Here is a 72,089-nt window from a genome sequence, read left to right on the forward strand (position 1 = left end):
AGGGAAAAGGTACCAGATAAATTTGGTGAGGAAGGCAGTGGGCAGATTTATGGAGTCTTAGAGCCCATGGTAAGGACTTTGTATTTTTTATGGTAAGGTTTTATGGATCCTAGGTAGGGGAGTAATAAAACCTATAAATTAATTGTTTTAGCACTGCAGACAATGTATCAAGAATTAAAGACTACAATTAATCGGATATTGTGCTTTAAAACAAACTCAACAATCCCTTATAATAGTCACCTGATTAGAGACCTAACCTACTCACCGTATATAAAATAGCACACACATACACACCTCTGTCACTGTCTTCAAAACACTTATCACCACCTGATATATTTTATATGTCTCTCTCCACCCCCGAAATGTAAGCTCCAGAGAACAGGAACTTTGTGTTTATTCACTGCTTTATTCATTACCACCTTGACCAGCGCCTGGCATATAGTAGGTAGTCAATAAATATTTACTGAATAAAGGTATGTTATACCACTCCCAAAGAACAGTCTGTATTTCCTGTCTATGCTTGTTCATCTCTTCAGTCCAGTATGAATGTTGATTTTTATTCTCACCATTCTACTGCAAACAACTTTCCTAAGATCACCAGCAAAATCCCAATTGCAATATGCGAAGATGTTTTCATCATGGCAGACATCTCTGCTATATCTGACACTGGTGATTTCTCCTCTCCGTGAAACTCCCATTTCGTTTGGAGTGACACTTCACTTTCCTGATTAACTTCAAAAGTCTCTGACTGTTTCTTTTCTGTCTCCTTAATGGTCTTCTTTTCCACCACTATTTCTCTCCCCTTAAATGCTATAGTTCCTCTTGGTTTAGTCCTGGGCCCACTACTTTTGATACCACACTCTCTTTGGGTGTTCTCACCCACACCCATGGTTTTTACTATCATCTACAAGGTGGTGACTCCCAAAGCTACAGGTCTAGTCCCAAACTTTAGATTGCCTGGATGGAACTTTAGATTCCATCAGCAGGTTCAAGATGGAACTTGCCATCTTCCCCTTACACTTCCTCTCCTCTGGTGAGCTAGAAGCTGTTGAGACAGAGATTACTAAGAACAGAATACTGCTGCCCCTGGGACTTCCATCCATTCCTCCATAAAAAAAGGGCAACAATCTATTCTGAGGCCAGGAAGATTTGCAGAAAGCACACCCACCAAAATGGCTGCCTCTGAAGTTCCTCTATTCAAAGTCTCGCACTGTCAGCCTCGAGGATTGTACCCAATGGCTCTGCTCCAAACCTTCACTGGTTTGTTGGACATCTCAGTCTGAAGGGACCCAAGGGCACCTCAAATGTAAGACATGTAAATTTATCTTATCATCGACCCTCCTAAATCATTGTTTCCCATTACAATTGGCACCATCATCTACCTTCAGCCTCCCAGGTGAGAAACCTGAAAGCCATTCTTGATTCTTCTTTTTTCTTCCTGCCATATCTTGTTAAGCCTAGTGATTTTCACTCCCAAACATTACTTGTTCCATCTTCTCCCCTAAATTCCTACTGCCATGAACCTTCTTGGTTCAGTGTCCACTCTCAAAATTTCTGACTACACACTTCTCTCTAACAGTTGCTTAGATCCCCCTTTTTTTTTTTGTGGGAAGGGAAATTTTTAGGCAGAGCATGGCAGGCAACAGGATATAGCAAGTGTTTTGTTTTCATTAAGTTTCTTTTACAATTATCTCCTTTTTACTTAGAGTTATAATGAATTTTTTTTTAGAAAATTTCCTTTTGGAATAAATTTACTTAAGTAAAAAAAGTGAATCTCTTTAAATAAAAATTAAGTGAATACTTTGGAGGTTGAAATTCATACAAGGTAAAAATCATGAAGGTTCATGTATGACAGATGTTTGGGAAACACTAAGATCCAAGACCTTTAGGGTGACATATTAGCTTGAGCTGTAAGAAACTTATGGTATCTGACTATCTCTGTTTTTACCTATAAAGATGACAATTTCAATATGGTTCAATCTACTAGAAAGTCCTACAGTTTCTGACCCTTGCCTATGTTCTAGCAAAACCAACTGCTTGCTGCACACACATTATTTCTCTGCTCTGTGCCTTTACCCAAGCCAGTCCCTCCATCTGGATACCCACACACTTAGGATGTAGGGATCACCACCTTCAGGAGCCTTCCTTGTCATCTGTCCCCCAAAGCAGGTGAGGTGTCTTCCTCAGGACTTCCCCGTCGTAGTCAGCATGTCTGTCAGCACGCTTGAGTCCGTCTCTCCTACTAGCCTACGAACTCCTGTAGGACAAGGATTCTGTTTTTAATGAATCCCAGCAGGCCTCCACCTGGCACACAGCAGTACCCTCAGTTAAGCTGCAGGAAACCAAGTGAGTGAGAGAATGAAGATCTACAAAGAAGGAAGGCCTAACTCTGCCTGCAGGACCAGAGGAGGCTTCAGAGAGGGAACTTTTGACCTAGACCTTGAAGGATGAGAAGAAAGGGATTGAAACTTTCCAGGTGAGGAGTGAGTGGAAAGACACTGCAGGTGAGGCAACAGCAGAAGACTGGAGGTCTGACAGAGTCTGCTGTACTGGGGGAAATGGAAGGGGATGTGAAGGAGAGCCGAGGGAAAAGGCGACGCTCACAGTGTACCCCCCTTCCCCAAAGCCCCCTGAAACTGATAAGGACATCCACAAATACTTCCAGTGGGTTGTGAGGTTCTACCGTGAAGACAAAAAGCAGTACTGAACACAGATGCAAAACCAGCTAGACAGAACCACCGTGTTCAAACCAGCATGACCTCCAGCCACACAGAACTGTGTTTAAACAAGCATGACCTCCCTCAGCCCTCAAGGAACTTACTCTCTAGAGAAGACGCTGTGTAACCAAGAATTAGAGAAACTATCACCACAGATAAAGACCAGACTTGGTCAGCAAACCCACAGGAAGACCACTCCTGGGAGATTGCCTGACCACTCCTAGGACAGGCAGATTGATTCAGAGATAAAGATGGTGTTAGATCCCTTCCCACCAGGTAAGAGGCTCCTCTGATCTGGTATGAAGGCAGACTATTATGGTAGCAACAACAAAAATCAAACGGGAGGCAGTATTGTTAGCAGAAATGGGTACATTAAATGTTTTCTCATTTCAAGGACAGCCTTGTGAGGTAGGTATTATTGTCCCCATTTTACAGAAAAAGAAACTGAGGCTTGCTGATGTAATGGGAACCCTTGGGACTGGAACCTAGGTCTCTGGCTGTGAAAACAATGCTCTTCCCATTTCACCACAAAAGAGGCTTCACTTTGTGATTTACCAGTGAAGGAGGGAGGACCCTCTATGTCACGGGGAAAAGGGTGCATTCAATTCCAGGTATTAATATGATACGCACAAACTAGCAGGGGGCAACTCACATCTCGGGCTCATCCTCCTCATCCTCATGTTAGTATAATCTCTACGCACTTGGCTACCAGAGTTCCAATCCTGTCCTCTCTCAAGCTCTAATACCCCTTTCAGTAGATACTTCCCTAACTACATAAAAGAATCACTGTTCCCTTACAGCCAGCCAGTTCCTCTTTTTTTTTTTTTAAACACTTTACTTTTATTTATTTTTAATTTTTATTGGGGAATATTGGGCAACAGTGTGTTTTTCCAGGACCCATCAGCTCCAAGTCAAGTCGTTGTTTTCAACCCAGTTGTGGCGGGTGCAGCCCACTGGCCCATATGGGAATCGAACCGGCAACGTTGGTGTTAGGAGCACAGTGCTCTAACCCACTGAGCCAGCTGGCTGCCCCGCCAGTTCCTCTTTTTCACTTCCTGGTTTTCATGGGGTAAGACACAAACAAATCTCTTAGTCTGTTTTTGCATCAAAGTAGGGGAGCTGAGCTTGTTAAATTAAGTTCATAGCTGTGTCAATAACACCTATGCCAAGAACTGCAAAATAAACAAAGAAAACAGCATGTTCTTGAAACAGGACTTGATTCATTCAGATATTTATTGAGCCCCTACTCTGTGGCAGGCACTGTGTGTGGTGCTCAGCCTCCTCAGATGTGCACAGCCCCAAACCTACTCAAGGAGTCCAGTCTAGTGAGTGTGATGCTATTCAGAAGAACATTTTCATTAGGAAAGCCCTAAATCTACCAATCACTGGAAGATGATCCAAAGACTTGAAACTAAAATTTTACTGAGGAAGAGGAAACATCTATAGCTACATAAAAAAGATAGTCAATGCCAGCAGTGACCAGGGAAATGCAAATTAAAACCACAATGAAATACCATTTCCAGCCCACCAGACTGGGTTGGGACCTGAGAGGAATACTGGGCCAGCAGACCCAAGGTTGCAGACCAGTGAGCCTCACCAGGCACTGAAGGAGTACAGACAGGTTCGACAGGCACTTAGTAAATAATTTGCTAACCCAAGCATAGAAAGGCTAGAGCAGAGATAGCAAGCTGGCAGCTCACGGGCTGAGTATGGCCTCCCACCATGTTTTGTTTGACCTCTCAGTGTGTACAAAATTGAACTAATTGCTAAAAGTTAAAAATCAAGAGATTTCACAACTGCTCTTGGAAAACAGTAAGATCTGGCAGCTCTTGGCCCCATCTCCGTTGGGCAACACGTGGCTGGAGCTGAGTGGCAGCTGAAGCTGGCCTTTCACCACATCCACACCACTCCCCCACCCTCCGCACCTGGGCTGCAGGGCTGCGTCACTGGCTTCCATCATCTCTAGGCCTGGAAGTACTGACGTGTGCCCCCATTAACTGGAAATTTGCTGGGATCCCTCTCAGTGATAAAATCTAGAGACTGGTATTATCAACTCTGCAATGGGGCCAGCAGCTACAGCCAGAGACAATATCTTCCGCAAGACATTTATAGACTATGACCCCAAATCCTTACAACCCTGCAGGAAGCCGAGGCTCCGAGAAGTTTAAGAAATTTACCCAATGAGTGGCGACGTTGGAATGCAACTCAGGAATCACTGATTTAGTTAATACTAATTAAGCACAGTCATACGTTAAGCACTGGAAAGTGTTGTACGTGAACTAAATAATTTCTCACTTCAACCCTATGAGATAGGAACAATGATTGCCTCCATTTTACCTGTGAGAAAAATGAAAGCACAGAGGTTAATGACTTGTCCAAGGTCACACAGCTAGTAAGAGGCAGAACTGGGATTTGAACCCGGTCGTCTCACTGCAGAGCTTGCATTTCAGTGCAACTCGGGCAGGCCTCTGGCGCTTCTGTGGATGAAGTCCCAGCTCCTAGACCCCGGTTCACCCTTCATGGTCACTGCTGTTCACAGCTCAGTGCTTCCCTTCAAATCACGAACATTTTATGTTTTGTCTCTAATACCAAAACAAGATGCCACATACCGTTCTGCAACGTGTCTCCTGCCACTTTACCACACACCATGGAGCACTCTCCATATCAGCATGGTATTCCATTTCTGGGGACATACCATAATTTATCTGACTTATCTCCTTATGAGCATTTAGGTTGTCTCCAGTTTTTCCTTGTTTTATTAAAAAATTGATGCATCAAACATCCTCGTTCACCTAAACTTGTGCACTTGAACATTGATTTATTTCTGTAGTGTAATTCTAAGTAGAATTATGGATTCAAGGTCATGCACATAAGATTTTTTAAAAAATAAATTTTATTGGGGAATATTGGGGAACAGTGTGTTTCTCCAGGGCTCATCAGTTCCAAGTCGTCCTTCAATCTAGCTGTGGGTGGCGCAGCTTAATGGCCCATGTGGGAATCGAACCGGCAATCCTGTTGCTCAGAGCTCATGCTCTAACCGAGCCATCCGGCTGCCCCCTATAAGATTTTGACTGACACCGTCAAACTGCCCTCCAGGAAGGCTTTGCCAATGCACACGCCCACCGACACTACAGGAGTGCCAGTTTTCCATGCCCTTGCCTCCACTGGGTATATGTATTTTTCTCTTGCTTTCTCTGCACCACATTCAAGCTCTCTCCCTTAAGCTGCCTCATTATTTTTATAATCAGTTCAGTTTCACCAGTACGATTACAACTATAAAAGGAACAAAACAAAATAATCTGTCTAGTAAAAAAAAGAAGGGGGGGAGGGCAGGAAACACACCACAGTGTTGGCAGTGATTGAATTTCTGTGGGCATGATGTGATTTTTCCCCCCAATACTTTCCAAATGTTCTGAAATGAGTGTTACTTTGGTAACAGTGGAGGAAACTTGATCCCTACTGGCCCCTATTCCTATACCCTTTTATTTTTTTGAGAAAACAGACCCAGAGTGTGTCTTTGGGGCAGCGTGGAGGAGAGGAGCTAGAGACTGTTACTTAGCAACCAGATTTTGTGGGAGAAGTGCCCCCCACCCCAAAGTGGATAGTGATGGTGGTAAAAAAAAAAAGGTAGCTGGAAGACTCAGCGCCTGAGGCAGGGTGAAGGAGATTAGGGAAACCTGGGGCTTAGCAGTGACAAGGCCAGTAAAAGCAGGCAGCTGTTTAGAGAGGCCCATCAGGTTTGCACGGCCAGGAAACCCTCCCAACCTGTGTCTGCCCAGTATTACCAGTTCCAGGAAACAGCACCACTATTCACCTGAGTTGCCCATGCCTGGAGTCAGGGGGCCATCTTAGATTCCTGCCCATGTGCCCCCAGTAACCAAGTCCTGTTGACTGCATCTCCCTACACTCTCTCAAAATCCACTTGCCTCTCTAATCCCCTCACCTTCTCCCTCACCCCACCCCGCCTTCCACGTAGCGACCCTGTTTTTCCTCTATGTCTCTGAGACTGTTTCTGATTAGTTCGTTCATTTAGTCTGTTCTTTAGATTCCACATATAAGCGAGATCATATGGTATTTGTCTTTCTCTGACTTATTTCACTTAGCATAACCATAAGATTGCCAAAGGGATACAAAAGTCAGTTTGGGGAATATAATCAATAATGTTGTAAAGATTTTGTAGGGTATCCGATGGACACTTGTCTCGTTAGGGAGACCACCTCAGGGATGATGTAGATGCCTGATCACTGCACTGTACACCTGAAGCTGAAGCTGAAGAATAATGAATGTCAACTATAATTTTATACATATACATATATATATATATGTATATATATATATATATATAGTCACAAGAAGTGGAGTACAGCATAAGGAATAGACAGTGGAAATGTAATGGCTGTGTGCGATGTCAGAGGGGTAGATTAGGGGAAGGGGGTTATCACTTTGTGAGGGGTATAAATGATAAATGTCGAACTATTACAGTGTTTTGTACACATGAAACTAATACAAAAATTATTATAATTGCAAAACAAATCCACTTGCCTCTTGCGTCTCCTTAGTTGGGGCCCTCCTTCTTTGACCTGGATTACTAAAACCACCTGCCCCCTTGCACCCAGCCCCACTCTTTCTGGCTGAGCTGTCAATTCAGAGCGCTAGGAACATGCAAATCTGATTTGGGGTAAAACCCTCCCATGGGCCTGCAGCTCTGGGTGCAAATTAGTCACCGAGGGAGTTTTTAAGATGATCCCAATGCACCAAGTCTGCATAGCCTGAGATTCAAACTAAACTGATTTGGGGTATGGCCCAGATTTTCAGTTTTTAAAGTTTCCCCAAATGATTCTATGTGCAGCCAGGAGTGAGAACCACTGGCCTCCAGCATAGAGAGCGCAGGTTCCTCTGTAGGGAATTCAGGAATGTCATTCAATCTTTCCAACAAATATTTACTGAGCATCTGCTATGTACCAGACACCTTGCTGACAGAGAGGCGAAGCGAAGAGGAGCGTTTAGGCCGCTCGTGAAGCCTATAGTCTTACTTCTGCCTCCGCCCACCTCCCAGTCTTCGCTGTAGTCCGTCATGACCAATTTGGGATTCCCCAGACTTGTAGCACTGTAGCCACAGAGCCTGTGAATACGTCACTCTCTCAACCTAAACTTCCAGTCCAGTTTACACTCAGCTTGGGAATCACTCCCTCTGACGTCTCTACCTAACCCCACCCCAGACGATCGTCATACCCATCACTCTTGCTATCATGGTCCATTTCTCTGCCTGGCACTGTCCCTAAACTGTGAGCTCCTGCAGGGCAGGGAGAGTGACTACACCACGTCAGGATGCCCAGCAGCGGCACTACGTAATTGTGTGGTGAATCCATACGGGTATGAGCCTGAACAACCCAGAGGAGGGTCAGTGTAAGAGGTTTCACATAGGGCAATATAAAACGTGAGCTGATTAGAAACTAGTTAGAGAGCTGCAGCTTCAGAAGCTTCACGAAGCCAGGTTCTGGATCACAGGTTCAAAAACACATAGCCCTGTAACCACCAGGGCGGCAGACAGATAAACACAGTATCAAAACTGAGGAAAACAGTGGTAGCAGCCTGTTGTCTTACTTTTTGAAGTGGTGGCCCTGTGTGGTGGAAACAACAGAGGATCTGTGTTCTAATTCAGACACTTGCTTCTTATGTGACTTTGGGTCAGGCTTACTTACCCTTAATATTTGCAGGGCTGGTGGCAGGAGTGCAAATGGAGGCCCGCATATCTAAATACCTAAAAGTCATAAATTAAACTAGCAAACCATTAAATATAGTTTCTATTCTATTCTCCTACCTTGAGAAATACACTTTCATAATGACCTGGAAGGCCACCGTTAAATGCAGAATTCTCAGTTCTTGGAAATATGGTGGCGTAAGGAAAACGAGCTTCTGATCAGCCCCCTTCTCCTCCCACCTGTGGAAGGCAGAATAATGCCTCTTTTCCCCAAGATGTCCACAGCCGAATCCCTGGAGCCTGTGAATATGATTTATATGTACATGGGTGAATTACGAGGGTGAATTAAAATCGCTAATCACCTGACCTTGAGATAAAGAGATTACCCCAGATTACCTGGGTGGGCCCCATGTAATCACCAGGGTCCTTGTAAGAGGGGGCGAAGACTCGCAGTCAGATGCGACCACAGAAGCAGAGATTGAAGTGATATGATTACTGGCTTTCAAGATGCAGAAAGGGGGCCAGGAGCCAAGGAATGGATGGCCTCTAGAAGTAGAAAAGGCAAGCAAATGCATTCTCCTCGAAAGCCTCCAGAAAAGAGCACAGGCCTGAGACACCTAGATTATGGATCAGAGCCCACCAAGACCCATTTCAGACTTCTCACATCCAGAAATGTGAGAGAATAAATTAGTGATTTTTTTTTTACAGCAGCAACAGGAAACTGGTTAACTGCACTGGTTTGCCTCACACCACTAGGGCCTCAGGCTCCCCTGTGGGGCCACATCTGTCACAAGTCCAAAGTTGTACTCTCACAAACAGCTGCCCCTTTGCCACCCGTTGAGCCTAGGGGTGCCCCCATTAGTGTTCTTGGCAGGAGGGACCCACGGAAGAGGCTCTGGATGAGGCTGGGGCCATCTGAGCCAGGAAATGTGAGGTTTCCACATTTATGGTCTAAAAGGGGACATGGGCTCTGGGTTGGTGTAATTCCTGGGCCACGGGGTCTTCTCATCCTAGTGCCCAGCAACCAGAGCAGGTGCACGGAAGGACTCTTTAAAGCAGAGCCCAGGATCCCACATGCAGCACTGTCTTGGGTCAAATGGCTTCCCCGCTCTGAGCCTCATCTGTAAAATCAACCATTTGGATCATTATTGGAGCACCTCGTCTGTGACAAGTGTTACACTTCGTGACAGCAGAATGGTAGGTACAGCAGCTAGCGGGCACAGAGTAACCTATCAATAAACTTTAATTTCCTTCCTTTCCTACTTACTCTCAACTAAGTCAATGGGTTGGCAAATTAGCAATAAAAACCCCTTGCTCAAACTCTCTGGTGGATTCCATTTGCTCCTGGGAGTAGCCTAAAATCCCCTTGAAGGCCCTGCGACACTCTTCTCCCCTCCCCACTCTGCCTCCTCCTCTGTGCTCCATGTACAAACCTGGTGATTCGTGATTCCTCAACTGCACCAAAGGCCTTTCCTGCTCATGACCTTCTCCCCTTGCAGTTCCTTCCGTCTGCAACGTTCTGTCCTCCACACACACGCCCACCCCCCTGTCCCCAAGCTAACTCTTCAGGGCTTAGTTCAAATGCCATTCTCTTGAGGAAGCCCCTCGGGTTCCCTAAACCCACCAACCAGAGCAGGCTCACCTGCTAGTACCTTCTCTCCCAACTCCAGGGGGCACCCTCTAAGGTGCTTAGCATGATGGGTATCGTGTGACTATTTGTATTACATTTTTTTGGTTACATAAATCTATTTTTATCATTTTTCATTTCATTTCCTTCAAGACTCAGAACCAAATGCATTACGTTTTTAAAACTGTGGTAAAATATACATCACATCAAACTCAATTTTCTCTCTTTGAACCTGCTCCATTTGCAGTCTTTCCCCATTGGGAACTAGCATGGCCGTTCACCCAGATGTTCGAGCCAAGTCCTGGGGTGGCAATCTTGATGCCATTTCCTCTCAGGCCCCTTATCCAATCAAATCCATCAACAAATCCTGCCAACAAATCCTCTTCAAATCAATGCAGAATCAAATATCCAGAATCCCACCTGGCTCACCTCGCTATATTTTCACTGCTACCAAACTAATCCACGTCACTCACTCTCACTCTCCTCATCCATTCTCTGCCCTACAGCCTGCTCTCCCACAACTGATCTTTTAAAAACCTACGTAATCAAATATATGGTGATGGAAGGAGAACTGACTCTGGATGGTGAACCCACAATGGGATTTATAGATGATGTAATACAGAATTGTACACCTGAAACCTATGTAACTTTACTAACAATTGTCACCCCAATAAACTTTAATTTTAAAAAAACAAAAACAAAAACAAAAACCTACATCATGACGTCGCTATGTCTTCTAACTGGTGAGGGTGATCTCGATCGATCTCTTGGTTCAAGCGGTGATGGGCGGGCAGTGGTGCCTGGCGGTGTTACTGGGCCTTCTCAGCAGGAAGAGCTAGGAAACGTGTATTTGCACTAACTCATGTATGCACACCCATGTACCAACCTCTTGGCATCAAGTTCCAACCAACACCTCCAACGCCAATGCAGCACCACAGGGCTCATTCTAGCATATCCCCTTTGCTTACTGGTCATTCTTTTGGTTACTTCTTTGCCAACACTGAGAAACCTGGTTCTCATTATCTATGATATATTAACTTATTGTTCAATCCTAGCATAAATATAATTTCAGAATTGCTAACCCCGTCTCCTCCTCTTTTCTTCCCCTCCCCGAACTGTCAAACGAATTTACCAACTAGAATGGTGTTTGTGCACAGTTCTTTTTGTCCTTAGCCTTACCCTTTCCAATCAAATGCTATTTTCCAAAATACTGAGGTGAGATCCTTTCCTCCCCTATTACCCTTTTAGAAAAATATCAATATCATACACATACGTCCCCTGATAATGATGCACTGAGAAGGGGAAGGGTACATCTCCTCTGTGGCATTCTTCCCCTAAACGCACTAACCTCAATCTAATGACAAGTAAACATCACACAAACCTAAACTGAGGGACATTCTACAAAGTAACTGATCAGTACTCTTTAAAAGTTATCAATTTCATGAAAGACAAGGAAAGACTAAAAACTACCACAAACTGGCTGAGACTAAGGGTGACAACAACAAAATGCAAAGTCGGATCTGGATTGAATCCTGGAATAGAAAAGGACCATTAGTAGAAAAACCGGTGAAATCCAAATAAAGTCTACAATATTGCATCAGTATTAACTTCTTAGTTTTCAATGACCGTACTGTGATTACGTAGACGTTAATAACAAAGGACCATAAGTGAAGGGTATATAAGAGCTCTCTATTTGTATAATTGAAAATTTTATTGAGATAATTATAGAATTGATGCCACTGTAAAAAATAATGAACCCCTTGTACACTTTGCTCAGTTCCCCACAATGGTAATATTTTGCAAAATTATAGTATAATTATCAAAGTCAGGATACTTACATTGATACAATCAATTCTATGGAGAACACTTGGTATTTTGGAGGGATAGAAGACTCTTTGAGAACTATATTTCCATATAACTGCTTCCAAAATATGAAATAAAGTATAACTGGGGGGAAAAAGACCCTTGGATACCCATTGATCATATAAATCCAGGAATATAATGCTTTATAGAGCTATTACATTCTCTTTTCCATTTTTACCTGACCTTTTCCTTCTCCTTGGCTGAGTAATTTCTACAGTGGATGAAAATGATAAAAACAAATGGCTTTTCCTCTTTGCCGCAGGACTCTGCCTATAAAGAGGCCGCCTACATCATGGGTCCAAGTCTGCTGATTCTGACCTCCACTCTTTAGCAGAAACTGGTTTCTGTCTCAGGAGCCATTTTCCTTAGACTGCATCCTTTTCTCGTCACTTCCATCACCCTCACTAGCAAATGAGTTTCACAATAGACACCAGTTAGGGTATCTCAGCAAAATGACAAATTAAAATTTGTGGAGGAGGACCCAAAATGATGGAATGGATAAGTGCTACGTCTGCCGCATCCTAGGATCACAGTTAAAATTACAAGTAGGGGTCGGCCCGGTGGCTCAGGCGGTTAGAGCTCCATGCTCCTAACTCCAAAGGCTGCCAGTTCGATTCTCACATGGGACAGTGGGCTCTCAACCACAAGGTTGCCAGTTCAATTCTTCGAATCCCACAGGGAAGGTGGGCAGCGCCCCCTGCAACTAAGATTGAACAGGCACCTTGAGCTGAGCTGCCTCCCAGATGGCTCAGTTGGTTGGAGAGCGTCCTCTCAACCACAAGGTTGCTGGTTCAACTCCTGCAAGGGATGGTGGGCTGCGCCCCCTGGAACTAACAACAGCAACTGGACCTGGAGCTGAGCTGCACCCTCCACAACTAAGATTGAAAGAACAACAACTTGACTTGAGGAAAAAAAAAAAAGTCCTGGAAGTGCACAGTTCCCCAATAAAGTCCTGTTCCCTTAACCCAATAAAAATCTTAAAAAAAAAAAAATTACAAGTAAATCATAGAACAATCAACCTCGAGAATCATCTGAAGACGACTAGCTGAACCGAAACCCTATAACTAAGGATATAAAGAGGCCACACAAAGACTGGCAGGAGGGGCAGAGATGCAAAACGGGCTGACCTCAAACCCATAAATTTTTTTACGAGACAAAAAATTAAAATAAAATTTGCTTTGGACTTTCAGGATTGCTTTGAAACAGCAGTAATCCTTACTAAAATTGGCAAACACCAGCTATCACTCAGCCATCCCTACTTGCCAATTGCCTCAATCCTGACCGCGTCATCTCACATCAGGGATATGATGAAATGTTCTGTCTCTGCCCAGTCTCGATGCCCCCTGTACACTGTTGCTGAGCTGAGCTTTCCAAAGGTAACTGATAATAATGACCACTGGTGTCACAAAAACTTTACTTAGATTATTTTTACTTCCCATAATGACCAAGCAGATAGGCAGATTTATCCCTAGTTGCCAAAGAAGAAACTGAAATCAGAGAAATTCACCAAGATCAGAAGGTTATTAAGAGCCAGAACTGGGACTCCATCCCAGATCTCTGAGGCTCCTGAGCCTACGGCATGAAAGAGGACAGATGCCCTCCAAGTTCACACGCTGAAACCCAACAGACAGTGGACAGTCTAGCTCTGTGGTTCTCAAAGCTTGTTTCTTGAATCGAGAGCTTTGGCATCACCTGAGAATGTGGTAGAAGTGCACATTTTCAGACATCATCCCAGATCTACTGAATCGGAAACTCTAAGGGTGGGGTCCTAGACATTCAGTTTTTGTAAGTCTTACAGGAGAGTCTAATGCACTCTTACGTTTGATCATCACTGATAAGTAGGACAAAGTTACACACGGAATCCAAAGAGCAAGAGCCTAGATGAGAGAAAGCTGCTCACAGGACGGCTCTCTGTCAGAATACACCTGCAGGCTGAGACAATGCCAGGAAGAGCCAAGAGGATTCCATCTTGGAAAACATTAGTTCCGTGTGGATCTGTAAGTCCCGGGCCAGGAAACTAGGCGACGTGGGTTAGGTTGGGCTCTGCCATTAACCAGCTGTGTGATCTTGAACACAGCCTTTTACCTCTCAAACCTGTTTCTTCACCTGCCCTTCAACAGCGTTCCCCCATATTTGATGCAGGACCCTCCCAGATGACTCTTACTCCTTCTCTAATGCCTAACACCTCTTCCCTCATCTTTACTCTCCTACTTCACTGAGAAAATCAGAAGGAACGTCCACAGATGTCCACTCCACACCTATCACTACCAACTCTGCATCCACATACTCAGCCTCTCCACTTACTGCCCTCCCCCAGCCACGCTTCTAGCCGATATAATCCCGCCACTAGTGTGCTAACAGCCAGCCCCTCTCAGGGTATTGCTACAGCAAGTCTTCCCTCCCCCACATCAATTTTTCTCTCTATTGGATTTTCCCAATCACCAGGAAAAGTTTTTTCTCCCATCTTGGCTCCCCTTGACGGCAAAACTTCTCATGAGATTCTCTACACTAGCCGTCTCCAGTTGCTCTCCTCCCACTCTCTCTAAGCCCACCCTGCTCAGGCTTTCACGCTTACCACCCTGCCAGCACTCGGCAGTCCAGGTCACGAGTGACCTCCCTGTTGTGAAATCCAGCGGTCAATCCTGAGTCTTCGTTTCACACGACCCATCAGCAGCACTCCCATTAACCCATCACGCCGTCCTCCTCCACGCACTCTCACGTGACCTCCAGGATAACAAACTCTTCTGCTTTTCCTCCTACTTTACTGGGCCCTCCTCCTTAAGTCTCCTTTGCCAATTCCTTTTCTTTTTCTCGACCTCTTAATGCTGATATACCCCAAGGTTCAGTTCCAGGTCCTCTTCTCTTTTCATGACACTCACTCTCTTATGATTCCATCCAGTCTCAAGACATTAAATATGGCTATCTCTACGCTGAAGACCCCTGAACGCGTATCTGCAGCCCACACTCCAGATTCCAGGCTGCCTCAACATCTCCCCCGGATGGTTAAGACATGTTCAATTAAACATGTGCACAATGGAATTCCAAGCTTCCTGTCAGATCTGTCTTACACACTGCCTTCCCCAGCTACATTAACAGCAACTCTGTATTTCCTATTGCTTAGGATGGAACTGTAGTTATTCTTCACTTTTCTCTCACATCCTTCATCCATTTCATTCAAAGAAATCCTAATGGTTTGCCTTCAAAACATGTCCATTATCTCTGACCGTATCTCACCACCTCTTATGCCCCCACCCATGCCCCCCAAACTCCAGTCTCACCATAGCGGAGTTGGTTTTAAAAGGGCAGGCAGGTCATGGGATGACTCTGCTCATCGTTTTGCAGTGATTCCCTTTGCTTGCAGTAAAGGTCCAAGTTGCTCAAATGGCCTACAAAGCCCTACACAAGCTGCTTCCCCACTCCTTACCTCTCCGACCTCATCCCCTCCTACCCGTCCCTCCACTCTGCCTCGCTATATGGCTCTGTGCCACATGCTCCTGTCCAAGGGCCTTTGCTCTAGCTGCTCCCTCTCTGGAAAGCTCTTCTTCACAGATCCATTTGGCCAACTCTTACCTCCTCATGCTCTCTCATCTCACTTTCTCAGCAAGACCCACCCTGACCAGCCCTCCCCCTCCCTTACCCCACCCTTTCTTTTCTCCACAGCACACATCATCTTATAACATACTTGATACTTTACTTGTGTATTGCTTATTGTCTCCCTCCACTAGCATGTGAGCTCCGTGAAGGCAGAGATCTGTCTTTGTTCACTGATGTATTCTAAGAAACAGAAACGGTGCTGAGCAGCTAGTGGGCACTGAAAAACGTTACTGAGTAAGTGACTTTAGCAGGACACATGTTTTTAAGGGTTGCATTTATTTTAGTATATCAGAAATATAATAAATGTGTCAAACCTATAAATTCAGTAGTGCCACATACTTTAATGGCTTTTAAAGAAAATACCAGGTATTTCAGAAATAATAGTATTGGCAGGTCATCTGAAGGGGCTTTACAAATTGGGAAACCCAGCCCTCTAACAGCAGAGATGCAAATTCAAATCCTCTGCCATTCTAGAGCCTTTCCAGTGTGAGGGTCATGTCCTCCGATTTTCAAACCTGACTGTACAGTCATCTAGGGAGCCTGCTGAAAAATAGATTCCTGTGTTCTACTCTGGAATTGGGGCCTGGAATCCATATTTTAAATAAACGCTTGGGGAGTCTCCTGTAACCAGTCTAGTGCTGGGCAAGGATTAGGACTTAGAGACGGCTGGATCCAACGACCTCTAAGGGCTCTTTTAGCTCAGATGTCCTGCCTTTGTGACTGAAATGTGACTGACCACACTGCAGAGCAGCGTTTTTCAAACTGTAGGTTTAATGCGTTAGCACCAATATTAGGGAAAAAAAGGAAAACATAACAGACTATTAAATGAAAATGCATTGCCTGGAGTAAGAGTATTGTTTCATGAAATGTTTTTCAGAGGTGAGTACATGGGTAAGTGGTGATGTAAAATATATTTATATTTGATTGTGGGCTATGGTTAAAACTTTGAAAGTTAGTGCTGTCGACAGAATGATTATTGAATCTCAACCTTCAGTGTAAGAATGTGAGTTTCTGAGCCCTACGAAGTTCAAGTCTGAGTGGAGTTCAAGAACCTGCATTTTTAACAGGTGACTGATGCAGACAGCTCTAGAGCACACTTAAAGACCAGTGCGCTTGGTGAACTCTAACCGTCCCCAGGACCCAACTCATCCGGTGCTTTCCAACACTGGGAGTGGGTGGTGGGGTGGGTGGAATGCTCACGGGGGAGCAAATCCCAACCTCTCGTTTCTGTGGTGGCAGTAAGTGATGATTTGGAAAAGCAGTTACCATCACTGCACTGTCATGTTGGGGAGGAACACTATTTTGTTAAATGTAACATTAAAAAGGGCACTCGGTTTTTTTCCACCTGGAAAGTGGGGGAAGGAGGGACATGTACTTTTTGTCCACTTAGCAGCAGGGGCTGTTTGGTTCAATGCCATGCTTCATGGAGGTAAGCTCTCAAGTATTTGTGGAATGAATGAAAAGACATTAGTACTGACCTGAGAGAACAGGAAACTGTCCCTGGTACCTCTCCAAGTTGCTGTCATTCCCAAAGCCCCATTCTTCACAGATTTTAGGATCCCTTAAAAGAAGCAAAGCCCAGCAAACAACCCCGCATCCGAGTTTAGTACCTGCAGTGAATAACCCCCACCCTCACACTCAAGCCACAGAATAAAACCTCTTACATGTAAGCCTGTCACAGAACACAAAGTATACTCAATAAATACATAATATTTACATACCGACAACAGCTCCTACTACGTGCCAAGTGATTTATATACACTACCTTAATTCTTGAAAAGAATCCTGCAAAAGCAAAAGAAAGAAAAAAAGCTGCACGATTTTACGTAAGACCCGAGGCTGGCTGACCTGCTGAAGGTCTCACCTGGGGAGTAAGTGGCAGTGCAGCTATCTGCGCCCAATCTGAACAAGCTGGCCTCAAAGCTCAGACACTGGGAACGTACAGTGAGACAGACTTGGGACTGCGATTACGGCACATCAGTGACAAAACGCACACACCTGTCATTTTGAGGAGCTGTCATCCTTTTAATTCAGGGGCTACTTGGGTGTTTGTCCCTACAGACCCAATTGATGACAAGTTAAGACCAACTCCATTTCTTTGATTGCCGGCCCTCTTTGGGGACTTAAGGAATATAAGCTAAAATGATAAACTGCATTTTGTAGGTTGGTCAACTTAATTTCAGGGAAAATCTGCTGGAAGTATATTTCAAAGATCAGATGTGTATTTCTTAAGATCTATAAAACTGGACAAAAAGACAGAGGTTCTGCTGATTACCTTGCTTTGAAGACTGGCTCCACCATCACCCCTTGTGACTTTGGATGGTTCATTTCCTCCTCTATGCTTTTTGCTGTGTCTTCCCCATTGTACCATCTCGTAGAGTCATGAAATGGGATAATATACACACGTCAGGAAAGAACTCCAGCCAACATCTAGGAAAGCATAACCATCCCCTGGAGTTTGCCCGGACAACCACCCTGAGTAACAACCATTATACAACTAATTCCTAAAATTAGAGTTGGAAGACAGCCAGATGGCAGCTAGTGGAACTCTTCATAGAAAACAAGCCTATCCTGTCTGCCAGGGACCTACAAGGGATTTGAGATGCTTCAATTCCAAATTCTGGGCTCGTACTCCCTATGATATACCATGTAACGTTAGAGCAGAACCAATCTTGCAGAGCAAAAATTAGAAACACATTATAGGAAACACTTCCAGAAGCAGTCACCGTGGTGTGAAAAGGGTTAAAAGTCTAGTCATCAAAGTGATAGGTTCAGCAGGGGAAGTGAGGAAGTCTGCAGCACCATTTATGTGAAATAGTTGAATGTCTTTGTCTTTCAAGCTATGTTTAGACTCCAGGTAACTACAGACATACTTATCACATAAAAATTAAATCAACAGTGACAAATATAAAATCAAGTTACATAAGGTCCTCTATTAGTACAACCATTTTTGTTCAGATTTGTAACAACACAAACCATCTGTACTTGTTTCCTAAGCTTTCCTGCACCTTGAACAGTCTCATTCAGTCCCCCTGGCGCCCCCCAGGGTGCCTGAGGCTGGATTCCCCTCTGACAACCAAATGGTGGTTTCCATAACAAACTGCTCTGAAAGTGGTTCTGGGCCCCCAGGCACCAGCTAGGTCTCTAGTGGCTGGCAGCTTCAACTGTGTGGTGATTTCTGGACCTCACCACTCAGCCGGCAGGCCTGGGCCTTACCCCTGTGATAGGACTCAGGCCTGTGGCAGCCTACTCAGTGTGGTCTTTCCCCACCCGCTGGCTGGAGCACCAGCATACACATGGAGTTTAACAGATTGGGACTAGCAGAGGGTTAGATTGCAGGAAAAGGAAGTGTAAGATTCAGAAGATAAGGCTTATACACAAAATCCAGTAAGCTAGTCTGCTCTCGAGGGCCAGAGAGGCTGCAATTTGCCGTTACTTCCCTACGCCACGATGCAAGCAAGGGAAGCAGAGAGGAAATTAGAACATCAGTTACCTTTTTCCAACTTAGCGTTCTTTCAACTCTCTATACCACCTAACAGTTTGAAGATACTGTGCAGGGACCTTACTCACTGGACAGAGGACCAAGAAAACAGGACAAAAAGAGCCTCTACTGGTGCAGTCCTTCAGAACTGACATTCGGTGCTGGCTGCGTGGATAAAGCTGTATGGCCTATACATCCAGTAGGTGACATATTAAGAAGCCACTGTAATAACATGAGAACACACTTGAGAAAAAAAAACAAGCACAAATTAAAATTATAGATTCCTCGATTATTTAAAACAGAAAGACTAAAAGGTATCATTAGCCGTTTGCTAATTCGCGTTTCCAATGGTGGAGAACCCAGTGTCATTAGTCCTGTGTGACTTTCGATTAGTTATTTGCCTTCAAGACATTCCTTGTGGGCTGACTTTCTAATAGCTCAAAACGGTAACATATACATATACACAATTTTCTACAGTTCTGGTTACATTTTTAAAAAGAACTGTAGACTACTCTCACCTGGGTTTGGACCTCTCCCCTTTAGCCACCCTATGCGTATGAAAATGCCAAGCACTTTGGTACAGTAACTTAAGCGGTTTCCCCATTTCTGCCCCAACTCCCCTTTCTTATCTGTCCTGCTGCAGCAGCTGGGGCCTCCATTGGTGGGTTCTGTGCCCTGGCCCCTAACTAGCCTGATCTCATCACCTCTGCTCTTGCTCTCATTATATGGTCTCCCTGCTGTTAACCAAACAGACCGGGATGTCTTAGCATTCACACGCTGGCTGGCTCCACCATGGACCTGGTTAAGTACCAGTGACCACCTTGTACCCATCCCCATAGCACTTCACACATCTGTGATTATCCTGAGTGGCAGAATGTTTGACATCCCTGACTTTCAGGCACTAATATCAATAGTAGCCCTAGTTGCAGTTATCACCAGGCCTCCCACACAAATTTTCAAATACCCCAGGATGGGGATGGATAGGTATTATTGCCCCAGCGTGAGAGCTCTGCCCGAGGGTAGTTGCGGGACTAGAACACTGAACCAGCCAAGTAGCATCCAGGATTTCTGGGCCTGGTACTGGGACAGGCAGATGCCCACCAGGGACACCACCTTATTCTGAAGACAACCATAATGTGACATAGGGACAGAGGATCACCTAACACTGATCCACATTTTCATGGGTAGGAGCTGAAGGAATGAGAAAAATAACCACACAGAACAACTTCATAAAACCAAATTTATTCAAGAACTCTTCTGGGATATGACATCCTCCCTCCTGTTCTTGCACTGGGACGTGGGCAGCATTCCTATACTTCCGCGTGCATATAAGTCACCTACGGAGCTTAGGAAAAGCCAGATTCTAACTCAGCACGTCTGAGGTAGGGCCCAGGAGCTTCAACAACTCCGCAGGTGATCCAGCCACTCACTAGCACGCTGGGCCCAAAACCTCGGCGCTTTAAAAAAAAAACCACAACAAAGCAAAACAAAATGTCAGCGCTTTAGACCCCCGTGTGGTACCTGTTTGGAAGCCAAGCTTCTAACCAGAACAGAGGGTACGTTTTCCTGACACTGGCTGCTCTAAACTGGTTAGAGAAGTACCCCCACTCACTCCAGTCCCCAAGATGTTTCATGACTCACCTAAAATAACATTGCTAGAGCTGGACTAAAATCCTGGAGTCCTTTTTGTCACTGGGCCAGGAGCCCAGGCAGTTTAACTTTAAAATGGGGCGGTCACCTGAGTACATAATACAACAGGACCAAGGGAAGGGTAGGCAGGTTTATACTGTTAAATAGTAATACAAACGAAACCAGATACATAGCAAACGGCTAACAGGAAAGCGCACGGGACAATGGTCGCATCAGAAAGACGTTCACTTTCTACATTATTTCTGAAAAGCTTTTAAATGAAATTAGCATGGTCTCCATTTCCTCTGTACAATATACCGCCTTCCCACAGCAGCTAGCAGCCAGCACCAGTTAGCGAGATATTCACAGAAGTTAGTTTGTTCTAAGATGTTTATTCCAGTTGTAATTGTTACTGTAATTATAGACGTTAAAACAAGTGAGGTTCCCTTTTATAAAAATGAAGCCAAACCACAAGTATCAAGACTCCTTCACAAGTTTTTGCTCCACTCACAGGGAGGTGCCCTGGCCCTACAGTAGAAGATTGAGAAGTGAATGCACATAGATATTTTAAATGGAAGAAAATATTTGGTAACGCATTTCATGATTTTCCCTTTAACCAACCAGGTCTGACCTTATTGGGTAAGATTTTTATCATCACGAAGACAAAATAAATCACATTTTCATAAAAAAAATTAGGCACACCGAATAATCTCTGGGTTTTAAAATACCCACAAAGGCAGCTAACAAATCAGAGCACCATTAACAACAATGAAAAGGTGGCCTAAGGACACCCAATCTCATTAGTCACAAGTGAGTAAGTTATTGAACCGAATTAATATATGCTCAGAATTTAAACCCAAGACTGAAAACTACGAACCACTAGCCAAGTATTGTGTCTAACAGTCAAAGAAATGGTGGCTCTTGAATGTCACCGCTTCAGTGACCTGCACATGTACAGGCTAGAAAGTTCCACTTTCACACCAAAGGGGGAGCAAACTGGTAAGAGTAACTTTTCTCATACACCGAAACACAAAATTAACCCTTTTGAGAACCATGTGCCTGGCACAAGTCTAAGCATTCGACCACCATGAGCCCATTTACCCTTATTGCCTCCGGGATACAGACGAGGAAACTGAGGCAGAGAAACTAACTTGCTTAAGGTAACACATCTCATAAAAGATACGGAAGGAATCAAATCCAGGCAATTTGCCTCAAAGACCCCCCTCTTCTCTACTTACACTGCCTCTCGATCACCTTACAGATTCTCATTTTAAGTCTGAAAAGTTACACCAAAATTTAAGCCCAAGCATCACACCAAAGCCTGTGATCCCTTCACCAGACCTCAGTGCTGGTAAAATCCCTAGTGAAGAACAGAATCACTGAATCAAGGGGACCCTCCTAGAACATGGTCACATTGTACCTCACCTTTAGTCAAGGCTCTAAATTCAAACCCCAGCCCCAATCATACCTTCCCCTCTACAATCAGTTCCCAAGTGACTCCCACACCACAATCTATCACCAGGGTGTGGTGAGCACGGGCAATGCTGCGAAGCTCAGGCTTGGATCTGCCAGGAAACACTGGCATCCAAGCAGAGGAAGACAGGGTTGTTACCAGCTAGTCCCACCGAAGCTTTAAGTGGCTTGAGGTCCAAGGACTTGAATACGGCCAGGCTCCTTTCACAGAACACACACAGTAATGTACATTTCACAGAAAATATTTTATTCGTCTTTTGGACAGAAATGGGAATTTATTTGCCAGGAAGGATGATCCCGTCATACTGCAAGAGAAGAGATTTTATGTTTTCAGAACAGGAGGCAACAGCAAAGATCGCAGCAATGGCTAATGTTTGAGAATTCAAACCTGATGCATGAAATTGGCTCTGAATCTTACATCCCTTCTGGACTAAACAGGAAGCTGGTCAGTTTTAACAACTGCTACACTGAGAAAAAGGGGGCTCCGAATACGCCATGTTCCTCCCCATCCAGCTACTAGCATTCATAGGGGTGGGGAAAAGGCCTGCTTCTGGGTGTTCTTCTAAACCACCAACCCTGGAAGCCCCCACTTGCCAAGTTGCCGAAATAGTCTATCTTTAAAGAAGCTACCCACCAATGATGCTCAATTTTGCATCCCCAAATCCCAACTTCATTCACCAATACCACATTCCACCATTTCACCTGAGACCAATCAGCGTTACCTTCTGCTGGAACCAGCGCATGGCCTCCTCTTTGCTGATTCTGTGTTTGGCCCCAATGCAGCCTGTCCTGCGTTTCTTGTCTGCGATGCTGAAACCTGGCCTACCCAGCACCTGTCCCGGAATAACCAACAGTCACCTAGCCAGCTCAGAGTCAAGAGCAGATGCACGAGACTCACATGTTGCAGAGATCGACCTTCAAGAGTGACCTGGTGACCCAATGAATCACGGAGCAAGAGACCCACGATCTCTGTGGTGGAACTGTTTCCAGCCTCCTGGACAACGCATCCCATACTATAGGTTTGCTCTGGAGGCTGGAACTTGCAGCAATTCCCCCCCACCCCAACTTCCAGTGGTAGGTAGCTAAGGATTTTCCACCACTGCTCCCCAATTTCCAAAGCACTTTTACTTTTAAAAACAGTATTAGGAAAAATCTGATCATACTACTGCACTGTAGAAAAGGTAAAATTCTGAGAAGCACAAATAGTTATGTTTCTCTCCTTTCACTTCAGCTCAGAAGTGCTTCTTAAAGGTTTGCTGTTCCCAAACTCCCAGTGAGCACCCAATTCTCATTACTGTTTGGATATTCAGATCTAACGAGAGTGCTGCCATCTTTCAGGGTCTGTAATAATCAGGACTTCTGGTTTTTGCTAGTTTCATGGTTGGACCAAAACAGTGCAGTAATGCAAATGGTCACTTCTACATTGAAATCCCCATCCTGAGCAAACCAGCTGCTCGCCAAACCTGCTTCTATAGCCCCTGGGTGGAAGCCACCCCTCTCCCAGGTCTAAGGGAGGAAGCTGGGAGAGACCAGCCTCAGTGCAGCCAACTTGCATACCAATGAGGCACCAACACTATTTCTCAAATGTTCAAGTCAGTGGCCACATGGAATAGTTTCCTTCATCCATCTTTAAGCCATTATTGGTGGTTGCTAGACCCTAGGCTGTGAGCGTCACATAGCACTGATCTTGTCTATCTAGTTCAGTCCTGTATCCTACACATGCCACAAGAGGGGAACATCTTCCTTCCCAAAGTGGGAGAAGACAAAGGCAGACAACAGTCAAAGCTCCAATTCAATATGCAGACATCAAAATAGCACAAAATGAAGACATCAAAATGAAATAAAGAAGTAGCAGCTTCCACTCTCCGCACAGACCAGGAGTGGAAAAGATTAAAAATTCATACCACATAGAAGTCCAGGCCATAGATACCAATGCTTGGGTCGTATTTGATTCCCAGATCGATGTGTTCCTGGATTCCAAAACCAAAGTTTCCAGTATCTGAGAAGTTATTTTTTCGTAACTCGTACTCTCGAACCTAAGGAGAAAAATATAGCAGTCACACTCCTGTGTCAACTCAAGTCCCAAAATAACTAGCTTAGTTTGCGACACTCAGCACCCCAGAAATACAATTCAATGCAATCTGGCCAGGAACAAAATCTGATTTCCTTACTACACACTAAATCACATCCCAACTATGGATTTCATAGAACTTTCCTAACTTTCAAAGGGCAAGTTAGAAGTTCAGACATACAGATGACCAACAAGCATATGAGAAGATGCTGGACATCGCTCATCATGAGGGCGATGCAAATCGAAACCACAATGAATTATCACCTCACACCTGTTAGAATGGCTATTGTCAAAAAGACAAGAAGTAAGTGTTGTCAAAATGTGGAGTAAAGGGAACCCTTTTCCACTGGTGCAAATGCAAACTGGTGCAGCCACTATGGAAAAACAATTATGAAGGCTCCTCAAAAAAAACACAAAAAACTACCACGATCTAGCCAATTCCACTTCCAGGTATTTCTGGGTATTTATCTAAACAAAACAAAAACACTAATTCGAAAAGACACATGCACCCTTATGCTCATTGCAGCATTATTTACAATAGCCAAGATATGGAAACAACTTAAGTGTTCACTGGTGGATGAATGGATAAAGATGACATGGTTATATGCAATGGAATATTACTCAGCCATAAAAAAGAATGTATCTTCCCATTTGCAACAATAATAGCATGGACCTTGAGGGTATTACCCTAAGTGAAATAAGTCACACAGAGAAAGACAAATACCATTATGATTTTACTTATACATGGAATCTAAGAAATAAAACTCATACAGAATAGACTGGTGGTTGCCAGAGGGTAAGTTAGGTGAAATGGGTGAAGAGGGTCAAGAGGTACAAACTTCCAGTTATAAAATAAGTCACAGTGATTATAATCGATATTATATTGCATATTTGAAAGTTGCTGAGAGCAAATCTTCAAAGTTGTAAGAAAATTTTTGTCACTTTGTAGTATTAGATGGTAACAAGGCTTATTGTGATCATTTCAGTGTATACAAGTATCATTTTGCTGTACACCTGAAACTAACACAATGTTGTATGTCAATTGCACCTAAACAAAACAAAAAAAAAACAGGGCACCAAAAACAGTACATTAAGTTTAACCACTGCCACTATAATTATCTACATGTGTTAAGCTGGTGCTCTTTAGTATCAATCCATGATGAGATCAGCCTCACCTTTAGACCTTTCTCCAAGATTTCTTCTGCTTTGGCCCCACGTACTGTGCAGTGGACGGCAATCTTTTCATTTCTCCTGATGCCAAAGGATCTAACGGTGTATCTAGCTGCAGGCAGAAGTTAACAAGGAGTCAGGTTGTCATACTCCCACTGCAATGGTCTATTCTCCAGAACATCATCTCCACGACTCCAAAGAGACAGTTAAGTATCTACCCACTCCAAGTGGTGGTATTCTAACCAGTGTCACCTACTGTCTGTCAATTGGTTTCTTTTTTGTTGTTGTTAATCGGTTTCGTTCATAAAACAGAAAACATCTTTTCCAACCTCCAAATCACTCAGCTATAAACAATTAAGCGCTAGAGTCATAATGTCAATCTCATGAACGGGAAGTTCACAACCAGAACAGGCCCCTAGAAAGGAAGGTGATCACTGTATTCTAAAGAAAATATTGGGATGATAATAGCTAATATTTGCCAAAAATCTTATTGAACTGTTATCCCCATTTTACAAATGAGATTCTGAGAGGTTAACTTGCCCAAGATTACAGTTGGTAATAAGAGGCAGAATGTGAATCCAAGGACTTGCCATATTCCACCATCCTAAAGCAAAACAACTTTAAAAACAAAAAAGGAACAATAGGGCCGGCCCAGTAGCTCAGGTGGTTGGAGCTCCATGCTCCTAATGCAGAAGGCTGCTGGTTTGATTCCCACATGGGCCAGTGGGCTCTCAACCACAAGGTAGCCAGTTTGACTCCCGCAAGGGATGGTGGGCTGTGCCCCCTGCAACTAACAACAGCAACTGGACCTGGAGCTGAGCTGCGCCCTCCACAACTAAGACTGAAAGGACAACAACTTGACTTGGAAAAAAGTCCTGGAAGTACACACTGTTCCCCAATAAAAGTCCTGTTCCCCTTCCCCAATAAATTCTTTTTTTTTTCAAAGGGAACAATAGTATTGCCCACACTGCGTTTGGTGGCATGTCGTATCTAGGAACTCATTCTACCCTCTACAATCACATAAAGCAAGCATTACTATCCCTTTCACGTGAAAAAGGAAGCTGAGGTCCAGAGAGGCCAACGTCAGACCAGCAAGTGGTGGAGCCAGGACTTGAACCCAGTTAGTCTCCGTACACGGCCCTGTCCTCAGGTAGCCTAGAGAACCCTAACTGCTCATCGGGCCTAATACCATTCACCGCAGCCGCCACATTTCCCCTGCACCTCATCCCTTCCCTTGGAAAACGCTTTACTTGGGCTCGTCTTAACTTCTGCTCCCGTAAAACCAGGTATGCCAACGCCACACCCGATCTTAAAAAGGAAGATGCTTCTTGGGTAACTCAGGAAGATAACGCTCTTAAGGGAGGCCAACTGGCACCTTCAAAACGGGCGTTCATCCCACAGGCCTGACAGCAAAGCAGGGACGCAGCAGCCAGGCGTACCAGGCCAGCAGCCCTCCACGCGCCTGCCGTCGCCTCACCTTTGGAGAACACCGGGGTCTGGCCCGTGAGCTGCTCCAGGACCTTGGCCGCGCGGGTCAGCCTGTCTCCACTCTCCCCCACACAGATGTTGAGGCAGAGCTTGCGGATGCGCAGCTCCCGCATGGGGTTCTCCTTTTCCCCTTGGTCCTGCCGTAAAAGGGAAGCACAGCCGTCAGCACGCGGACCCGCCCCGCGGCGGAGCCCACTATTTGCACACGCTGGAAGTTCACGCCTGCTCATCCCAAACCGCAAGCCCGAAGGCAGCAGCCAGCACGGAACGGGTGACCCTGTAGGGCGGTGTCACGGTCCCAGACACCGAGAAGGAATCCCAAGGGGCCCAACACGTAGCGGGGGCGGGGAGCGCCGCAACAGAACGTCGAGGGGGGAGAGGAAACACAACTGAGTTGCCGAGACAGTAACCACGTGGCTGGGCCACGTCCATCCCCTTCCGAAGCAGCTCCGGGGCCGCGGCGGAGGACCGGTCCCTTCGCACCCGCAGGTGCCGGCGGAGGTTCCCCAGCACCCGGGGAGTCCCAACGCCCCGGGACCGGAAGCAGGTCCGGACCCCGCGTCCCCGACCCCTTCGTTCGATGCGCTCGCCCCCCCAGGCAAGCCTACGGGCCCGCGTTTCTGTGCCTTCCAGGAAGCTGCCCCGAGCCCACTCCCAGGAGGGCGGGAGAGGCGGCAGGGACCAGCTCTGCGTTCTCGGCCCGCGTGGCTCTGCCAGTGTCGGTACGGCCAGCATCGAGGGAATCCGTCCTCCTCGGGCCGCGACGAAGCAGCCTCTGCGGGCTCGTCCGAGCGTGGATGGAAGCGGATGAAGGGAAGCAAATCCACGACTCAGCTACTCACCGCCATCATGAGAGACAGGAAGAGAGAGTGACGTTTCCGGCGCAGGGCCTTATGGGCCAGGAGGCGGGCTCTTCTCTCGAGCGAACCAGAGAGATGAGAGGAAAGGAAGAGAGGCGCGCGTGGAGCAGCGCAGCACCGGCTTCCCCCTCGTGGACACTGCTCGCAACTGCAGGCGACGCCGGCTGGCGATCCGGACCTGAGTTTTCCAAAAAGAGTTTTTAAAGCTCCCTGAACTGGGTTTTACTTGAGCTTCCGGACCGCATACAAGTCTCAGGAACTGGTGGTTCTTGCGTAATGAGCCTGCCAGAACTACATTAAATCAATTATGCAAATTATGAAGCAAATCATTTATTCTGTAACAGTGTAAACAAATGGAATGTATACAATTAGAACACAGTGGTGGCTTGAGTCCTGAGCTACGAAGACAGGCAGATGTGGTCCGGCCTTGGCTGACAGCTATGTGGCCTTGTGCAGGTTACTAATCAGACCTCTTTCAACCTCAATTTTCCTCATTTTTAAAATGGGTACTCCCATAAGATTGTGCAAATTAAATGAGGTAATTGTGTAGAGCACAGAGTGAGCCCACAATAAGTGGTTACTCTTGTTATTAACATAAACCTATGCATCCAAGCAACCTCCCTTCCCGTCAGAAAAAGTGTTAGACATGGTCAATATATAGTCAAGAGAGGGTCATCCTGCAGGCACAAAGACGGCTTGCAGATTAGTCTGGCAGACAAGGGACAATCAGAGGGCTCCCTGGTTGACACCAAATCCTTAGCAGCAGGACCTAAGGACGTGCCAGGATCCGCAGCCCATGCAGAAGCTGAGCTGGTCTTGAGTCAGCGAGTTCCTTTCACAGGAACCAATGGGAAAAGGAGAACATACAGGTCTTCCATGGGAAAGCAGCCAAGTCACTTCCTTCGGCTGTCATAGTTCTTTCTCCCATCACTATAGGGGAGGTAGAGGCGCCCAGGCTCTCCTTGTTTTATGCATGGAAATGAAAGAGCACTTCTGGGAAGCTGGGCTGATGGAGGAGGGCAAAGGGAAAAGGCCTCCCCTTTGAGCCTCCTTCAAGCAACCACTGGCTTCCCCAGAGCTGGGGCCTCAGCCAGACCTCTAGGAGGGACAGAACTGAGGGAGGGACTGCCTCAAAACTTGGAATAAAGAGACAACTGAAGGTAACACAGAGTCCTGGATTTTGTTTTGCTATAAAGCATGTTCTTGGGATAATTGGTAAAATCTGAGTAAAGTCTGTAGACTTCAGAAATGTACCCATGTTAAACTAATGCCCTCATTCTGATTATTTGACCTTGGTTCTTTCTATTAGAGAGTGTCCTTGGGTTTAAGAAATACACATTCAGTTTGGGGGGGGGGAGGTAAAAGAACATCATAGCTGCAGCTTACTCCCAAATGATTCGGGGGGGGGGGGAATGTATACTTAGAGGGAAAAGGATAAAGCAAATGTGGTAAATTTAAGACTCAGGGAAACTGGGTGAAGGATACATGGGACTTTTTGCAACTTCTCTGTAACTCTAAAATTGTCAACGTGAAGTTGAGAAAATAACCTGAGGGAAACATGTCTCCGAGCAAGATAAAACAGAGCTCATCCTCCAAAGGTCAGTCTCATTCTCTCCCCTCACCCTTTTCTCCACTGAACTTCCCCATAATCACTCCAGTATCCACACAGTGTTGATGACAATAGTTAAGTGATCACTCAACCTTTAACATCCCTGTGGAGATAGACACTATTGTGTTCCCATTTCACAGATGGGCAAACAAGGCACACAGAAGTTTAGTAATTTTAATAGATACTATTTAAGTCAGGCAGTCTAGTGCCAGAGTCCAGTCCTGTTCTAGGAGCTGATGGATGAGGCCAGGGCCAAAAGTTGCCCCAGGGTTCCCCTTTCACATCTTTTCTGCCCTGTGAGCCCAGTTCTCCAGTTCTTGCACTAGTCAGGCCCCCAAAAGGAAGCAGAAGGGGCAGAATTAGCCCCAGCACACACACACACACACACACACACACACACACACACACACACACACACTTTCTACTTGCTTAAGACATTCAGGTCAGTAGAGGCAGAGGCAAAAAGACTTGCTGTGCTTTATTCTCATGCTTCAAATCATATTAGCAAAAAGAAAACCATATTAGCAGGGGCAGATTCTGGACAGTTCAGGCAACTCTTGAGTAACTGCAAGACTTCTCCTTGAACCACTCTTTCCCAGGTGTGGCTCTGTCTGGGCTGCCCCTGGCTTGGAAGGGCCTAAAGCAACTGTCACTAAGTGTACCTTCTCCACTTCCTGACCTCTTTCATGGCCGAGTTGGTGACTTTGCCGCCAGTTGTTGCTTTTTTCTCTACTGCCTTGATGAGCCCAATGGCCACCGTCTGCCTCATGCCAGGCACAGCCAAATGACCTAAGACACAGGACGTGGAGAAACAAGTGGGGAACACTCCCCGGGCACGAGCAAGTCCTCTGGACTTGCACAGGAGTTCCAGTGAGCCAAGTAAGTGATACTTTGGTGGTATCTATTTTATGATACTTCGATATCTATCTATAAGTGATATCTGTTGTGTAGGTAAAAAACTGAGGCCAAGAAGTTGAAGATCACTTGGCTATAATCGTTGAAAACCTGGAAGTCTCACACCAGCACTTAAATTCTTAGCCACTTACGAGTCACTGTTCTGTTTCCAAAGTGAAGATCACAGAAGTTTTGCTTTTAGGGCACTCACCATCCTACCATCCAAATGCTCCTAGCCTCCAAGTAACTTGTACCTTCTCCATGCCATCACAACCCATGAGATGGATCTCATTTATATTCAACTGTGAATCGGGCAGTTCCTTCATCTGGGGACTCTTGAATGCTCCCCTGACTTCAAGTTGCAGAGGGAAAGGCTTTGGCACTTGGCTTCAAGCCTCATAGTATTTTTGACAGAGGTAGGAAGAACTTACCCAGCATTGCAAGAGTCACGTGGCAGCCTGTGGCCTACCTCTAAAATTAGCCTTTTGAAATTCACCCCCTTTCCCATTACCTGCGAGAGTATGATGGTAGTGACTTGTTTTCCTTATTTATTTGTAAATGTCTAACATCTAGCCCAGAGCCTGCCACAGAAGCACTTCATAAAAGTGCCTACTCCCTATATATTTGAGCTCAGAATGTTCTAGGTTAGTGGTTTAAGCCCAGCCACGCATCCACGTAAATCTCACCGGCGTTGCCCCGGAGTTGAGCCAATATATTTCAGGAAGCAAAGATGCTGAGAACCTTCATAGCTCTTAGATCTCATTCCATCTGCTCAGTACACAAATGGGGAAACTGAGGCCCCTTCCCTTCTCTGGGCTTGTTAACATACCACAAAGTCAAGTAAGCGTTAGGAGTAAAAAGGAAAACAAGACTCAAATACTCTAGTACTCATGCCTTCTGGTGACTGAGATGTTCCCCTACAGGGATACCCTAACAACTGTGCTGAGGGGTCTAAAGACTGCCCCCCAGGGAGCAGACTTGTATGCAGGGTCAGCATACTGAGGATGAGACCTAGGGAGATGACTTCAGTATGATAGCACATAGTGTGCGTGCCTTTTAAGCAGACATTGTATTTACTCCTCTAAAAACCAGCCAAAGCACATCAGAGACATCCTTTTTGCCCTGAAAGGCATATCAGTTAACTGGAAATACAGAAGAGGTGAAGAAAGAACCAAGGTGATCGAAGGGCCACGTGGGCAGCCAGACCATTGAGCAGCAGAACTGGTCAGCACGGGGCCTTCGGTCGGGCAGATTATCAGAATCCTGATGAAATTCCTCCTTTGGAGCCATCGGTCTTGGAGCAAATCTCTAGGCTTTGAAACCATCAGCATCAAGGGAAATCACCAGCCCCTACCTCAGAACTATAAGTTAAAGGCAGGACCTGGGGACGCAGGGATGCCTGCGGATGTCCGGGGGTTTGATGTCAATCATCCTTCATGCCGGCATTCTGTGAGCCATGCCAGTGTCTGTCCCTACTGGCCTCATCCCACCTGATCTGGGACAGTGGGCAGTGAGACCCACAGAGCAGCCAGGGCTGACCAGTAACTTTGACCTCTGCTTGCTCTGACACCAGGATCCACTGCATTCCTGCGGAAGCTGTGGGCAGCAGGGTGTCACCTGGGCTCTACTTCTCGTGACCCCTCATATCTGTCCCCAATTTGGGCACCAAGATCATTCGTGACCTCTGCAAGTGAGATGGACTCCAAGATACGCTGCAGAGTAGATGAGAGCAGGGGGAAGACCATGGCACTGATCTTGGACATTTGCTCTGGAGCAGGACAGAGAGGTCATGGTGAGGTCAAGTTCTCAAGTGATCTGGGACAGAGCGGTACAGAGGGTGTCTCCGGGACCCAAGGAAGCTGTGCTGGGACCAGAGAAGGGATGGTCTGGGGGCCGAGGTAGGAGCAGTCATGAAGAGGACGGCGTGGCCTCTGGGTCCACTGCCCGAGGACAGGGCTCTGCTCCGGGCGGCAGCCTGTGCCTTTGTCACCTCTGTGTGCTGAGCTCGGAGTTTGCTGCCTCCTGGGTTCTTCCTCACAAACTGTTCAGGGAACTGCCGGGTGGTCCTCTCCTTGACCAGAGTCCCACCAGAATCCAGACTTGGCCACGGAGACGAGGTGACGCTGCTCCCGCAGCCACCTGCAGACCCCAAAGACTTGGGTTTCTGACGCCTGCAGATGCCGTCTGGGGGTGAGCACCCAGGGAGCCTCAGCCTGGGTGTAACCTCGTCTTGTACTAGGCGTGCCCAGTGTCAGTTACACGCAGTGCTCCACAGGAGTTCCCTGTCACACCTCATGTGCCCTGTGTCACACCACACATGCCCTGTGTCACTGCAGCATTCTGGTCTTGTTTGTTCTTAGTGTCCACTACCTCTTGGTTTTAGTATGTTTCCTGGCGAGCTTGAGTACTCGCTATATTGGCATTCTCCTTACATTCCCTGGTGAAAAGTGTTTCTGCACCCACGTACCTGGTGGCTCAAGATGGCCGTTGGGCCATAAACACAGTTGCACACAACTGGTGGTCTTGGGCCTGTGGTCGTGCAGAGACTCCCTAGTCTAGTGTTTCCCACTGTCATTTGTATCTTCCAGAAATTTAACTTTTCAACTAGTCAAATTTGTTGAACTTTATAATCTCTTTGCTCCTTTCGTCCTTGTTAAGCAAGTGTGCTTTACACCTGGGCTGGATGCTCTGTTTGCTTCATACGGGTCTCCTGTGGCTTGCTGTCCGTATGTTTTGCTAATCCAGACACTGCCTCACTGATTCCCACGTTACTTCAGCTGCCTCCTGCACTCGTCACAGTGTCTCCTGTCCTGCTGCCTGTTGACACCTGTTTGCTCCTGTAAAAAATACCTGTCCTGGAAAAAAAAAATAAAGGGAGGACCTGGGAGAATTGCCCTGGGGTCACACACAACCAGCTCTCAGTGATCGGTCACTCTCAGTCCTCGGTGAGACTGACTCTCAGAGGAGGCAGTGTGTGCCAGGGGTGAAAGGGTTGGGAAGAAGGATCAGGGAAAGCTTTGCTGGATGGGGAAGAGGACTCCAGTCAAGAAATCCTTCTCCCACAGGAGAGTAGCAGAGCTATGCAGTCCAGAAGCCACACAGAACACATCTTATCTCGTGGACTAAAAAACTGGTGGCCCAGAGAAAAAAGCTACCATTTCTATTAGTACTCAACTCTCAGAAAGGAGGGGTGGGGGTATGGGAAGATAAGATGCCTTGACAGAATTTAATAAGCATTTTTATATCAAGCTTATAAGAAATAATCAAGCTTATAAGAAAAAAAGAGTATTCCCTCTTTTTACAGAGGGAATAGGTAGTTGAGGGTCAGAAGTAGGTTGCCCAAGATCCAAGCCAGAAGTTGATAATGAGGCCAACTCCTAATTCAAACACCAGCTTTGTCATCAAGGATGAGCTCTTCTTTCTTGGCAACTCGTTGGCTCTGTGCCCACTCAGAGGCCTGCAGAAGCCTATGAGGTCAGCATCATGCCCATCTTAAAGATGGAGAAGCTGAGGTCTCCAATGTCACAGGTATTTCTTAAGAGTTAAATCTAAACTTTAAATCTGTCTAGTCCACTGAATGCATGCTTTGTTTCTTCTTGGTATCTAGAACATAGGAGGTACTTAATAAATGCTCAGGACATGAGCATAAAATCCCTCTATCTCATGAACTGAAATACTGAAATACATACATACATAAAATCCCTCTATCTCATGAACTGAAATACATGATGATACTTAGGATGTGGGCAAATGATCATAAAAGCTTCGGGTTTGTGCTCTTACATCATATAAAGTAACTCTCTCCTACCTTGCCTCTTCGCCCTTTATATTTTCCTTTTTTTAAATTTTACTGGGGAATATTGGGGAACAGTGTATTTCTCCAGGGCCCATCAGCTCCAAGTCATGTCCTTCAGTCTAGTTGTGGAGGGCGCAGCTCAACTCCAAGTCCAGTCGCTGTTTTCAATCTTTAGTTGCAGGGGGTGCAGCCCACCATCCCATGCGGGAATTGAACCAGCAACCTTGTTGATGAGAGCTCACGCTCTAACCAACGGAGCCATCCAGCCCCCCTTTATATTTTTCTTAGCACTTGTCATCGTCCACTATATTATACCCTGCACCCTAATAAGACCAAGTGCCACAAGAAGAGTCACATCCTATCCATTGCTGCACCCTCAGCACCAAGGACAGTGCCCAGCATGCAAATGTTCAAATACCATTCAAATAAAAACACCGCCAATGGCAGTTCTAATCTTTCTCACGGACAATTGGCGGTATGTGTCAGAAGACACCAAAATAATGCCTACCTTTTGTTTCATTAGGAACTTATTCTAATTAAATAGAGGAAACATTCAAAGATTTATTTACCAAGATGCTTATGGCAGTTTTTAATAAAATTAGAAATAATAGTCTTAGAAGCAGGTGACCTTGGGATATTACTCAACTATACTATGTCCCAGTTTTCTTATTTTACATGGGACTAACATACCTTCTTCATGGGGTTGTGTATATGTAAAGTGCTTAGTCTGGTGTCTGGCACGTAATTTCTCAAATCATTAATCACCATTTTCCTTAATAATGGATATGGCTAAACAAACTACTGTACTTCTGTGAGATGCAATACAAAACACCCATTAACTATTCAACATCTTTAAATGGCAAGGACAATTTTAAAAATAAAAGGTGTCATAGAATGTTATATATGTATAGTTTGAGTCCTGCTGTGACTACCTAGAAAGAACTGCATGAAAATTAGGTTATCTATAAGCTGTGAGATTGCAGTTTATGCTTTATATCTATATGAAATGCTCATTGCGAAAATGTTAGAGTGTTTTTATAATCAGAAAAAGATAGCTATGTGCCTGTGGAGGAAAAGGCTAAGAATCCTCTAGTCAGTTATAGAAAAGGTAGGCTTTAGGCAAATGTAATAAGTGATAGCAGTTAGCATTTGAGCACCAACTGTATGCATGAATGGATGCCCATACGGAGTCTCTCATGTTATTCTCACAACCCCATGAAGCGAGTCCGAAGGCCCAGAGCGTTAATACCTCACTTGTCTTTTTACTGTGGGCAAAGGATGGAGCTGGGGCTTGAACCAGGTCTGATGCCAGAGCTAGACTTCCTTGGTAGGGAGATACTCACGTAGAAATTTTAAACCTTACTCTATTGTGGGAATCTGTGAGCACAGAGATTATATCTTAGACAACACTTCTATTGCCCCCACCCTACCTAACCCGTCTTGTGAGGACGGACAGCTTAAATGCTTGTGAGTATGGGCTAGAATTCTAAGCTCTGCCAGCACTGCCCAGTAGGACTTTCTGCAATGATGGAAATATTCTGTAACTGCACTGTTCAATTTGGCAGCCACATAGGCTTATTGGGCCTTTGAAATGTAGCTAACACAACTAAGGACTTGAAGTTATTTAATTTCATTTTAATAATTTAAATAGCCACACAATGGCTGTCACATTGGACAATGCAGCTCTATGCATACTAGTCGTGTAGTCTTATCTCTGTTTGTTCATCTGTAAAATGGGCATCAACTCATGTTTCCTATGGGGATGGGAGTCATTCACAGTGACTGGTCCATAAGCACGCTGTAAATCCTGGGGATTAGGTTCTAGGAGAAGCCCAAAGATTTGAATGAGAAAGTCCCATTTAACTGGCTCTGCCCCAGTTAGCCCTCACCTTGGTGCTAGGTTCTATTAATATCATGTTGTCCCCATGCCAACCTGAGATGGGCATGAAGGCGACAGCCTCAGAGTTGTGACCAATCTTCTTGACACAGGCCTTCACCTCCCAGCTGATCTCCTCAAAGCGCTCACTACTGTAGGGTGTCTCTGTGATGTCCATCCTGTTGACCACCATGATGAGCTGCTTCACGCCCAGCATGTAGGCCAGCAACATGCTCACGTGTGCTCATGGGTCTGCCCATTCTTGGAGATGCCACCTCAAATTCATCTACACCACTTGCCACAGTCAGCATGGCACAGTCTGCCTGGCCCGAGGGACAGAGAGAGGAAAGCCCAGCTCAGATCTGGCCTGGGACATGCACTGCCCACCTCCATAGCAGGGCCAAGGCCACCTGGTGGTACCTGTGAGGGGCCCGTGATCACATTCTGGATGAAATCGCAGTGACTAGGGACATCGATGATGGTGATATATTCCTTTTGGTCTGGAACTCCACTGGAGATGTCGGTGGTGATGCCACTTTCCCACTCTGCCTTCAGCTTGCCCAGCACCCAGGCATACTTGAAGGAGCCTTTGCCAAGAGTGGGAGGGAAAATCCCAGGGTCACCACTACTTCCAAAGCTGCCCATTGACCAAGAAGAAGGTTCCCAAATAAGTTGAGAATCAGAGGGACAGTAACAGGGCAGTGTATGGAGATGCCATTGACATTTATAAATAATAGATTGTATCGCTTGTATAATTAAGTTTTTCTATCAGAGCAAGCTTTAGAGTCATATGGCCCAGGCCGTGTGATAAATTGCTAGTCTGGCACATGGTCAACAAGCCTTCAAGACAGGAATAGCAGCAAATACATAAGTATTGCGGACCCTGTACCTGGTGCTGTTTTAAGCACATGACAAGGTTTTTCTCATATAATTCAGCGAAGTTTTATTATCTTCATTTTACAGATCAAGTACGAGTGAAATTAACTGACTAGCCCAAGATGAAACAGCTAATTAGCAGCAATCAGGATTTGAACTCAAGGCATGGGACCCTAAAGTTCATACTCTTAACCCCTACCCTATGTTAAATAGTAGCTATGACTGATAATTACCCTCGGGACCCTGAGTGAGTTGACCTTCTTTCCAGCATTGGTAAAAAATGAGGCCACTGAAAAACATCCGTAGCGTATACAGGTTACCACATTGGTGCAGGGTCTACTCTACCACTTGCCAGCTGAAAGATCCTGGCCATTTGCTCATTTCATCTCCAGTTCAAGTGCTGCATTAGGCCTTGAGTTAAGAGTGGAAAACAGGACAGACCAGAAACCAGGTGGTTTCCTCAGGAAAACTAGTTAGGTCATTAAGAGATAGGACTAGAACCCAGGTGTCCTGACTTTGGCTACTACAGAAACTTCTATAAAGTCCATCATAATTTAGAATACACATTGGATAAGCAGGTCTCAAAGAGTGGGGGACCCTTGGTGGTCCCTAGGATCCTTTAGAGTTTGCAAGGTTAAAACTATGTTCATAATAATACTAAAACATTAATTAGCTTTTCCCTTCTTATTCTCTCATGAGTGCACAGTGGTGTTTCCCAAAGGCTGCATGACATAAAAATTGCAACAGACTGAATGCAGAATCAGATATGAAAATCCAGCTGTTTGCTATTAAGACAGACATTAAAGATAGCTGCAAAAATATAAAGCAATGCCACTCATAAGATTTTTTGTTTTGGAAAATAGTTATCTTTTAAAAATACACACACAAAATGGGACACTTATGTTAATATGTAAGGGGTTTATTAAAATGAACTAAATATTTTTAAAACTCAGTTTTAATTGTAAATATCAGAAATATAGATAGTTCTAATTAATATGAACAAACACCCTCTGGGATCCCTTTAAGAATGTAAAAGTTTCCTGAGACCAGAAAGTTTAAGAACCAGCACATCAGTTCATTTGTTCTTCCATTACCTTCTTGGTTACGCCTCCACCATATTGGCTATGGACCAATCAGTCTTTTCTCAGGGTTCCAAAGCTTTCCTTGACAGCTCCTGATGTGTAAGCACCTCTGTGGTCACACAGCAGCCTAGCCGTTTGTCCCCCCCAACCTTTCCCTAGGGAAAGAAGAAGTTGTGGGACTGTGCCTCTCTGGGATGGAGTTTATAACATCCTGAGTCTCTCCATCTGGTCTTCAAGAGAAGGGTCTGCGGTCAAAGATGAGTAAGATTCCTCGCGGGAGGGACAACTCAAGGCTGACAGGGCCCTGTTAAGACCCCAATGAGCTGTTACAAGAAATAATAGGAGGGAGGCTTGCCCCTCCTTCCTCTTGTTCTTGTGGGAAACTGCCGCTTGCCTCTGCTCCTCCCTCTCACCTTATTGTGAGAGAGGCCCATTAGAGCAATAAGACCAAGCTCTTTCTGCTCAGCGCATGGGACAGTTTCACCGTGAGAGACTCTCTCCCCCAGGGTGGTGCATACCACACCTTAGTCATCTTGGGACGATATGCTTCGGCTGCTTTGGGACAAATAATTGGGTATTGAAATCATTTTTCTGAAGTGGTGTAAGAGTTTCACAGACCCTGCCTCTAATCATGTGATGTTCATTGTTTGTCATCAACAAATACTGTCAGTGATCCAATTCGGGGCTCCAGTCTCTTCAGGCTGCGAGTCCGTTGGTTCTCTGTGATGTAACTGTATGTGAGTCTCTGTCTCTTTATTATAGTTCAACCCTCGCCGCCTCGCTCGCCCTCCCACGGCTTGTGTTGTGCAGGTCGCAACACACCTCCACAACTATTCTGGCTGCACCTCAGGAAGGCAAGATTAGGAAAATGGGATCTATGTAGCCGATGAGTCTGACTTATGACCTGTTGCTGTCTCTTTTCCATCCCCATTTATACCTCTGCCGCAGCTGTTTCTACAGACCAGTTGCACCTCGTCTAGACGCTTCTTCAACCCTCTCCAGGGTTTCCCACACACCTTCCTGGCGTTTCCTCCTCATTCTCCTGCATGGGCTCTTTCTCCTGCACACACCCCAGGGCTCTGTCCCTCACCCTTCCCAAAGCATGTACCCAGCTCACTCCCATGGCCCACTCTCCAACCTGGATTTCTGTCTTGAGCTCCAGACTTCAATAGTCAGCTGGCATCTGGACATCAACACAGGTAGCCCTGAGGATGCCTGTTTTCACACATCTAGAGCAGATTTGTTTGGACTCCAGATCAGCTCTGCCTTTGGTATTCACCAACCATCCCATTTCCAAAGCCAGAAACTTGGGAGGCACGCTAAACTCCTCTCCCTCCATTACCCCCTTCCCTACAGCTAACCCTTAATTTTAAGTACTGTGGATTCCCCCCCTCCACGTCCCTGGACTCCATCCATTACTCTCCATGCCCATTGCTGCTGCCTGAGCCCAGGTCACCACCCTGGCTCACCTGGTCAGCTGCCACAGCCTCCGAACTGGCTTCCCAGCCTCCCCCACCTGCCAACCCTTTGGTCTGTTCTTCCCACTCAGCAGCCAGAAGATAAGGCACCCCCCTCCCCATTATAAATCATGATGTTAATAATAGATCCTTTAAGAGATTTAAGACAAAGTAGAAACACATGGGGGCACTCTAACCTTGGATTAAAATGTTCTTACAACCAGGACAATTTGGGGAGGGAGGGTCTATCAACCCTGACGAGGATATAACTAAACCTCAAACAATGAGTCAGTGTTTAATAAAACAAAGCTAACACCGTGGCCGCAGTTACCTTTCAGCTGGAGACTCATGAGGGTGGAACAGTCCCGGGAACCGCATCCCCTGCAAACCGGACCCGCTAATGCTAGGACTAACACCAGGTCCTGCAGCTAGGATCCATTGCCTTAGCCCCGACCAATCAGAAGAGCCCCCGCCCAACTCCCATAGCAACCTTGATTGATGATTTTCCCCTTCTATAGTCTGGCCACTAGAGGCCATCGGGGAGCCGGGTTTTTGAGAGCGCTAGCTCACCTGTGTCTCCGGACCGTGTGGCCGACTCCTTAAAGAAACCTTTCCTTTCTTTGCTGCAAACTCCTGCTTGTGTTTGCTTTTGGCTTGGATGCGCGACGGCAAACGGACCCCTTGGAGTCTGCGGTAACAAGCCATCTCTCCCCGGTGAGTCAGACATTTCGTTTTACCTCAAGACGTTTTTCTGATATCTTGAGTTTTTAAAAACACTGGACTGGGCTTTTGGCTGAGATGAAGTCGGTAGTGACGTGATTGTCCCTGAGAATCCTCTGCACCAGCCTGTCATAGTCCTAGAAATTCCACCAGTAGCAATGTCTCACTTTGGGCTGCCAAATACCAGACAAGGTGGCTTATAAACAACAGAAATTTATTCCTCACGGTTCTGGAAGCTGGAAAACAGATCAGGGTGCCAGCATGGCCGGGTGATGACTGACTTTTGGTTGTATCCTTACCTTGTGGGGCCACGGGACCTCTCTCCACCTCTTTTATAGGGCACAATCTCATTCATGAGGTTGGAGCCCTGCTGACTTAATCACCTCCCAAAGGTGATTCATCACCTCCTAATGCCATTGGGCATTCAGATTTCAACCTATGAATTTGGGAGGGAAAGCAAACATTTGGATCATAGCAAGTAATTTGCTACTTTGGGTCCCTCTTTTAAAACATCACCAACTACTCCCCCATTTTTCTCCCTTGCCTTCTTTCAAAGGGCTTTTCTCTTTGGCTTACTGATTTTTAAAGTTTCACGTTTAGACACTTTGATTTGGCCTAAGGCTTTGACCTCCAGCTAAACCTACTTCTAGCTCTGAGCAAAGCCAATCCTGGAGATTCCAGAAAGGGGTCTTCCGGGGTGAGGACCATGGCTCAGTCACCTCTGTATCCCTGGGGCCTAGCAAAGAGCTAGAATGCTTGTGGAATTGGTATTATCCAGAATCAAACTGTGTCTTTCCATCATCTTGCAACTGGGAATGAAGAGGGTTTAAAATAGGTACAAAAACTTAAGTTTATGCAAATGTTCATAGCAGCTTTATTGATAATGGCAAAATACTGGAAACAACCCAAACGTCTTTCAATGGGTGAATGGCTGAGCAAACTCTGGTACGTTTATGACATGGAGCACAACTCAGCAACACGAAAGCATAAACTACCCATAGATGCGCCAGCCTGGATGGACCTGCAGGGCATTAGCTTAGTGGGAAAAGTCAATCCCAAGAGATTACAGACCGTGTGATTCCATTTATGGAACATGCTTGAAAAAAATAAAACTACAGAGATGGAGAACAGATCAGTGGTTGCCAGGGGGACAGAGACAGGGGTGGGACAATAGCATAGGGTGGAAGTGCTTGGGGATACAAAGAGGTAGCATGAGGTAGTGCGTATGTGGCAATGGGACTTTCCATGTCCTGACTGCGGCGCTGGTTACTCAAACCTATTCGTGAGATGAACAAGAACTACACACACATGAATGCCATTGCTACAAATGGTGAACACTGAGTAAGATCTGTAGAGGAGTTCGTAGTAACCCACCAAGAGCAAGGTCAAGATCGTGGGTTTTATACTGTACTACAGCAATATAAGATGTCACCATTAGGGGAAGCTAGGGGAAGGGTATGTGAGTCTCGGTGTACTAGGGTGGAATGCCAAGGCTCCATTATCCTGTTTCCTGTACCTCTGGGGGAAAAGTTGGTGTCGGTGTGACTTCACAGGTGCCTACCTAGGGGTGTAGAGGCAGGAACACCTCCTAAGTGGATGGAGAAAGAGAGTAAAGATGCCAGCATGTTCTGAGGTTCGAGAGCACGGACCAGCTCGATTCTCCTGCAAGCCAGCCCACATGAAAGCTTCAACAGGAGGGACTCAACAAAAATGACCTCTACTTTATTTATTTATTTTTTTCAAGAGGGCGCAGCTCACAGTGGCCCATGTGGGGATCGAACTGGCAACCTTGGTGTTACTGGCACCTTGGTCTAACCAACTGAGCTCAGCCACCCCTGACCTCTACTTTTTTTTTTAATTATTTTTTTTTTCAATTACAGTTAACATTCAATATTATTTTACATTAGTTTCAGGTGTACAGCATAGTGGTTAGATATTTATATAATTTACAAAACAAATTCCTCCATGAGTCTAGTACCCACCTGACACCATACATAGTTATTACAATATTATTGACTATATTCCCTTTGCTGTACTTTTCATCTCTTGACTATTTTGTGACTACCAATTTGTACTTCTTAATCTTTTCACCGTTTGCACCCAGCCCCGCAATCCCCTCCCATCTGGCAACCATCAGATACAGAGAACGACCTCTACTTTTTATTGAATTATGCAGTTCTGTAAGCCTTTCTGTGGTTATGTTTAGAAAATATTTTAAAGGCTGCTTAGTCTAAGGACCCTTCTCTTTAGTGGATCCTAAAAACAAGCTTTAAACTAGTCCATTAACAATCTATTAACATTCTGTTTCTTGTTGAGATAGAGTGACAGAAACCACATATATTCTCCCACCTGAAACAACTCAAACAAACTGGATAAAATATATGACGTTATGGTTTTCTGACATTGGCTCACAAATAGTGCAGGACAGTGATTGCTGGGAAGGGGAAACCAGAGAGGTGAGTGGGATGAGTGCTACCTGGAGAACAGGGTGAAAAGCAGGCTAAAAAGTCAAGACCACAGACAGGGCTGGCCGCTCCTCCCCAGTGTTGTCAGACCTGGTGCTTTAGGGTGTTTCAAACTTCGTAAAAATCATTATTTGGACTAAAACCCAGACTTCCTGAACATTGGATTTAGCCCTTGGGTCCTGGTTTTTGTCCATAGAGCTCAGAGTTAAGAGTTTGGGTTTTCTACTTCTGACTTTTTATTTCCCACCAGAGCCCAGCCTTCACTCAGGTGGGAAGTGAGGACAGCACAGGGAGGGTGGAGAAGGTAAGGAGAGGCCTCATCTGGGGGCAATGTCCGTGAGGTTCACCAAGCAGCCTGCTCTTGAGAAAAAACAAGGTCAAGGTCATGGAGAGCGAGAACAAGATGACTGAAGTGATGGGCTAGGACCCAGGCTCAGACTGTAGCAGTGGCACCGTCCAGCTGGGGACCTTGGACAAGCCACCTGACTGCTCTCTGCCTCAGTTTACTCACTGAGAGAATGGGCATTATAACAGCCCCACCTCGTTGTTTTCTGGTGAGGATGAAAAGATGAATGGAACGTGCTTAGCACACACAGAGCTCACAGTAAGAGTTCAATAAATGTGGTTTTCCTCTCCCTTAGCTCTCCCCCTCCTCTCTTCCATTTGCCCTCTTTTTTTCTTTCCTCGCTTTGCTCATAGTCCTTCCTCTCCCTACCCCATTTCTTTTATCTCTCCCATTCTCCTCATTGACTTTCTTGCTCCCTCTTGCTTCCCCTCCTCTTGGTTTTCACTGGCCTAGTCTTGCTCTCCCTCTCCTCCTTCAAGGGCTGTCCTTCCCAGGGCGGAGGAGCCCTTCCTCCACCTGGTGAGCAGCAGGAAGTGCTGCAACACCAGTAGGTCACTCAGGGGCCCCACCATGTTGTAACCCAGGCAGTTCCCAATGTCTTGAGGGGCATTCAGGAACCAGTCTAAGGAACAACCCAGAACCTAGAGTACCTCCCAGAGTCACCAGGTTTCTAGAGGCAGGGAGGTAAGGAAGGGGTGAGTGGGGTGGAGGGGAGGGAGGTAGGGGTCCCTGAGACATGCCAGGAGGCAGCTTGGAAGAAGGCTTTGGAATTAGAGAGAACTGAGTATGAATCCTGGCTTTTTTTTTTTTAACTTTTATTTATTTAAGTGTGTTTTTCCAGGACCCATCAGCTCCAAGTCAAGTAGTTGTTTCAATTTAGTTGTGGAGTGCGCAGCTCACAGTGGCCCATGTAGGGATCGAACCGGCAACCTTGTTGTTAAGAGCACCGCGCTCTAACCAGCTGAGCTAACTGGCCGCCCCCTGGATCCAACTTTTAATAGCGGGGCAATTGGGAGCAAGTTCGTTGCCCTCTCTGAACCTCATGTAAAATGAAGATAGTAATCCCAGTTCTTACTCATATACAGGCATACCCCAGATAGTGCAGGTTCCGTTCCCGATCACCTCAATAAAGCAAGTATTGCAATAAAGCAAGTCATAATCTTTTTGCTGGTGGAGGGTCTTGCCTTTAATTTGTAAGAAAAAAATGCAACATCTGTGAAACACAATAAAACGAAGTGCAATGAAATGAAGTGTGCCTGTATTCAGCATCTACCACGTGCCATTTGCCCTTGATACACACACTATGAGGTAGTTAATAATATTAACCCCATTTAACAGAGAAGGAAACTGAGGCAAAGAGAAGTTACTTGTCCAAGAACATACAGGTCATAAAGAATGCAGACATGATTTGCCCAAGCACTCTGAGAATACCTCAAGTGACCTATTTCATAAGCTTTTTGGGAAGTAAATGGTATAACTTACATTTGTTAGTTATTTTCACCAATTTAATAGGCAAAAAGAAGAGAGTTGGAAGCAATTTTGTTTTACATTTCCACAATTACCAGCAAGTACCAAACGCTTTTACGAAGTATAGTAGGTCCTCAAGTAATGTCATTTCATTATAACGCTGATGAGATCCTGTAGGAACTCAGCCCTGTTTATATCCATCAGCCGATGATAAAATTGGTTTCGTTATACATTGTTTTGCTTAAAGTCGTAGAACCTATCAAAGACATTAAGTAAGGACTTGCTGCAATAGTTCTCTCTCTATATAAGCATATTTATGCATGAATGCTCTGCTCTTATCTTTTGACTCTTTAGTGGGGATTGGGTGTCTACTCATTTTCTAAGAGAACGGGGAAGGTTTCAAGCTATAGGTCTGTCCTGTCTGCTATGGTAGCCATTAGCCACATGCAGCTATTTCAATTTAAAGTTCAGTAAAATTTAAAATTCAGTTCTTCAGCCATGATGACTACATTTTTCAAGTCCTCAAGAGTCACATGTGGCTGGTGACCACTACATAGAACAGCTGAATGGATGTAGCACATTTCCATCATCACTGGAACCTCTATCAGATAGTGCTGTCATCTGAGAAATCAGATCTGGCCCTCTGAAAACTGGAAACCGTGAGCCGTGGTGCCTGGAGACCTGAGTTCTGGTTCCAGCTCTGTCACTGACTGCCTGGGTGGCCATACCTCTGGACCTCATTCCTTTCCTATAACACGTAGGCAGAAGTTAGACAAAGTAATATGGGAATCTCATTCCCCCTCTGACTTTCTGGAGTCAGTCACAGTGGTGGAGAAAGCCAGCGTAGAGGGAAAAGGAGAGAGAAACACAGAGAAAGGGGAACACAGCAGACCTACAGGGAGAAGCAGAGAGAAGAATCCCCATTTCAGGCTCTTGGAATCTGTGAGACACCCATGAGTCTTAGTAAGGAATTCGCCACACTTCCTTCTTTTCTATTAAGCCTCAGTTAAATTCTGTTCTTTGTCACCAAATTTTCCTTTTCTGAAAAGTCAAATAATTTTCCAGTTGAAAAAAAGAGAAAGCTAAACAATGCAACGAAAACAAACAGAAAGGAATTTGAGGTTTTAATTTGACAGATGTTTCTTGAGCCAGGCACTGTGTCCAGTGCCCTATACACATTACCTCATCTAATCCTCACAGCAACCCTTGAGAGGTGGGTAATGTTTTCCCCATTTCAGAGACGAGGGAACTGAGGCTCAGAGAGGTTATGGGACTCGTGCAAGGACACACAGCTGGTGAGCAGACGATGCCAATCAGGGCTTGGTGAGATGACAGTAAGCTGGGTCTTACCTGTGTCAGCATAGTTCAAGAGTGAGGAGATTTCCTGGGTGGGGACCCACTTGGCTCAGGGAGGGTAGCAAGCTAGAAGGATCACGCCCTGTCATGAGGAGTGACTCAGTTATTCTGGCTACAGAAGAACACTACAAGCTTCCCATGGCTTGAAGTAGGGAAGGGTGGCACTCACAGGGTTTGGGGCAGCTGCTATTTATCAATGGAAGGAGAAATATTTCTGGACTTTACCAACTGGTACTGCCACACTGCTTATCTTTAACGCCAGTTTTAAAAACTAAAGTGTTTTTTTTTTTTAAGGGTTGCCACTATTTCTTCCTGAAGTTGGAGCTGGGAGCTGGCGGTTTGGTTCTAACCTTCTGGTTGGTGACAGGGGTGGGTGCCTGCCTGTGTGAGTCGCACAGGGGATGCAGGAAATAGATGAAGTAGCTGAGACCCAGTGGCGTGAGCACCAAGAGACTGAGCAGGGAGACCACAGCTCTATGTCCAGGATTTGCTTCTAGCCGAAGGTGCCTGTGAGGTAGTCACCGGGGATCTGGGTGATGAGGACGCCATAGAAGGTGCTGAGCAGGAGGCCACATGTGTCTGATCTCTAGTTGTACACAGAGATCTGGAATGTGGGAGGGTTAGAGAGCCGAGAGGTCCTACCACTAACCAGGCCCCTCACCAATCCCAGCTTGCTCAGCCACAGGCAGACAACTCATGTCCCAAAGCTGTCACAAGACTCTCAGACACTCTCCCTCCCTGCCACACATACACAATTCATACACACAATGACAGACAGACACATGACCCCCAGGAACCAGGACTCTTTTGCACCCCCCTCCCAGCCTCATGTTTTTCCCAATATCCTGTTGCCCCTTTCTCTCTATTTCCGTCAAGCCCTTTCTCCTGGGAGTCATATTGCCTGGGTTCAGATTCCAGCTTCATATTCACTTGACCTTGGGCAAATTACTTAAACTCTGATACTGTTCCTTAACTGCAAATGAGGCTAATAATCCTTCCTACCTTGGGGGTCATCGAGAGAGATAAGGGTGCTTTCCCTGCAAAGCACCGACCTACTGCAGTGCCTGCCCCTCGATAGTGGGAACTCAGCTTAGGATCCTTGCTGTCGTCATCATTCATATTCAACTTGGCCTTGCTCTGGCCCCACCCTTCTGCTTTCTGCAGGGGTCTTGCCTCTTCCTGTCCCAGTTCATTCTCCCACCTTCTACGACTTCGGTCAGACAATTAAGTTCGTGAACTCATCCTAGAAAAAGTGCTACATACCTCATTGCTGAATATCACTATGGTCACTTTGAAGGACTCCCCTTGGGAAGCTAGGCACTGACGCCAGTGCCTAGTCCACCCTTCAAAGCAATTTTGGAACTTTATCTGGAATGGCCATCGGGGCTGTCATTGTATTACCCGTGATGTCCTGAATGTCATCAAAATATCTTCCTTTCAATATTTCCTTTATCTTCGGGTAAAGAAAGAAGTCATAGGGGGTCAGATCAGGTGAGTAGGGAGGGTGTTCCAATACAGTTATTTGTTTACTGGCTAAAATCTCCCTCACAGACAGTGCTGGGAGTTGGTGCATTATCGTGATGCAGGAGCCATGAATTGTTGGTGAAAAGTTCAGGTCGTCTAACTTTTTCACGCAGCCTTTTCAGCAATTCCAAAGAGTAAACTTGGTTAACTGTTTGTCAGTTGGTACAAATTCATAATGAATAATCCCTCTGACATTAAAAAAAAAAAGGTTAGCAACAGCATTGCAACAGGTGAGCGAACTTAATTGTCAGACCTTCGTACCTGAGCCGCCTTTCTTCTCCTCAAATCCCCGTTCCTGAATCTGAGACCCAGAATACCTGAGGGATTGAAGAAGGAGAAAGGGCAGCCATTCCCCAAAGAGAAATGCTGCCTGGTTGAGATTTCCTGGTGGAGAGGGGCTTCTGCCCAGCCTGAGAACCCAGCATAATCCTGTGCAGACCCTGAAGTAACCTCTGCAAGTCAAAATCCTGCACAGAGATATACCTGGGTAGGTCAGGCCACCATCTGAAGCTTTTTCCCCATCTGTGAACCAGAAAGGGAGGGAATTGGCCTAGATGCTGCCAAGATGCTCTTGGGGAACACTCAGGGGCTGAGTCCACAGGGGACACAGGTGGGAGGTGGCGAACATCTCACGGACATGGAATTGAATCCTGGGGCCTCCTCTACTTCTCTGAGTCATCTTGGAGAAGTCACTTCTCTCTGAGCCTTGGTAAATTGAGATCAGACAACAATCCCCTGCCTATGAGCCTCTCAGGGCTGTTGGGAGGAAGTAATGTTGAGGAAAGGGGAGGAAAAATAATTGTGCCAAGCTCCAGAATGAGGAATGAGCGCCTTTCCATCACCGGCTGAACGCCACATCTTGGCCAGCAGATGGCGCCATCGTAGCGCCGGTGTCTGAACCCCAGGTCTCCCTAAAGTGGGCTCCCAGATCCCTAACCATCACTGCCTGCCTGTGCTTGGATGGGGACATTTGTTGTATGTGGCAAAATTCAGTCTAAGTGTTAGACTAAGAGCTGACAAACTTTGGAGCCAACAGACCCGACTGGACCGATTCTATCCCTTTCGTAAAGGCAATGTGGGTAATTTTCCTCCGGGGTGATTTTCTTAACCTCTCTGAACTTCAGTTTCTCCATCTGTAAAATGAGGATGGCACCCCCTTCTGGCGTTGTGGCAGGATGCAAAGTCTCTTACAGCACCTGCAGGGGGTCTGTGTTCAGTCGCGTAACTAGTCCAACTGGCCTGAGAGCTAAGCACCAACTCCTTTCCATCCCTCTCAAGCTGCCCCAGTTGAGTCACCCCATGTTACCACGTCCACTCATGTCACCAGGCTTTCACTCCTGCCTTCTGCCCTCTGTCTGGAGTATTCTTCCCCTCCCTGTTTTGTGATTTCTTAGAAAATTTGAAACATGTTGGGATTTTTTCCCTAATTGCATTTTTAAACCTTATTGAGATATACTTCATATATCATAAAACTTTGTTCATTTTGAGTATACTATTCAATACTTTTTCAGCAAGTCTATCAAGTTGTACTCAAGACTTGATTTTCAAAATCCTGTGTCTTAAATGTGACCTCTCTCCTGAGTCCAGACACTTCATCCAATGCCTGTTGGACATGGCCACTTGGCTATACCCCAGCCCCGCTAACTCAGTACATCTCCAGCCAAATGCATCACTGTCTTCCCCTCCCTCCTTCTCTTCCAGTGTTTCCCACCTGCCTTCTTGGCTTCTTCAGGCTAGAAATTCCATCTTTCTCCTCTGTGTTCTCAGCAATTCATTCAGGACCTGGCACGTAGTAGATGCTCAATAAAAATTTGCTCTGTGCATGAATAAAATAAACAGTATCACCCTGTTACCCAAGTGTGATTGCTCACCCCTCACATCCTGCCTTCTAACGTCCCTTTGACCCTATCTGGGAACTGTCTGTCTGGAGTCCAACCCTGCCTGGAGCCCTGTGATACCTCAGTCTCACACTCCTGCCCTCTGCTGTTGTAGTGGTCTCTTTCCTGCACACCCCATGCCCTGCCTCAGTCTCCCCCCACTCTGGTTTTTCTCCCCCTATCTGGTCCCAGAGTGACTTCTCAAAAAAGCACATCTGATCTCATCATCTTCACCCCAAGAATGTGCTGCCCATTCTGTTACAATGAAGTCCAAATCTCTTAACGTGACAGGGGCAGCCCTTCAGGATTTGGTCCCAGCCCATCTCTCTAGCCTTGGCCTCATCCCTCTCCCCCTCCAACTCTTCTGGGCTTTAGTCACCTCAAACTATAATACAAGAGCAACATGACACCAGGACTGAAAGGCAGGTCTAGAGTCAGCATGACTGGAGTTCACATCCCCGCAGCAGCACCTCTTTAAGCCTCAGTTTTCTCATCTGTAATATGGGAATGATAATAGCACCGACCTTGTAAGGTTGTTGTGAGGATCACATGAGATGATGAAGTAAAGCACTTGGAATAGGCCTGGCACATGGCCAGTACTCAACAAACGTTAGCTTCATTTCCCTGGGGCTCGCCAAGCACACACAGTTTTGCTCTTCATGGTTTGTCTACGGAGACTGTCTTTCCCATTTCGCTCCACCAGGGGTGCTGCAATCCATTCCACAGCCCAAGGGAACATCTCCATGTGGGAGACATGCCTCAAGCCGCTCAAGTCAGCTTTATCAGAACTTCCTAGTTCACAGAGCTGATCACACTAGGACCCCTCTTGCCACCTCCTCCACCCCCCAGGGCAAATCCAACACCAAGTCATTTACCTCCGTAGAGCTCTCAACTCTCTCCCTTTCTCCACATCCCCACTGCCGCCTCCCTTACTCCAGCCACCATTGTGCCCACTCTGCTTCCACTCTGTCCCTTCAGTATTTGTCCCAGAATGGACAACTATTCTCACTGCCCCCTCCCAGCCACAACCCTGCATTGGCTCCCAAGCATAGTCCACCATACACTTCCCAGCCACGTGATGTACCCCTATCCCTTCTACCCGCTGGGTTCCAGCCATACTGGCCTCAGGAGTGCTCTTTCCCCTCCCACCTCAGGGCCTTTGCACATACTGTTTCTTCCACTTGGACCCTCTTGCCCCCTCCCTTCATCTCCTATTAAACTCAGAAACATCATCTCTGACCCTCCTTTCCACCACCACTAAATCAAGATTCCCCCATGATATGTTTTCATAACACTCTGTGCGTCCTCCTCTTCATTCTTATCACAATCTGTAATTATATATTTGAGTGGCTATTTGATAAATATCTGCCTCTCCCACTGCCTTTAAAAGCTTTCTGAGAGCAGAGGTTGTCTTGTTCCATTGTGTCCCCAGTGGCCTGGCGTATACCAGTGGAATTTGGCTATTTCCTTATGTGTGCCCTCTGCTCCATTGTCAGGTCCCCAAGAGAAGGGCCATAATCCATGTCTGTATTTCCAGACACACTCCCTACCCTGCAGTAGGGGATCAATAAAAGTCACATGAATGAATGATGACATCTTTTTCAGGTCCTCCGAAGGTTGATATTTAAACTATGCTTAAAGAAACTATGCTGTTGTGATAAAATATGAATGATAATATCTATGACGGGCATTGGAACTGGCTGTCACTACCCAATTATTCTGCCCGAAGAGCACATTCTTTGACCAGGAACATCTCTGCAGGCCTTTGCCATTCACTTTCCCAGCCCTGATCAACAGTGTGGGTTTGGGAGGGCAGTGTCACTATTTCCTTGCTTTTACAGACGAGAAAAACGGAGGTTTAGGACTATTAAGTAGCATGCCCAGAGGAGGCTGAGCTGGAGCTCAAACCCAAGACTTGTGTCCAAGCGCGTGACTTTCTACTCCATACCTCCCAAGCTTGGACGTTGAGCTCCACATAAGCAGACGCCACACGTTGTCACCCCAGTGCCAGGTCAGGAGGGGAGGGCTCACAATGGCTGTTCAATTAATGCATGAGCGAATGAATGCCTCCTTAACTGCAGGAGCCAGAACCCAGTTCACCTCACTCCCACCCCGCTTCCAGAAAACAGCCAGGGCTCTATCTCTAGTCAGGGCTCTATCTCAAAGCCCAGGATGGGAGGAGGAAAAAGGGCCCTGGGCAAAAGGAAGAAGAATCATATCCAGCAGCGCCTTCTGAGTAAGGCACTTTACAGTTTGCAAAGCCTGCACACTTACTGCCTCTTACTGAACTCTCAAAGGAACTCTGCAAGTCTTAGGGCAGAACAAATGAACAGACAAGAAAAAAGAAAGAAAAACCCTTTTTATCCTCTTTGCAAAGCAGATGTGTGTTCTTCGTAAACAATTTAGAAGTGTGCTGCCCAATGCAGTAACCGCTTTTTACACGTGGCCATTTAAATTTTAATTCATTAAAATGAAGCAAAATCAAAAATTAAATTCCTCAGTCTCACTAGCCACATTTAAAGTGCTTAATAGTCACACGTGGCTAGTTACTACCCTACTGGACAGTACAAATACAGAACATATCCATCACTGCAGAAAGTTCTATTGGACAAAACTGATTTATGGCATACAAATAAGCAAAAGGAAGGGGAAAACCCTTGCAATTCCATTTCCCAAAGAAAACTGCTAACATTTTGGTGTGGATATTTCCAGTGGAATTTCTATGGGTGGGCATTATGTATTTTTTTTCCAAAAATGGTTTAATACTGTACACACTATATTTTATGGTCTGTTTTTTCACTTTCAAAGTACTATACATATCTGTTCTAGACCACTTTTAAAAAACATATTATTTTAAAAATCAGTATTTATATGGCTACCACGATTAATTTACCCAGTTCTCTATTCACAGTTATTTGTGTTGTCTTCCTTTCTTTTTTTTTAATCATCAGGGAACCTGTTCTTTTTTAAATTTATTCAAATATTTTGTGTGACAAGAGCTGTGTTTTTATTTTGAAATCATTTATTTTTGCAAAAGTGATAGATGCTCATTAGGGAAAATTAAATGAAAATACATAACGTATAAAGAAGAAAAAAATGGCCCGAATCATTCTACCCCAAAATAACCACATCTCCTTTCAACTTTTTACTGTAAGATTTTTTCCCCAAACATACAGAAAGGTTAAAAGAGCAGCATAATAAACACCCATACACCCACCACGTTGATTCAACAACTGAAACCACCACATTTTAAACAAGTTAGAGCCCTCTTTCGAAACATCTTCCTGGATCTAAACACATATAGATCTGTAAGTATAGAAATGACATCACACTTTACGTGTTGTTTTGCAATCTGCTTTTTATTTTCACTGGTAATAATATATTAGAAATATCTTCTCAAGTTTCCCCAAATATGCTTCCACAGGATCACATTTAATGGCCCCTTCGTATGTGTTGTATGAATCTATCACCATTTTCACAACCCCCTGTGGCTGGACATTGGTGTTTCCAGTTTTTCACCTCAATGGAAAAAGGAGTTCACTGAGAATCTTTGTGTCTTTTTGGGTGAGAATCTCTTGAAGGTAAGTCTAGAGACTCAGGAGTAGAAGGATATGCCTGCCACAGAGGTTGCTAATTTATCCTTCCATTGATAATGCACAAGACTCTCCAGTTACCCACATCATCAGCAGTGTTTTCACTCGTAGGGCAGTGGTGTATTTAAATTATACATGTTCATCTTGCCTCTCTCTCCAGAGATGAACTTATTTTGATGGCTCCTTTTTGAATTTCAGACCTTGCACAGTACTTGGCACATGAGAGATGCTCAGGAAATGTATGTTGAATTTGTGGTTGATCCAGCTCACTGACTGAGGCATGACACAGAGAATACAGTGGAAATTCATCTTACTGGAAGGTTAGGTATGAAAGTTGGCACCTGGGGTATCAATAAAATACCCCAGAAAATAAGTGTTGAATGAGCAAATGTTGACAATCCTATAGGAAGATGTCACAGTGGAGACCAACAAATAGCTTCCTAGTTATTCAAACACTTTCATTCGTTTAACATATAATTATCCAGCATCTACTATGAGCTGGGCACTGTTCATACATACAGAAGATGTAACGAGCTGACATTCTAGGGGGGGCGCGAGACATATGATAAACAAATCAACAGCAAAATGCTTAGTAGGTCCATATGATGGTGAAGTGTGCTATGAAGAAAACCAAATCAGGAGAGGGGGCTAGAAAGTGGCAGAGGGGAGGGAGGGAAGATGGGGTGCTATTTTACGTGGGGTAGCCAGGGAAAGTCTCTTCAGTGATAAGCAGAAGTGAGCCCTGTGGGTGGGTAAGTGGGCCAGAGTGGTCCACTCTTGGCAGCAGTAATAGCAAGTGAAAGGTACTGAGGTGCAATTGTTCTTGGCTGCTAAGAACAGTAGGGATGCCAGTGGAGCTGCAATGAGGGAAGGGAACGGAGAGGAGGTAAGGCAAGGAGGGGTGTGCACAGCCCATGTAAGGGCCTTCTGTGAATGGAAAGGTGTTAAGGTTTTCTTTGAGGGAGAAGGGAGCTTCCGGAGGGTTTGAAAAGAGGAATGAAGTGATTTGATTTGTGTTTTTAAAAGACAATGCTGGCTGGGATATGGAGAGTAGAACGTGGAGAAACGGGTAAGGGTGGAAGCAGGCCGCTCCACTGGGAGACTGTTACACAAATCCAGGCGAGAAATGATGGTCCCTCAGACACAGTAGCTATGGAGGTGGTGAGGGTCAGATTCTGGACATCTTTTGAAGATAGGCAGTGGTATTTTTGCTGGGTCAGATGTAGGTGTAAAAGAGAGGAGTCAAGGACAAATCAAGTTGTGGCCTGAGCAATGAAAAATATGGAATTGCCATTTGCTGAGATGGAAAGGCCAAGGGAGGACCTGATTTTGGGGGGAAATTAATAATAGGTCAGTTGTGGCTATGTTAAGTTTGGGTTTCTTGTTGGACACCTGAGAAGAGATGTATGATTCTGGAGTTGAGTGGGAAGGTCTGTGCTGGAGAAACAAATCTACAGTCATCGTACAGAAGGTGTATGTAAAGCCTTGGGACAAATGGGAGCACCTGGGGAGTAAGCTAGGGAAGCAGAGAGGTCCAAGGGCCAACTTGTAGGGAACGCTGGCATGTAGACGTCAGGAAGATGAGGGAGGAGACGGAACAGGGGTCCTGTGAGTGGGAGGGGAAGGGAGAGAATGGGGTCCAGGAAGCTACAGGAAGAAAATGTACCTGAAGGAGGGCTCAGTCACCTGGGCAGATGCTGGTGATAAGGACTGAGAAGTGATTGTTGCATTGGGCAGCATGAGGTCATTGATGATAACCTTAAAAGAGCAGTTTCAGTGGAGTGGTGGGGGTGAAAGCCCAACTAGAGTGAATCGGAGAAATGAAAATGAACAACTAACACTGTCAGTCTGGAAAACTCTTGGAGAAGTTTTACTGTAAAGGGAAGCAAAGTGTGCCTACGTGCATGTGTGCGTGTGTGCGTGTGTAAGACTAGGAGAATTGCCGCATGATTGTACGCTGCTGGGAATGAACCGGTAGAACAGGAAGAAATCCAATGCTGCAGGGGAGACACTTGGATGGCCGGATGATGTCCTGGAGTAGGCAAGAGGGACCTAGCACAGTGCCAAGTGGAGGGCATGGTCTTAGAAGTAAACACAAGGCATCTGCGTAATGGGGGACAGGCAGAAAAATGGGCACAGATGCCGGCAGGTGAGCAGAGGGTGAGGTGGGAGTCTGGGGAAGTTTCCTTCAATTGCTTCTGTTTTCCCAATGAAACAGGAAGCAGGGTCATCCATCAGCTGACAGTGAATATGGAAGGTTCTTGCCCTGGTGTTGTTACAGATAGCTGTGGCTTCCGCTGACCACCAGATGAAATGGTTGGCTTGTACTTAGGGCCACACAGGATAAAAAGCCTTTGAAAGCTTGAATCACACGCGGCATGATGAGAGCCCACACTCTGCTGGGTGTAGGGGGAACTGGGACCAACTGGGGGGCCGTGGCCAGTCACATTAGGTCATGTTCCTCATCAAGGTGTGCGAATTCACGGGGTAGGATGGGAATGTAACTCCATAGTGGTGATTCATGCCTGTCTCTCTTCTCTCCTTCCATATGTGTTTCAGTGTGTGTCAGTTAAATGCACCGTGAGGAGGACCCTACTTTGAATGTCACAGCTGGAACTTCAGGCCTCCTGACTCCAGGCCAGTTTTCTCTCTACAGTGCTACTCCATCTTTCATCGCATCTCAGCAGACAACAACAACATGGCAGGAAGGAAAGGAACGTGGGCAGACGGAAAGGAGGAAGAGAGGGTCTAAGTCAGAGATGCTGGGACATGAGAGCTGGGCAGGTCCCACAAACCATCTGGTCCAACAGCCTTCTTTTACAGGTTTAGTTTGCAACATCCTTTTAATTGTTTTTCTCAGCAGGCTGGAGAGGTTCAGTGACTTGCCCAAGATCATGCAGCAGAATCCCCATCATCCCCACCACCATCATCACTGTCGTCACCACCATCACCGTCTTGAGGGCAGCTAGTCTGTGTTGGTCACTCCCTCCTGCCGAGCTGCATCTCATTTCATCCTCACAGCTTCTCTACGGGGCCACTCTCATTATTTTCATTTTACAGGTAGGGAAATATCACAGAGCAGGTAAGGTCCACCTTGGGGGACCTTCCTCTCACCCCCTCTGTAAAAATCTTGACCAGAGATCTCACATGGAGCCGATAACCCTCAGATATGAAGCAGAAGGGGGTTCCCCTTGAAACCCGAAAGCAGTATGTTTAAGATCAATAAAGGGAAGTTTTGCTTTGCACAGAAGGGGTACTGGCTAAAAATACTAGTGGCTATAAGAAGTATTTAGATGAATTCATAGATAGTTGTTCTTCACACAGCAGTTGGACTGACCTTTTAAAAACGTAAATCAGATCACAACACCACAACGTCCCTCTCCAAAATCTTCCACTGCACTCAGAATAAAATCCAGACTCTTCACCCTAATGGCTTCCCCACCCTCCTCTCCTGCCCCTCACCTCCTTGCTCACTTGGCTCTAGCCGTGCTGCTCTCCTTACAGTCTCTTGACTATGCCAGGCTCTTTCTGCCTCAGGGCCTTTGCATGTGCCCTCTCCTCTGCTAGGCTCCTCTCCTCTCTGCTCTTTGCCTAGCTGGCTATTTCTCATCCTCCCCCGACCCCAGCCTAAATGTCACCTCCTTCAGGGGGCTTTCCCTGCATGACCGCCCAGCTGAGTCAGTGCCTGGTCACTCTGTCTTGTCACTTTCTGGTGTTCCTCCTTGTCCTCTCACACGCCACATTATTTCATTTATTTATTTACTTGTTTTGCATGCATTTCCTTCCACTGGACAGGGAGCTCCATGAGTGCCGTCAGTGGCTGTCTTTTCATCTCTATGTTGTCCCCAGAACAAGTACCCAGCTGGCCTGGTGCCTGGAATGTGCTATTTATTCAGTACCATCTACATTAGATACAGTCCTAAACCTTTTCATATAAACTCACTCATTCAGTCCCCACATATCAACACTGTAACAGAGGTACTATTAACATCATCCTTATTTTATAGAAAGGAAACCAAGGTACAGATTTGCTAAAAATTTACCCATGGTCACAGCTAGTGAGTAGCAGAGAGGAGATTAAAATCCAGGCAGAGGAGCTCCAGAGTCTACACTCAACCACAACTCTACTCCCCCTCCAGTATTTATTGAGGTCATCAATTGACATTTGAGGAATAAATGAATGAATGAATGGCAAAGGATTGGTACAAAGGGCCCTAGAATCAGATAGATGTGGGTTTGGGACCCAGCTCTGTCCCCTAGGATCTTGGGGCTCATATTCTCACTCTATTAAGAAACAAAAACATCGGGGTTGTTGGTTAGCTCAGTTGGTTAGAATATGCTGCTAATAACACCAATGTTGCCGGTTCGATCCCTGCTTGGGCCACTGTGAGCTGCGCCCTCCTTAAAAAAAAGAAAAGAAACAAAAACAAAAAAACTTCCCTGAGAATGCCTCAAAGCAACAAGAACTGAACAACCTAATTAAAAAGTGGGCAAAAGGCTTAAACAGGAAATTCACCGAAAAAGAAACCAGAATGCAAAATAAACAAATGCAAAGATGCTTCGTCTCATTCGGGAAATGCAAATGAAGACTGACATATTAGAAGTCAATGAAGAAGTCTGGTCATACTAAGTGTTGGTGAGGATGTGGAAGAACTGGAACTCTCATCCACTGTGGGAGAGGAAAGGGAGAGTATTCCTCCAAACAGGTACTTTGGAAAACAATCTAGCAGCTCTCGTAAAGCTAAACACATGCATATTTAATGACCCACAATTTCAATCTTGGGTGTGTAGCTTAGAGAAACTCCAGCATGTGTGCACCAAGAGACAGAACGATCATGGCAGCCCTATTAGTTATAGCGAAACATTCAACAACCTACATGCTCATTGACTGGAGACTGGACAAAGTAACTGAGGTGTACTTAAACAATGGAGTGCTAGACAGCTGGGAAAAATGAATGAATGAATGAATGACAGCTAAAATGCAAAATCTGGTAAGTATTTTAGAGACATAATGATGCATAAAAAAAAACAAGACAAAGAGGAGCGCATTAGCATGATATATTATTTATATAAAGGTCAAAAAGCAGACAAAACAAAATGTTGTATGGGATCCATATCCATACGGTGACGTGTGTTTTTTTTTTTTCCCAAAGCAATGAATAGTGACAGAATTTAGGATTGTGTTGACCTCTGGAGTAAGGCAAGGAAGAAAACTGGGGAGGCACACAGGTGGCTTCAACAGTGCGGGTGAAGTTCAAGTTCCTAAGTTGGAGAAGTGGGACCACCGATGTTTGTCTTCACAAACCAGACACTGATCACACGTTTTTCGTATTCACCAAATATGACATAATAAAACATTTTAAAATTTCTCACGTTCTCAAGGTTGTTGTAAGATTCCAATGGGAATGTGGATGGAATGTGGATGGAATAAATAACTTCTTTATTCAACAAGTTATCTACCATATGCAAGATACCCTCTTAGACACCATGGAAGATACACAAAAATGAGCACATGATCCAATTGCGAGGAGGTGGCTCAAAATGAGAGCAGCTTTGGAGCTAGAGAGGCCTGGGTACGAATCCCAACTCTCCTATTTCTTTGCTGTGTGACCTTGGGCAAGTTACCCAACCTCTCCCTTCCTCAGTCTTCTCGTCTATAAGTCAGGAATCACAATCGTGGGAAAGCTACGAGGCTGAGCTAAAGTTATAAAGATACCTGTCTTGCCAGTTCTGATCATTCAGCACAAGCCTAGTGAATGTCACTGTTTGTGCAAAATGCTGAGGAGGTGGGGTGGAGAGGAGGGTGCCACTCCGCCCAGGTGAGAGTTGAATGGGAACAGGAGTTTAGATGGGAAGGCTCTGAGGGGTCACTGAAGGTTTGAAGCAAGGCAGGGACAGGATTTGTGTCTCAGAAAGATCTCCCTGGGGAAGGTGAGGGGTAAGACCGCAGCCAGGAAGGCTGTTTTAGAGGCTGTTTGTCATGCCTCCGGCCCCGCTCCCCACACAAGAACGCAGGACATGGTGAGGCCAGAAAGGAACACCCACGGAGCCATAGATAGGGGAGTCATACCACTATACTCTCGCTGGCGGCTGGGTTGGAGACACAGGAAGCAGGAAGCGCAATCTGCCATCCGCTTCTCTGCCAACCAACAACGCCATTTGCTAGCCACGGCAGTCATATTAGTGGCTAATAGCTAACTGGTTACAGCTGATGGCCATCTGCGACCTGAGCCAGCACCTTTCTACGAGAGGCTGAGAATCTAGAAACTGCTCTCCTGGCTCTGTCCCCACACTGTTACAATAATCCAGGTGGGAGATGATGGAGTTCTGAATTAGGGGGTCTAGCACGCACAGCAACCGGAGGACCGGCAAGAAGGGGACAGACGCTAGAGTTACTGGGGAGATTAAACTGATTGGACTGGAAGACTCGGGGGGCAAAGGAGCAGAAATCACCTGGAACAATATCCAGGTGTGATGCCCTGAGGCAGGGAACCCAGGAGGAGAAGCAGGTTGGAGAGGAGATCAAGGTGATGGGTTCAGAGATGGTCAAGTTGAATCCGGGTACCTGGGGGTCACTTAGTGGATATATGTAGGAGGCACTGCATTTATACGATGGGAACTCCGGGCAGAGCGCAGCTTGGAGAAGGTAACTGGGAGTGGGCGAGGTTGTCCAGGAAGGGGATGGAGGGTGTGCGGTAGGCCAAGGTGCCCATGACCCCAGGAGCAAGAGGAGGAGGAACTGGGGTGACAGCAAAGGAGCTGCTATGGAGGGAGGTGGAAAATGGGAATATGGGGTTTCCCTGAAGCTGAAGGAGCTGAGAGCTTGAAGAAGGAGGGCATGGCCCACCCCAAAGTCAGATGTCGCAGAGAGGCTGAGAAAAGGCCACCAGATCTGGCCATCAGGGGTTGTCCATGCCCTGGGCAGGAACATTTTCCTGGTGTGACAGGGACTGAACTTTGGAGAAGCTCCATGGTGAAGGGCTTCTCTCAGTGTTCCCAGCGTGTCCCCCCACAGCTCCCATCCATCCTGTCCACCTTTTAGGTCTCAGCACATTTGTTCAATGCCTATTCCTGGTTGGTCTGTAAACTCCAGGAGCAAGGAATCATGCTACACCTATCTCCTTTGAACCTCGTTTCAGTCCCAAGAAGTATTATTCTCATTCCCACTTCACAAAGTATCACAAAGTAGAGCAAACCGAGGCCCTGAGGTCAGGGACTTCCTTGGGCAATAGTGGGAATAGGTTCCATCTGTAATTTGCCGAGTGGCAGTCAGGAAAAACAAACTCACATCATCGGAACCTACAATGCCTGAACTTGGTGTTTCTCAAACTTTAGCCTGCATATAAAACACCAGACATGGGTAGGAATTCTCAGGCTCTTAAGTCCCAAACTGCAGAGATTCGCTTCAGCAGGTGCAAAGCAGTGTCTGGAGCCCTGTTTTGTTAACCAGCACTGCAGGTGATTGATTCCCTGCAGGCGATAGAGAGCCACCCCTGAGGCAGCATTAACCCATTCCTGTGCTGCACACTTGCTAGAATTGGAGGCAGCGGAGTGGTCCTGGACCCCGAAGGTACTGGTTTCTGGCCATCAATTAGGTCTCTGGCTGCAGCTGGGAGCGGGCTGGGGCTGGGGGAGGCAGAGGGTGGTAATAAAGAAACAACAGGAAGCTCAGCTTTTATTAGCCCTGGGTACTCGCAGCTGCAGGTGAGTAATCTGATTTCTGCGGCGTCCTGTTTTCTCCGCTGCCTGGCGGTTCCTCGACACCCACTCACCTGCCACCAGCCACGGGAGAAAGGGCGGGTGGGAGGAGTATGGGCGTGGGGGCTCCGCCCGTCTGGGTCCCTCGCCCGCGCCCACGCGGGCACACCCGCCCCGCCAGGGCCACCGGCCGTGCACCTGGGGTGCTCGCTGCGGGGATGCTGGGCTCAGCCTGCTGGGAACTGGGGGGAGATGATGCAGACGCCCACTCGGGGCCCTGCCAACAACGGCGGGAGCTGTGCCCCCTGACTCAGGACGTGCTCCACCGGGTCAGAAGGCCTGGTGCCATCTCCCGTCTCCACCATCGCCTTCTGAGCTTCAGTTGTCGCTTCTATAAAATGGGAGCATGTCCATCTCCCAGTGTCAGGCTGGAGATGGAAGAGATGTGAACGTTATAAACTCTAAATGCTGTACCAATACCGAGGCGTCAGGGAGAACCCGTCTAAGAGCGGCAAGTCTCTTAACTGCTCTGTGCCTCAGTTTCACCATTTGTAAAATGGGATTGATGGGAGGCTGATTAGCTCAGCTTGTTAGAGCGCATTGCTACTAACACCAAGGTTGCTGGTTGGATCCCCACATGGGCCACTGTGAGCTGCGCCCTCCTTAAAAAAAGGGGGGGGGGAAGGTAAAATGGGAATAATTAAACTATTCCTCATAAGCAGGTAATGCTCATGAGGGGCCTAGAACACTACACAATAGGACAGTAACTGTCATTGTGGTTTACCACTATGATCACCTTTATCCCCATCCAGGAGCCAGCATTCTCTCTCCTTACTCAGGTACTCTGGTTTTCCTGGGTTCTCAGCTCCCGTCTGAGAAACGGGGAGGTTGGGGAAGGTTTGGATCAGAAGTCTGGGGGTCTGAGAGAGTCAGGAGCTTACCCAAGACTGGGATTGGTTCCATCCCTAATGCTCTGTACCAAGTTTTCCATCTGTAAAATGGGGTTGATAACACGTTCCCTGACAATCTACCAAGATGGAAAGACCACATGAGAAAGTAAACCTGGAGATATTTTGTAAACTACAAAGCGCTGTCCACATGCAAAGAACTGTAATTATGATTTCTTCCAGGCACCTCTTTGCCCTAAAGCAGGGGTGTCCAAACTTTTTTCAATGGTTTTCACCAAGGGCCATATGCGGTAAAATATACAAACAGCCGGGCCACTCACTGGAGGTGAAGTACGTATTGCCTCACCTGGTTTATTTAAGTAAACTAAATGTATTTTTGGAATTTGCTGTGGGCCAATTAACAATGGATTGCGGGCCGCAGTTTGGACACACCTACCCTAAAGCATCAAAGATTAGTCAAGAACCAAACTAGAATGAACCAGTGAATTTCTTCTCGGAGGATCTCCAAAGCAGGGCTACTTGGAATTCACCTCTTAGACCCTACCACATCATGCCTCCCCCACAAGGGTGGACAGGGAGAGCCTTCCCTCAGGGGCTTCCTGCTCCAGTTCGACCCAAGAAGCAAAGGTGTCTGGGGAGCACAGAGGAAGGAGGAAGTGGCCTCCCTAGGGTCACAGGGTGAAGGACTTCCCTGCTGAGTCAGCCTGGAGAAGACTCTTGGAAGAATGGTTATAGTTCACATGAGAAAGCGACGCCCATTCTGGGCGGAGACACATTCCAGCAGACAAGTTCAGGGACTAGAAAGTGTGTAGTGTGCTCAGGGAAAGGGCGTGACATTGTTTCAGGATGAAGGCAAATTGGGTCAGGGCTTCTAGTGCCACCTGAGGCTCAGACTTTATCCTGAGGCTGATGGGGAGACAGTTAGCGTTTGAAGCTGAGGGATGACGTGGTCAGCTATGGGTGCTGGAAAGATCGCTGTGGTCACAGGTATGGAGGATGGACAAAAGGAAGAAAGAGGAAAGGGAGGACACGTTGAGTTGAAGGTGACCTGACCCAAGGCAATGGCAAGGGGGAAGGAGAAGAGACAGAGGGACAGAACTTTCTAAAACACAACAGCAGTACTTAACAGTAGAACAGTTGGAGGGAGAGAAGGTAAAGACGACTGCATTTTCTGTCATTGGAGCCCAAGGTAGATGGTGACAGCATTAAATGTGATGGGAAGCCCAGGAAGAGAGCAGGGTGAGGTCACCTTTGAGGTACCTGTCAGACATTCGTTTCTTTAAGAGCTGTCTGCACTAAGCACCTAGTTGTGGCCGTAGAGAAGACCCAACGTCATCCAGGTAGAAGCTAGAGAGAGAAGATAATATTGTATTAGTCAGGAATCTTTGGTTGTAGTGACAGAAACTCAATTCGAATTAGGTTAAGGACAAAAATTAAAAAGGACAAAGAGAAATTAAGAATTGCGTGGCTCCTTTATCTTGGAGCTTCAAGGGTGCGTCAACGTCAGGCATTGCTGGATCCAAGGTTCCCAATAATGTTTTTGGGTTATCTCCCCACCACCCCCATCAGTCAGTTCTGATTGCTTCTGCCTTTCTGTAAGAATGGACCTCTTTGTCTACCATGGCAGACAGGCCCGCTCCTGTACCAGGAAAGATGCTCCCATATTTACATTCTATCAGCTAACCCTTCAGAAGGAGAAAGCCAATGGTCCCCACTGGCTCCATCACAATCCCAGGGAGGGCCTTGGTTGGCCCAGCCTGTATCACATGCCCAGGACCAACCCCATCATCGTATCAAGGAGAATGGGGCCCTGCCATTGGCCTACTTGTCTTTCCCAGTGGGGTGGCCCTCTGACGCACACCCCATCATCCCACGTGGACAAGAAATGGGAGGGGGTGGAAACATACGCCAGACAGGCAAAATTAAATACGTCCCTGCCCCATTCACTACGAGGTTTGAGGGAAGAACCCTGGAAACACCAACGGTTAAGGAGACAGGAGTATGAGAAAGGAGCTGGGAGAAGCAAGGTCTTCAAGGCATGAGAAAAGTTCTACAGGGAGGGAACGGTAGAAGGCAATTCTGGAAGGAGTGACAGGATCCCACTTTTCTGGGTTCCACCCACCTGCCCTCACCTGCAGTGGAGAGGCTATGAGCCTTGGTTGGGCCAGTGCAGGTTCTACCAACTCCCCCAGCAGAGCCTGTTTCCCTCTCTGAAGTGAGGATCCTAACAGAACACTCACCCAATAGGATGACGGAGAGGCATAACATGCAACTGAGAAATGCTTACCCCAATGCCTGGCACATAGTAAATGCTCAATAAATGGGAGCTACTTAGAGTGCTGGTGGAAGAAATAATAGCAGTGGTTGTAGCAATAGCACCCAGAATCCTGTTGCCCTTGTAGGGCAGAAAGTATAGCTAATAAATTCAGCACAATTGAGACATCATTCATTCATTTGTTGAACAATCTTTAACTGAGCACCTACTGTACACCAGTCCCTAATGCCAGACACAGCAGATGCCAAGAAGACTAAACACAACAGTTGGTGGTAGTGTGGGATACAGACATGATAGTGGATAGTTACAATACAGGATGATAAATGCCATGGAAACTGGGCTGTGGGAGGGTGCAACAAGGACGGTAGGACAAGGAAAAGATGGGGGCCGTGACCTCCAGCAAATCCTGTGCCTCCTGGAATGTCGGTCTCCTTATGTATTCAATGGGGCATGAGGAAGTCTGTTATCTCCATCCCTATATTACAGATGAGGAAGCAGAGATTAGATCAAGGCCCTCTGGCTACAGAGCCCACAGTGCCACAACACTGTGGCTCTGTCAGAGCAGATGAGAGGTGAGAGTTTGCTGCAAACCCTCCTCTCTGTCTCAAGGGTGGTAGCCACGAAGAGCCCCCCCGTCAGAGAAGGGGGAGCCTCCATAGGAGCAGCCTTCCGAGGGTCCCAGAAGACACTCCTGTGCTCTTATACAAAAATTCAATCTGAGGAAGTGGGGAGAGTGTTATTATACTGATTAAATGAATTAATACATATAGAATGATTTAAAAGTTCCTGGCACATAGTAAATGCCCAATTAACTGTTAGCTTCTTAAGTAAATCTCCAACTAGTAAATATGCTAAGTATTGTAAATGTGCTACATGCCTTTATATCGTCATGTTATTTTATTATGTTTAATCTTTATAATCACCCCTCCCATTTTACAGGTGAGAAAACAGAGGCTCAGAGAGGTGAGGTCACAGAGCTTAGAAGCCAAATAGGTGTGACTCCAGAGCCATGCCCCTAACCACTGCCCCACTACCTCCATATTTATGAGGGGCCCCTGCCCCCTGGCAGCTGAACCTGGAGGACTCAAGTCACATGGCAAGCAGGCACTGTCTTCCAGGCCCTGGTAACCTGAAGGTGACCCACAAGGCCCCTGCCAGGGAAGAGGCCCCCCAAGTTCAGCTTTGCCCAGGCCCTGCCACACCTAGTCCCCTCATCTCTCCTGCTCCATAGAGCTTCCTCTTGAGCCCCCGTCATCAGAGGCCTTGGCCCAGGTGGGGTGGGGGGCCAACGGGTGACAATGACCGATTTAGAAAGTAAAGTTGCTTCTCAAACAAATAAGAAAGAAGAGGAAAGAAAGAAATGGCCTGCCCGCTTCCTGCCCCACTCTCTCTCCCAGCACCTGGGGCCCAGCTGCGAGGTTTTCACTGCTTGTTTGTTCATCCTGCCTCGAGGAGCCTCTTCTTAAAGCCCCAGCCCCCTCCCCATGGGCAGCAGGATGATTGTGGAGCCAATGGAAATAAGCACCCTCCATGATTGTTGTATTGTTATTGTCGCAAGTATTGTTTTGGACAACAATACCAATCATCATCACAATCTGGGTTTCCTGCAGTTGGGAGAGGAGCAATTACCAGCTTGGACTTGGGAGTGGCCATCCCGGCTCTGCAATTTCTGAGGTGTGAGGGCCTGGCCCGATCATTACATCTCTGGGCCTCAGTTTCCTTGTGTGTAAAATGGGGTTGGGTGGTGGTGAGGGCTGGATGAGGCCAGCAGGTAAAGCATAGTGCAGGCCCAACGGCAGCGACTCAGTTGGTTACTATGAAACCGGGATCATACAGGAATACAGAGCCTTCATTGATGTGGCTGGAAAGCTTACAGGCCTGGAGGGAGAATGGTGCTTCGTACGTTCTAGCTGCTGTTTTAAGCGCTTTCTGTATAACTATCCTTATCACAGCCACATGAAGTAGATACTATTGTCATCCCCATTTTACAAATGAGGAAATGAAGACCCAGAAAAAGTGACTTGCCCAAAGTCAACATGCCTGGTAGATGCAGAACCAGGATAGACACAGCCTGTCTGGGTCCAGAATCAGTACTCTTAGCTGCATACGACGCCCTGGCTGTGTAGGGTCTGATTTACTGTGTGACCACAGAACTCATTTGCCTTCTCAGCCTCAGTTCTTGATCTGCAAAATGAGCACTCCCTAATACCTGCTTGTAGGTATTAGACAATCCTCAGGGAGAGTTGTGGTCAGAGTTAGTAACAATGTAGAGAAAGACAATGAATAAACATACCGGGAGCTCAGAAAGCCATGGTTGTCACTGCTGTAATTATTATTAGTTTCAGAGTCACAGGCGAGCCTAGAGGATGCTGAAAGCCCCGCCCACTTCAGAAAATCTAACTCATGTGGTTGCAGCTGGGGACTGACTCCAGGAGGCACCTGGTGGGAGGTGACTCCACCCGTTGGGGCTAAAAAAATCCCTGAAGCTGCCACCGTGCAACCTGCTAGTTACCTGCCCCATTTAATGCCAAACTCTCCAACTCTGCTTCCCTGCCCTATCCCTACCCCCAGGAGCTGCATGGCTCTGGACAAATCACTTGATCTCTCTGAGACAGGAAAAAGACACAAGCTGACAGTTTTGCAGGATTAGAGGTAATGTCGATAAAGTGCTTAGCATAGAACCTGACATGCAGTCTCAAAGAGATGACGAGAACCTGAGTTGTGGGGCTGACCTGCTCTAGTCCTGGCTACACCGTTTCCTGTTGTGTGATCTCAGACAAGTTACTTGGACTTTCTGAGCCTGGAAAACAAATGAGCACAGCACACAGTAGTTGCTTAACTAATGATTGTGGTTGGCTGTGACCATTTCTTCTACTTTATAAGGACGTCCTAGGGGTATAATGCCCTTTTTAGTGCTGATTTCTCTGTTTCCCCCTCTAGAACTGCCCTCTGCCCTTCTGCATCCTGTTCTGGGCCCTTGTAGGTGAGCTCTGTGAGTGACATCAATGGCTGCCTTTGCCCTCTGGCTCCTGGTTGGGTGGGGCAGGAGGGCAGAGGGCAGATAAAGCATGGGGCCCTGTACTTACTCTCCCAGCCCCTTCCTGCAGGGGTGCCATGGGTTGGATGTGTCCTTCACCCAAAGGTTCCAGCTCCTGTAGGTGGCCCCCTGCATATATCTCAGGCCCTGGGTCCAGGTAACCTCTCCTTCCCCACCCTTCAGGCCATGGTGGTAATAGCTCCCCACTCTTACTGGTGCCGAGACACTGCTCTATCCCTCTGGTTTCCCTAATCCTGCCCACGTTTTTGTTTATAGTCCCTTGATGAAACTCTCTTCAAATTACTCAATTTGCGTGCACCATCTGTTTCCTGCCAGGGCCCTGATCACATTGTATTCTGTTGCATTCATCTAGGACTCCAGGTAGGGGAAACTAATAAAAATTCCCACTGCTTTTACACACACGAATTTATCCATTCAATTAACTTTTGCTGAATATCTGCTGTGTGCCAGGCTCTGTGCAGGGAGACAGGAACTGAGATGACCAAGATACAGGCCCAGAGCTCAAGCAGCTCATGGGCTAGTTGGGGAGACAGACACCTAAGCAGACAACCACAATGTTTGCTCAAAGCCATAACACAGGTGTGCGCAAACCTGTGGCAAAGCCGAAGAAAAACCGTCAAACTCTGGGAGAGGCTGGGAAGGCTGCACAGCAAAAGGACTTTGGATCAGTGTGGGGACAGAGCCAAGAGCACAGTTTCCAGGCTCTCGGCCTCACGTGAAAAGGTGCTGGCTCAGGTAGTAAATGGCCATCAACTGTGATTGGATGGCCATCAGCTGTGGCTAGTTGGCCGTCAGCTGTAACCAGTGAGCTGTTGGGCACTAATATAACTGCTGTGCCTACGCTAGCAGCAAATGGGGGCTAGCAAGAAGATGGTGGCTGAGCTAGCAAGCGCGGATTGCAGTTAGCACGGTAGATTGCAGCTAGCAAGTGACGTTGGTTGGCAGAGAGAAGTGGACGGCAGATTGCGGATTGTGTGGCTTCTGCTTCCTATGTCTCCAACCCAGCAGCCAGCGAGAATATAGTGACTCCCCTATCTATGGCTCCGTTGGTGTTCCTTTTTGGCCTCACCATGTCCTGCGTTCTCATGTGGGAAGCGGGAGCTGAGATCCCGCATGACACCCGGCATGACAATCAGCATCTTTTCAACAATGTTAATAACGTGTTTTATTTAAGTAATATTCCAAAATGTTATCAACATATAATATTATCAATTAAAATTGATATAAAAGTTTTTGAAATTTTCTAATTTCAAATTCTGATGTGTATTTTACACTTACAGCCCAACTCAGTTCAGCCTGGCCGTGTTTCTCGTCAGGAGCCATAAGGCTCGCAGCTGAGCAAGCATCTCATTTGATCATTACCACAGGTCTGGGAGGTTATATGGAGTTGTGTCTGCCATTTACAGATGAGAAAAGCAGAGCCTCCCGGAGATCACAGTTGCTCCCTGGTGGGGCAGGATTTGAACCTGCATCTGTCTAGCTCCAAAGCCTATCTCTGCCTGCGGCCTTGCTCTGTCTTGGGCCACCCCCAGCCCCCAGAGTGAAGCACCTGAGCAGGACTGAAAAGTCAAAACTTCAACTGAGGTCTGTCTTCCAATCCCGAGTCCTGTAATTTTTCTACCTTAGCTGATTCTATGGGACAGATTAGGGGAGGGTAACAACCCTTCAAAATGGGTTCTCACCCTATCAGAGATGGCATAGGGATAGGGTGGCAGAAGAGAACTGGGGATGGCTGGTAAGTTGTTCAATTCTCTTCGTGGGGAGGGGGTAGTTAATGATGGAAGGCACAGTTCGCATTGGATGGGGAGGGTAAAGGTGGCAAGTAGCCTAGGCCCACTGAGACATCCTCTCGGCATTTGTGCCAAGGCCATAGACAACAATTCCTTCCTAGCCCCAACTCTGGATTATCCAGAAACGCACACTGAGCTTAGTGGAGTTTGGAGAGGCTGCAGTGTATTAGTCACCCTCCGTTCACACTGATGCTTGGGGAGTTTAAATATGGGATGATAAAGGTCAGGCATTCTGATGGGCAGCTGACCCCGGCTCTCCTATGGAGAGAGTCATGGGCGGATTCTCAGACCCACACACACTTTGGAGGAGAAACCAGAGCCATGGAATAATGGAAGCAAGGGGAGTTCCCTGGCAAGGCCAGGGTGTGTGTTTGGCGACTCTAGTGACGTTGTGTGATGCTAAAAAGAATGGATCAGTAGCTGAAAATTCTCAACCTATTTACTATTTATCAATTATCCATCCTCTCATAGAATCAGACATCCAATCATCCATTTATGTCCCTGTACACCCATCCATTCATCCATCTCTCAACTCCCTCATTCCTTCATCCAGCCATTGATTGATTTCCCCCCCATCCTGTCATCTACCCATCTGTTACTATCAACTGTGCACCTAATCCTGTGCTCAGTGTGCAACAGTAAGACTCAGACCCTCCTCCATACCTGGTGAGGCAGATGGACACTTAGTCTAAGCAAGGGAGATGGAGGGTGCTGAGAGGTGCAGTGCGAGCTCTGAGGAGGAAATGCCCAACTGTGCTCTAGAGAGTCAGGGAAGGCTGCCCAAGGAAGGAACACCTGAGCTGGTCTTGAAAGAGGAACAGGGGCCTGTGAAGCCAGAAGAAGGAAGCCTGGCTGGTGAGACAGGCAGTGATGCGGGCTGGCCAGTGAGTGACACAAAAGAACCTGCAACAGAAGCTGGTGGGAGGAAATGAAGGACTGGCCTCGAACCAAGATTTCACCCCAGATTCTCAGGAGTGGCTTAAACATGGTGAAAGCACCAGCCTTACCTGGCCTTGCTTTCTCTTAGGATAGCACAGGGTCTGGGATGTCAGACCTGGAAGACCTAGAGAGCATTCGAGTTAGTCTTCTTATTGTAAAGTCAGAGAAACGGACACCTAGAGAGGAGAAAGGACATGCAAAAGTCACAGAGAGAGTTAGGGGGGCCCAAGCCCAGGTCTCTAACGCCAATGCATTCTAGTATTCTTTCCACTAGGCCCCAGCTCCCCCACCCCCACTCAACAACACTGGAGTCTAAACACTTGCAACCCCTGCGTGCCTGGCACAGTGCTATTGCCACTGGGCTCCTGCCCTGTCCCCACAAATAGTCAGATTGATAGAGCTCACTCATGCTCTTTCCATTTTCCCATTTAACTCCCACAACAATCCCAGGGACTGGAATTACTGCTTCTTTTTAAAAATTGGGGAAAGGAGGCTCAGAGAGGGGAAGGGGTTTGGCCAGAGTCACACAGCTCAAATGCAGAGCCAGCATCGTGACTCCCCTCCCGTACCTGATCCAGCGACACCTCACATAGCCTTCAATATTCTGGCCCCCGACTGACCCTGTGCCATTGAAGTCAGAGGCTGTGGACACGTAGTTTCCTCAGGGAAAGGAATCATACGAGGGTGGGGAGCTGGGAGGTAGAGGAGGACCCTTGAGAGGAAACCTCGGAGATTGTTTTCACCTGTAACCTGCTCTGCTCCACCCAGCAATGGAAAATGTGTGTCAGAGGAAGCTGCTGGCTGGGGACGGGCTAGGTGTGCGTGGGTGACAGCATGTGGAGGGCACCCTGAGGGGGCAGGATGTGCTGGGGTTGGGGGGCAAGGTCAGGGGTGCTGGAACAGGGTTCAGGGTCTGCCTTTTTCTCTCTGGTTCTCACTTGCTTTCTCCTGCTCTCAGAACTACCGATAAGACTTTCACTTCCAGAAGGATGAGCAGACCGTCCCCAAGCTCTCCTCCCAGATCTCCTTGGCCACTACCAATTCTCTGCTCAATAGTTCAGCCGACAAGCATTTATTAAGCACCTGCTGTGTGCTGACACAGGGCTGCAGGATGGCCTCTTCCCCTCCCCGGAGAAGTGCACAATCTGGTAGAGACAGAAACGTGACAAGACAGCTACAGACCGGGGTGACACAAAAAGCAGGAAGCCAAGGCGGTGGTCAGGGAGGCTTTCTGAAGGACCGCACACCAAGTACAAGGGACGTAATAACAACTGCTCTGCCGTGTGCTTCCCACAAACCAGGCTAAGCCCTGTGAAGGCTTTTATCCCTTTCCACCCTCAAACAGCTCTGTGAGATAGGAACTGCCAGTATCCGCATTTCACAGGTGAGGAAATTGAGACATTGAAGCAAGAACTTGCCCAAGATCTCGCTGCTAAATGCTAGGAAGTGGCAGAGCCAGGACTCGAAACCAGGCAGCCAGCTCTTAACCGCTTCACTGAGGAAAGGGAAGAGGGAACAGGTGTTGAGGGCAGGATGTAAAGTGAGCAACCAAAGGAAAGGCCCAAAGAGGAGATGGTGTGTCGGAGCTGAGAGGGGAAGGGAAGATGCTGAATGATGAGACCGGAGAACAGCCAGGGCCCAGGCGAGAAGTCCCTCAAAACATTGCCTTGGCACTGGGGAGCTATGGATAAATTCTGGGCAAGGGAGTGACATGGCTATGTTTGTCTTAAAAAGCCACCCTCCTTTAAAGTGATGATCAGGGGGGGACTACGTGGACAAAAGGGAAATGATTTATTTCAATGTTTTATTAGTTTCCCAGGGCTACTATAACTACAAACCCAGGGCTTAAGATAACAAGTTTATTCTCTCACTGTTTTGGATGTCAGAGATTGAAATCAAGGTGTGCTCTGAGCAGTGTTGTCTGAGACGCTGGGTAGAAACCTTTCTTGCCTCTTCCTACCTTCTGTTGGTGGCTGTCAGTCCTCAGCACGCCTCGGTTTTCAGCTGCATACTCTAGTCTCTGGCTCTGTCATCACATGACCTTCTCCTTGGGGGTCTCTCTCCTTTCATAAGGATGCCAGTCATCTCAAAGACCCACCCTACTCCAGTATGACTTCATCTTAACTAATTTTATCTGCAACAACTTTATTCCCAAATAAGGTCACATTCTGAACACTAGGGGTATTAGTATTCAGTAGACAGTACTTCAACATATCTTTTTGGGGGACACAATTAAACCCATAACAGACATCATTAAAGTGGTTGTCATATAGATAAAACTGGAATCGGAAAAAATCCTATGCAGATGACATGTCCCAGTTTGAGATTCAGTAGGTCTGCACCCCCACACTCATACTTTGCCCTAGTGAGTACAAAATAAATGTTTAAGAAATAGTTGACTTGTGGTCCCCTAAGGCCCTCAGGTCTTTCCTTAACAAGTTAGAGCAATAGAATAAAAGTCCCCAGAGAACAAAGTCAGGCTGCCCTCTGTCCTGGATCCCTGGCAGGCAGCTGCTCCATTGACCTGGGCACCTTCTTCCCCTCCAGCCTGGGCATCAGCTCGGGGCATAGCCAGTCATGAGAAGGATAGAGAGGAGAGCCCTTAGTTCCCTTCCTCCCTTGGTTAAGCACTTCCCACCCTTCTCAATTTCCCCCCTTGCTTTTCCATCCAAACAGGCTCAGATTTCTCCGTGCAGACAAATGTCCCTGCCTCCTTGACCTGGTTTGGACCTTTGTCTTTACCATGGGGACTCTTGCCCCAGTCTCCAAATTGATTTCCCTGCCACCAGCAGCCAATTGGGCCATCGTA

At 46.5% G+C, this 72,089-nt stretch overlaps 1 protein-coding gene and 1 long non-coding RNA gene across 3 annotated transcripts; one reads left to right on the forward strand and one right to left on the reverse strand.

Moving 5' to 3' along the window:
- Positions 1 to 22,311: 22,311 nt before the first annotated feature.
- Positions 22,312 to 39,688, reverse strand: RPL11 (ribosomal protein L11). 2 transcript variants are annotated; one of them, XM_081056680.1, is made up of 7 exons: positions 39,596 to 39,688; positions 27,657 to 27,852; positions 26,804 to 26,951; positions 25,332 to 25,438; positions 23,990 to 24,121; positions 22,808 to 22,918; positions 22,312 to 22,390 (listed from the first exon to the last, which is right to left on the reverse strand). In XM_081056680.1, the coding sequence occupies exons 1-7, from the start codon at positions 39,640 to 39,642 to the stop codon at positions 22,361 to 22,363; spliced, it is 771 nt and encodes a 256-aa protein (XP_080912806.1). In that variant the 5' UTR covers positions 39,643 to 39,688; the 3' UTR covers positions 22,312 to 22,360. The 2 variants fall into 2 exon arrangements, with proteins under 2 accessions (XP_080912806.1, XP_080912807.1); XM_081056681.1 differs by lacking the exon at positions 39,596 to 39,688 and having other exon boundaries at positions 27,423 to 27,672.
- A 130-nt stretch (positions 39,689 to 39,818) lies between these two features.
- Positions 39,819 to 57,955, forward strand: LOC308500739. The gene is made up of 3 exons (XR_013993776.1): positions 39,819 to 39,978; positions 55,172 to 57,603; positions 57,766 to 57,955. It is a non-coding gene; the product is annotated as an uncharacterized lncRNA (long non-coding RNA).
- Positions 57,956 to 72,089: the final 14,134 nt, after the last annotated feature.

This window comes from Rhinolophus hipposideros, assembly GCF_964194185.1.
Source record: "Rhinolophus hipposideros genome assembly, chromosome: 8".
NCBI classification, from domain to species: Eukaryota; Metazoa; Chordata; class Mammalia; order Chiroptera; family Rhinolophidae; genus Rhinolophus; species Rhinolophus hipposideros.

Excerpts from the sequence above, each read along its gene's own strand:
- RPL11 (XM_081056680.1), bottom strand. The coding sequence starts at position 39,642 with ATGCGGTTCCCGGGACTGTTCCACCCTCATGAGTCTCCAGCTGAAAG. Across the intron at positions 25,439-26,803 it reads GACCCCGGTGTTCTCCAAAG|CTAGATACACCGTTAGATCC; the intron begins GTGAGGCGACGG and ends TTCTGCCTGCAG. Across the intron at positions 24,122-25,331 it reads TCTTGGAGAAAGGTCTAAAG|GTTCGAGAGTACGAGTTACG; the intron begins GTGAGGCTGATC and ends TTTTCTCCTTAG.